The sequence below is a fragment of the Equus przewalskii genome, chromosome 32 (genome assembly GCF_037783145.1).
Source record: "Equus przewalskii isolate Varuska chromosome 32, EquPr2, whole genome shotgun sequence".
Classification (NCBI taxonomy): Eukaryota; Metazoa; Chordata; class Mammalia; order Perissodactyla; family Equidae; genus Equus; species Equus przewalskii.
In genome coordinates, this window is record NC_091862.1 from 25,393,623 (window position 1) to 25,455,362 (window position 61,740).

Consider the following 61,740-nt stretch of genomic DNA (forward strand, 5'->3'; position numbering starts at 1 on the left):
CACTTCAAGCACCATTTTATAAACCATTAAAAACTGTCAGGTCTCCCATGACATATTATATTCTCATAAAAAACTTACAAACACTAAATTAAGTTTGAATTTGCATTAGCAAAGAATAAGAAGACCCATTTAAGTGTTCCAGTGCAATCTCAAGCCCTGCTCTCCTGCTTTGCATCTGTGTGTTTCGTTAGTATATTTTGTTACATGATCATGGAATATTTATGCAGTAACATAATATGCTCTGTACATCTAAGGTTCGAGAAAAAGTGCAGTTCCTTTCCATTATTTTGTGCCCTTTATCTGCTGAACACCCTGTAACATTACCCGGGGTTTGGTGATTGTGTAATGAGGGCTCCTATTGTAATCCATGCTGCACAGTTGGAGGATTGCTGTGGGAACCTTAACTCTGCAAATCCTGAGTTTTGGAACAATTAAAGCCTTGGTTTTAATGTTACATTCACCTCATTTTTTCCCAAAATATTTTGCTTTTTTCCCTTAAAACCCATAAGTACTCCAGTAGAAGAAATGTAACAAGAATTATAGGCAAAAGTTCCCCAGGAGATGAAATAACAGCTGCCATCTGGTGCATAACAGATGTGTGTTCTACAAACTTTTTTTTTCTTTTGAGTTCTCCTATCCACGTCCTGTCCAGACCCAAACACTGCGCCCAGCTTATGAGACCTGACAACCTACAGCCCCAGGCTGAGTGACTGCAGGCTAGTGTTTTTCTTGAATTCACTGAAGCCCCAGGGAATAAACTAACAGGTTCAAGAATGATACTCAAAGGTTATTTTTCCCCAGAAAGCTGTGAAGAACTGCCACTAAGTGCCCTTATAAGAAATAAAGTCCAAAAAGATTCCAATAAAGGATCATTAAAGATTCTGTGCCTTCGAAGAGAGGAAGGAATCACCTAGAGGGCCATATTTTCTCTTCTATCCAAGTAAAATAGGCCAAACTTGCACAATAAACTGCTGATATTTGCACAAATACAACCCTACCGAAACTGATAAGCCACCTGCTTCCTAGCCCCTGGTCAGGGTCCTCCAATTTCTAAGGCTGGTGATTTCTAGTAGAACGCATTGACATGTGGGAAAAGTAATTACAAGTTTATGGTGCCATCACTTCTGTGATTTTTATAAATTGAGACAGAATTGTTTTTAAAAGGTTGAATGACAAAATTTAAATTAAAATTAAAAAGTCATTTTTGTCAAAGAGAATCCATGGAAATGATCTTTTCTCTATAAATGTTTTGTTTGCTTTCAGTGCTCAAGAGCTACTTAGATCAGCTCTCTGATTTTGTCCTAGTCCTTGTTTTATGGGTGAGGTTCGTCCATTCTTAATGCATTGTGATTGCAATGCACTTGACATGCCTGTAGAGTTAGAACAGTTCAATTTTGTTTTTCTGTGAACGCAGCCCTTGTCTCTCTAGCTTCCACCTACCAGGCACTAGAGTGCTCAGTCAAGGAAATATGGAGGTCAAGAGCCATGGTCTCTGGTTCTGAGACAGCACAGGTGTGACTGCTGAACTCGCTGCTTCACTAACATACTCCATGTCTTCTCTTCTCCTGACGTGGCCCCAGGGTGGCTCAGATTTCCATTGGTGGTCATTAATTATTTTTCTCTCCAAAGCCACTGTCATATAGAAGCTTGTTTTATTTCCTTAGGGCTCCAACCATGCTGATGTTCTAGATGCTGCACTGAGGAGCTTCTGGATATTTTCATGCATTGTGAGACGTTTGTCTCTGTTCTTGGTTTATCTTTTTGTCTTCCCATTGCTTCTGATGATGCGGGTTCGTGATGCAGTGTGCGACTTTAATATTTGCACTTTGCCATTGAAGTCACACTTATCACCATCAGCACCATCACTTCAACTCATTTCTCTTCTGACTTAGCCTGCAGCAATGGATCACAGCCTGTGCATTGGAAAGATCCTACAGAGTAAATTCCGGATGATTGCTGGTTGGTTATGGAATTAATGTGTTTATAAAGCACAAACATACATAAAAATCTTTACTGAAATGCAAAATAGCACATCATAAAGTTGTGTGTATGTCAATCAATAAACGTGAAAAGATATGCCTAATTTGATTGGAAATCACTGGGATAAAGTCTATTATTGGTCTCCCAAATAGCGTGGCTTTGAGCTCTGTGTCCTGACAACAGTCGGGTTTTGCAACACTTTTCACTGGACTGATCCAGCTGTTCTACTCTCTGGAAACCTGAAATGAGTTCCCTGGGGTCGAAGGATGAAAACAGAAAGCAGCATAATTTTCTGCCCCTACATGAAACAATATCACAGCAAAGCGAATTCAACTTAGCTACTTGTTCCAGAAAGTACTTGTTTCTTGAGGATATGACTATGAACCAACTAAATAGATAATTTATCAAGACTAAGGGCTTGTTCACCAAGAATAGTTTTCACATCCTGGGTCCTCTGAACCCCTCAAGGCAAAGCTGTTATGTAATAAAGTCTCTCTAATCTCAACTGTACTCTATCTTGAAAGACCCAACTGAAAACTTGCCCAGTCCAGGCCCTAAAATCCCATTTGATGTCCTACCCTGACTTCCCCACTCTGAAACACTACTAAGATTTTCTCAAACTTGTGTTCTTCCTCATCTAATAAACCTAGTCTCCTTGATAAACAGGTATTTCTAGTGGACTTTTAAGGAATCCACAGTTGATAAACCTAGAAGTCCCAATGGGATCCAGTCAATATCATATCCCTTCATTGCTCTGTACAGATGTGGAGAAGTACATCCCAAGAGGATCCTTCATTCTCTAAGATGGATCTTCAAGTTCCATGGTGTGGTGGTCATCACATCTGCCTGACGCACAGAAAATCTGGGTTCTGTTCCCAGTGGAACTAAAAATTTACTTGCTTCCATTCAAAAGAAGTGCAGGGAGCTCTCGATCCTTTGAATTGGAATGGGGGGCCAGGGACAGTCTCTCTGCCCCTAAGAATGAGGTATGACCTAAATTGAGTCTGAGCTCCAATTTCCTTTCATCAACTCATAAAGATTAAGTTTATCTTCTCCGTGAGAAATAAGAATTTTAGGAATTCTTTGATTATCAATTAGAAAACAGCCTTTTTCTAGCACTTTAGTTTCTATCCCTGTCCTTCTGTAGGTCTATAGGGAGATGAGATGCATAGACGCAACAAGTCAACCCCAAGGACCAAAGAGTTCAGAAGGCCACATAAGACTGGCATCCTTTGGACAAAATTTGCAATAGGCTTTGAGTGGATGTAGTTTATGGTCATAAATTATACATTGATAAAGTTGATTTAAAATAAACATTTCAGGACATTCCTGAAACTTGTCTGTGTGCCCCTAGAAATGCTTTATTTAGTTTTGTCTGCCCCAAGCTCCCTGCTGTTGATCATTCATCTTTGGCCAGGTCTAGAGCACACAGTAGAACTACCACCCCTTTCTGACTTTTGTCATTTGTGAGGGTCTCTTTTTATGTGTTAACACATGTGCATATCGCTCCAACATAATTCCCACTCAGGACAATCTGAAATTTCAGTGGCCACTTTGGGAAACTTTTGGCATCAACAAGAATGTTTATTTGAGAGAGGCATTAAAACAAACAGATTATAGAGAATGTCTCTGACTGACTTGTCTGTCTCAAAGAGAGATCTGTTTAACACAGGAAACTCTCTGTTTATGACCATACGTCAGAGTTTGACGTACAATTAAAAAGCACACAGCTTGAGGGAATTACAGAAAGTGTGAATTACTGTTTAAATCAGCTATAATAATTTTCTCTCCCCCTTTCTTTTTCTGCCGTGTGTTGTGTGTTCTGTTGTGCACGTGTGTGTACATATCTGTCTGTGTCACAATGGATTTTCCGAAATCTAAGCCCTCTCCTCTCCTTGCAGAGGACAAGATCATTGGCCTTTTGCAGTGTTAATTTAATATCTTTCTGAAACCTGCTTCCTCTCACTTTTTTCCTTTCCTCTCCTGCTCTTTTTTTCTGTTTCTTGGGTAACTTCAGAGATTAATTGATAAGAAAATAATTGTTTTGTTATTCTATACACATTTTATGAATATCTAGCCCAGTCAAGAATTTCCAAAAACAAAAATGGATTGTTCTAATGTTGTCCTTTTCCTTTGCCAAAAAGGATAAATCAGAAGAAAAAGTTTACCTGTGAGTTTGGATAATGGTCTCTTTAGCTGGAAAGAAAAGATAGGTATTTAGAGCTTTTTACATGAATTCATAATCTTAATAGAATTTTCTGATATATAAATACAGACATTAATTTATATATTTTAAATACATACAATATAAGTAGATGATTACTTAGATAAATTAGAGTGATTAATTTTAGTTTAAAAGCAATTTTAGTCTTCTCCATAATATCACTACCAGAAAAAGTAATGTGAGCACAGTATTTTAATTAATACATGATTTGGGTTTAATTTCTAAAGTTTGAACCTTTTACATTTCCTACATTAGTTCCCTGAGTCCATTAAATTATCATTATTTTTACAAATAGTTTAGATTACAAATATATACTGAAATGTGTTTAACTAAATGAAACTGAATAATAGATATCTTTTTAATATCATATATTCTTATAATGCTATAAATCACAAGGATTTAATGTGTTAACTCAAATTTCCAGATTTCTTGTCAGCTTTATGTCCCTAGCCTAACATTAAATTGTAATAAATTATTTTTTGATAGATAGACAAGTTCTAAATAAGAAGGAAATACTACACAGATTGGTCACTAACTATTGTTTTAAATAAACCCTTTTTTCTTATTTTTATTTATGGAATCAGTATTTATTCAAAAGGATGTACAAATCCCTTTAAATGCTATTACGCATATGTTTATTTTGTCATCTTAAAATATTAAAACTGTATAACATATGGGTTCATGGGTAAGAAAATAGCCAGGTAAGTCTTAATGTACTACCTTCTAGTTTTTTCTAGTGTTCGAAAAAACAAATGCTGGCTTCTTTAGTTGAAGATTGTAATTAATATAAACGATTACAAAGAAACAAAAATATGTATACAAGATAATACATATATTTTGTCTGTTTTTTTAAGGGAATTGTTCCAGTTTATTGAAATGGTAATGTTAAAATAATATATACATGCTGATTATGGATAGGTGATTAAGTTAATTATATTGAAGTGATAAGATTAACAGCTTAAACTTCATCGTATCTTTGCATGACTGTATATATATCCGAACACATACGTAAAAAGATATACATACTAAAATTAATCCAAAGAGTTATATGTAATAACAGAAGATAAATTTGACAGTATGTTATAAATGTAAAGTTTCCATGGCAAGAAAATGGTGTTTGTCTGACAAGGGCCGTGTGGATTGACACGATAGTAAAACTCTTGGGTATTGGTCCTTAGATTCACATTTCTCAATTGAAAACATAAACATCTTCTTTGAGTCATGCTCCAACCAGAAACATTCTTAGGAACCCTCCAAAAGCAGACGACATTCGGGAAGAGGAAGCTTCCACTCAAAACTTTAGTATGAAGATGGCTATAAACAGCTTCTACGCAAGACCCACAAACAAGAGCCGTGGCCGTCACACTGCAGTCCGTAAACTTCGGTTTTTATTCTCTCAGTGATTTTTCTTTCTTCTTAGTAGTTATAAGCTTCTGGATTTTTAACAGACACTTGCTATCTCTAGACTGTGATATTTATACGATTCTGACCCTTAATATTGCCTTTGGCATTCTTAGTCCACTCATTGGTATAAATTCAACGCCTGGCTATAATTTGTTTGTGACTTGGCAAAAAAAAACACAATCAAAATGACTGTATGGTTTGTGCTCATTGTCCTAGATGTCACCCAGTTTCCTTTGATAAGAGTCACTTGTGAATTAATCGGTTGGTTTCCTCAGTAATTGAACTAAACACCTAAGCAACTTTTTAAGTTAAAAACAATATACAGACCAGAAAGATAGAAATCTAAATTCCTCAAACCTAAAAGGAGAAGTTCCATAGAAACAACCTTGTAGGGCTTTTAAAGGAGCTTGACAGTGTAGAGACTTAAGGAGCGGAGACGGCACGTTTAGAAGCTCTCTCACTTTTAAAGACCTTACAGAACAGGCACACCCCTGAACTCTCTGCCTCTAACTCCACCTGATGATCTCTGTACTATAAACGCATCACCTGGAAGAGGACCATGCTTGATGAGTGGCACCGAAATATTATAATGCTATTTGAAAACCACATAGGAATATTTTGACTGAAACCATATCATTGTGTGCTCTTCTGGTATTGAATTTGTAGCACAGAATTTCTTGCCTGTTACCTGCAAATTGGACAAGTATTGGTCACCTTGGTAAACTGACACCTCCCTTCAGTGTAGCCTCTGATATTACCAAGGGTCTGTCTAGTCTGTCAATTTCCCACCTCCAGAAAAAAATGTCTCTACATAATTTAATTCAAAGACAAAAAGTGGACCTTGAATTAAGTTAAAAAAAACTTTTTTATTGAAAGGAGTTTGGACTGCCTTCTTGTGTCTCAAATCCTCTTTATTTCATGTTTTTCAAGAGGCCCAAAAAGTGGGGAAAATTATACACACCATGGTTCAGACAATAGCAGGTGAACTGGACTATGTTACTAAGGCTATATTAGTTTCCTATTGCTTCTGTAACAAATTAGCACAAACTTCATTGCTTAAAACAACACAAATTTATTATCTTACAGCTCTGGAGGTCAGAAGTCCAAGATGCATTTCACTGGGCTAAAGGGCTGAAAGGGTTGTGATCTTTCTGAAGTCTCTAGAGGAAAATTCATCTCCTTGCCTTTTCCAGCTCTAGAGCTGCCTGCATTCATTGGCTCATGGCCCTCTTCGATTTTCAAAGTCAAGAGTTGCATCACTCTGACCTCTGCTCCCATTGTCACAACTCCTCTGACTCTCCTGCTTCCCTCTTTCACTTATAAGGACCGTTGTGATTATATTGAGCCCACATGGATAAGTCAGCTGATTGGCAACCTTAATTCCATCTACAACCTTAGTTCTTCCTTGCCATGTAAGTTTGCATATTCACAGGTTCCAGGAATTAGGAAATGAGCATCCTTGGAGGCCTTCATTCTGTGTACCATAAAGTCCAAGAGAATCATGAAAATTTCAGTGGTAGTTCAAAATAGAGCCACTTTAAACCCTAGGCTCTCCAGATGGAATATGTGCTGTCCTAAGGAAAGAATGCTGCATTTACATCCCTACCTATCTTGCAGGTATATTACTAATAATGTTGGAAACAATGAAATCATGGAATAAGGTTATTTGGCCAATATCTCTTATCTGATTCTACAAGCTTTGGATTAGGAACGTTCTGTTCTTTGGTTTTAATTTGGGAACTCTTGGCTCCTCATTGAGAAACATGCTACAAATGATCACAATCTTTCTCTGTATTCATGTTGCAGTTCTCAGATGTGTGATCACCAAAGCCTAAAATGCTACTATGCAGACACTGTCCTGGCAAACTATCCAATAAATGATATTCCCACAAACAGAGTAAGAAAAGTTGACAAATGCAAAGATTAGAACAAGTACAATCAGAAATTCTGTATATTAAGCAGTGGTACAGATCTGGATTGATCATGTTCCAGATGGTAATCACCTATTTTCCAGCTTACACTGAGGAATGACCAATAGGCAGAAAGAACTGAAACCAACCTCACCCCTAAGTTAAACGCTATTTGGATCATCTGGTATAAATTCCTGTCTGAGTATTGTGTTACACGATACTGAGAACAAGCAAAGATCGCTTAGCTGCTTGCTTCAGAAAACATCTGCTCCCGGAAGATAAATTATAAACCAATAACAATCAATTACTTATTATAGCTAACATGTGTTCATCAAGTTCGTCCACATCCTCACCTCTCTGTGCCCACCAAACCAAAGCCATGACATTAGAAATATTGCCTACTCCCAACCAGTTCTCTACCTTGAAAGACCTTAAAATCATCCAGCCTGCACTCTAAACACTAGAAATATTCTCCCCTGACTTTCCTTTTCTAAGGCATTAGTGCACTAAGATTTTGTCGAGGCGGTATTTTCCCTTTGATTCTCTGTCAGTCGAATAAACGTAGCTTTAATATGCAACAACGGGTTTCTCTAGCGGCCATTTGGGGAGCTGGGAGTCGACAGGGGCCAAGTTAGAAAACTACCAGCCCATGCTAAGTTCCCTGCCCATACTGGGAACTGTTGGGAGGTTGAAGGGGCAGCCGTTATTGTTACTGTATTTTGAGAACCTCCTTTGTCAGGTCAGCCATGAAGTCTGTGTAAGGATCCACTGAATCCTCATGCAAATCAAACCACTGTCAGTCATCCTGGAAGTGCCAGTGTTCCAAAAAGCTCTAAGAATTAGGTTCCCAAGTGTGAAAAAAGAAAATTGAGGGAGAGTTTAAGCTTGAAATAATATTATCATATAATATTATATCATATATATGTTGTACCAGATATACTGTATCAGATAATAATATATTTCATTTATGTATATGTTTATATAATATTTTAAAATTCAATTTCTTAATTTTTTCAGGTGCCAACACTCAGGAAGTGATACTGTGATAAATCTGCTCTAATAAATTTAAAATATATACATACCGATTCATCCGACGCCCCCAAGAAGAGCCTGAGTTTAAACACTTCTTAATATTTTCAGTTTCTATAACAAAGGATATGCTTAGCTCATCTAATCATGATGATAGTAACCATTTTTAGTGTAATGGTAATATCGAAGAGACTCATTATTTTATCAAGTTTTACTGAGAATTTGTGGGTCTGTTATGATAAATAAGCTGAATCGGCGGATGCACACGCTCTCATGCTGTCTATTTTCCCCCACGTATCACGGGTTCGATCATGACTAGTTCTAATTATGATGATTATTACTCAAGTAACCTAAAATTTAATTCCTCTAAAATATAAAATTGACATAGTTCATTCACGTTGAATATGTCCCAAATGAATGTCCTAACCTAGCACATAATTTGCCGGTAAAGAAAATAATACATGGTTCAAGCTCAGAGTGAACTGTTAAATGTCTGGAAGCACTGGAACCAATCCTTTTTATAGAATTCATAACCCAACACAGTAAATTAAGTCAACTTCACCGAAAGCATACAGAGGTAGCTCTAATGATTCATTTTTTTCATATGAAGTTCAAAATTCCAAGGTTTTATTATTTGGGTACAACATAATACAAAAACTTGGTTAGGAAAGCAATATTTATGAGTTATAGCTAAAAGAGCCCTAATCTCAAAAGAATATTGTACCACATAAAATTGAAAATGCTTACCAACTTGATGTTTTCCAGCACGTTGTCCTATTTTTGCCATTTCACCCACTCAGAGACATTCTAATGCAGTATCTTGACTCACATTTCGATTTGAATTTACCCCATTGACTCTTGATACATCCTTTCCTCTGGATATGCCTAAAATAAATCATTTCACTTCACATTCACATGAATTTATTTTTAGCAAAGTCCACATTCATGTTATAAAGGCTCTAAATTGAAAACTAAGGTTCTCTATGAGGTCGGTCTAGGACCCAGAGTTGACTTTGATGTAGAACAAAGCGCGATGATGGAAAAGCAAATGCACGGCGTATTTGAAACACTGGACTAGAGGGAGTGAATAAGGAATCTGAGGGATGGAGTGTTTTCAGTTTGCAACAGCAGGGAGATCTTTCCTAAAACCCTAGTCAAAATTGATCAATTAGCTCTGCCAATGCATGGCCCATCTTGTTATGTAACATGAGTGATGGTGTGTCTCTGATTACTTAGTGCTGGACATTCAAGCTATTTAGGAGCCAGGTATTCTGTATTGCGTCACTGTGTGACTTTGTGCAAATCATTCAGCCTCTCTGGGCCTCAACTCTCTTACATATTAATTAAAAATAATGTAAAACATAAAGTAGTTGTAAAGCTACTTGTTTTAAATTTTAAATTAAGTTACTAATACTCATTGGGGAAGAAGAAGCTGCCGAAAATTTCATTTGATAGCTAAGTTTTCAGCAGGCTAACTGCATGGTAACTTCACCACATGTCTCTTTATCAAATCTGTCAAAGTTTTAAATAAATATGTGATAACATTAATAAATTTAGATACAGAAAATAATAAATACTTTGTATCATAATGAGGATCAAAATAGATGATCAATCTTAGATTCAATCTTGCTTTCTCAAAGAAGCTTTCTCTGACACCCCCATCACCTTCTCTCCACAGTGGGAGAATGCATTGCCCTGAGACTGAGAGAGCTCACAATCACTGTGTGTGCTTAAGCAAAGATGTGCGGTAGAAGGAATTGCATAATCAGCAGAATAGTTCTGAGAGTAAGCAAGAATTGGATTTAAATCTCAAAACTACCTAAATTCAAATTTTAGTTACTACCTCTGTGACCTTGCACTACTAAAAAACTTTTCTTAATCCCTCTTTCCTTAGCCATAAAATGGAGCCGATCTTTGTCTCAGGAATTTTGCGAGAATTAGACATGATAAGGGATTAAATTCGAAACACTAGGCTAGCAAAGCGTAGTCATTTAATACTTGGCAGATACTATGGTTTTTAAAAGTATGTTAGGCATAAAGATTGACTCCCAAATTCTAAAGGTCACTTTTGAGTTTCTATGTTTCTACCATACAATCACATGAATATACTCAAGTTAATGTAAAATGGAATCTTTCTGGACTTGCCTTGGTCTTATCAGAAAGTGTCAAAAAAAAAAGTTTTTCATGCAGCTAGGTAATGGCTGCCACCTGACTTAGAGCAATTGTAAGATGCCAGAGATTGTAAAATATCATAGATTATTAAATGCATTTGAGAAGTACTGCAATTTTTAAAATATCAGTCTTAGAATCAAGGAATTAAGTATCCTTAACCATTCACAACTCTGGGAATTGGGAATCTGGTCCCAATTCACTTTTCCAGGCTTTTTTCCCACTAAACCATTTACTTTCCTGCCTGTACACACACTGCCTCTCTCTTCAAGTGTTCTCCTTTCTAATTATACCCCACCTTCTCCTGGAGGTCTTCTCCCATCTTCTCTCCTTCAAATACTTCAGAAGAGTGTTCTTTTTATCTGTTCCTATCATGTTGGAACTGACACTTGCATAATGTTTATGTTTCTCTCTGTTTCGTTTTAACTCCTTTCCTAGAGTGCCAACTTCTGAAAGCACAGAAAGTACTTATTCATTTTTGTATCCCTCACAGTGCTTTATACAGGATAGAAACTTCATACCTATTGTCTAATCAAATAAATGAAACTGTGGCAATGACATTTACACTTCACTGAATGATAAATTATTTCTAAGAATTTCAAAAATAATCGGTTACATATAGGAGAAAATGAACAGGAATAATTTTCATTTTAGATAACATGAACACAAAGTTGTTCATTCAGTCAAGTAAAGTGAAAACTAGAAATATTCTCCACCCCACTTTTTGACCACTGAACATGTTGGTTAGTTCAAAAGCCCTCCAACAAACACACCCTTTAGCTTCCTGTTATTGGATACATGAACCTTTAAAGTGAAAAAAGACAGTATTTAATGATCGTTATCTTTACAATAAGGTCCTGAACTGTACTGAGCAATAATTCTATGAATCTACCTGTAATAACACAACATCCCACAGAACACTGTCAAGAACTATGAAAAGTCTGAGATTTTTACGGTTTGCAAGATAAACTGTTAATCTGCCACAGTTTCATGGATGCTGACAAGAGACATGAAACTAGTGAGTCAAAAACAGGAAAGTTTATTACTCAAAGCAATAGCAGTAGCCAGAGAATTATCATTTTTGCACTAGTTCTCCAAGCCTCAACACCCACGGGGTGATACAAAGGGAGTCAAGTGACATGTGAACACACAGTTGGGTGCAGGAAAGTCCTGAGTTGAGGGAACCAGATCCCTTATACTGGGCAGTAAGCACACCTGCTCATTGCCCTGGAGGGGAGAATAAGACCTGACCTTGCTCCTGAGGGAGACAATCTCTCTAACAGCCAAGGCTGTTTGCTCTACAAACATCCTTCAAAAGATTCTCTAGAAGAAAGACACCTTGTGTCTTTGCTCAGAAGATGGGCAGAGAAGTGAGACACCTCTGGATAATTGTTTCCACACAAATGCCCTTTGTTGACTCTCATCAAAGCAGAGTACCAGGCTCCAAGGCCTTGGTCTGCCATGTACTGAATACAATTGGTTCCACAGTAATGCGACATACACATTCCTAAAAATTGCCATGCTCTGTGCGATAAAAGTAACAGCTTGTGGGAAAAATGGCACTAGGAACACAGTACTCAAAAACTTTGTCAGGGGCCGGCCCGGTGGCGCAGTGATTAAGTTCCCGCATTCCACTTCTCAGCAGCCCGGGGTTTGCCAGTGAAGATCCTGGGTGCAGACATGGCACTGCTTGGCAAAAAGCCATGCTGCGGTAGGCGTCCCACATATAAAGTAGAGGAAGATGGGCGCGGATGTTAGCTCAGGGTCAGTCTTCCTCAGCAAAAAGAGGAGGATTGTCAGTAGTTAGCTCAGGGCTAATCTTCCTTAAAAAAACCCACAAAACTTTGTCAATGACACATTAAAAATAATATAGGAACTCATAAAAACAGTAGCATAGTGTTACACATATGAAATAATTTAATACATAAATTCTCCAATAAATATGACAGTTTACTATGAAAAAACTTGAAGTTTGCTTGTGGAAGTGAGTGCTGAGAGTTTCAGTTTTGACTTATTGTGAAGTGGTGGAAGGAGGTTTATCTGAAATCAGATGGGAGGTTGTAACAACAGATGTGCATGGGTGTGACTCATAACACACATGGTGAACTGAGATAGATGGTAGACGTTTGAGGTGTGTGTGTGCATATTTTGTATTTTCTTGAAACTCAACTGAGCTGGGTGATGTTCTCTGATTCACTTAGTGTTTCTCATGGATGAAATCACACAAATGAACACGACATTTGTGTTATGCTCAAAATATCCCTAATATATCAGTCTTACTGGAAAAAATTGAATTTTCAGGACAAGTGTTACAGTAGAACTAACTTTGCACGGTGATCTATTCACAAGTGACACATTGTTTGTATCCATTCATTAAAGCATATTTCCTGCAGACTTCTATTAGCTAGCATTCTCATTAGCTTAATTTGAATTAATCTATGAACTTGAAAGTGCATTCTCTTTATTTTGTTTTTGTCTTACCAAAATAAAGCCTACTTGCAAAAGTCTAGAACAATTTAGTAATTTCTTCCTCATCTTTCCTTGCTACAGCCCTATTCCTCTCCCCGGTTAACTGAATAGCAATTTTGTGTTACTCTTCAGGTATTTGTTATGGTTTTATAAACATGGATAAGTGGTTTTCCTTTTCTTTTACAACTATGAGATCATTCTATGCTTATGTTTCTGAGATTCATCTTTTTTATTCTGAGATTCAATACATTGCATAGATATTTCTGTTAGGTAATCATTCTCGTTAACAGCCGTATGGATAGTATTCCATGTTGTGAATATGACATCAGTTGTATCAGTTAACTGTTTCTCTATAAGTATTCTTGAAAGAGGGAAAAATGTATTGGTGCTTACATCTGAGTTTTCTATGGAATGATTTTCTGGAAATGGCATTAATAGATGAAAGAGTATAGACTTTTACATTCTGATAGATTTTGACAAGTTACCTAAAAATAAAGCAGAATCAAAATACACTATTACTCTTTTCTCCATATCGTTACCAACACTGGATATTACTTATCTTTTATAATTTTTGAAAACTTGACGGTAATTTATTTTCAGTTTGTATTTAATACAGTTTATCAGTGAGAGTGAAGGTTTTTTTTGTGTGTGTTTTTTGGCTGTTGCATTTCATCTGTGAATTGTTTATTCATCGCCATTGCTTGCTTTTGTCATTGGATTTTTGGGGTATATTTTTCTAAAATATTTATTTGTGGGCATTTCTTTATTTACTACTGTTGGCAATCTGTTGCCTCTTAAATTTGATGCAAATAATTCCTTCTTATATAGAGAGAAACTTTTTTGTGTTAGGAAGATTGGCCCTGAGCCAACATCTGTGCCCATCTTCCTCTATTTTATATGTGGGATGCCACCCCAGCGTGACTTGATGAGCAGTGTTTAGGTCCACGTCTTGAATGTGAACTCATGAACCCTGGGCCACTGAAGTGGAGCGCATGAACTTAACCACTATGCCGCCGGGTCGGCCCCCCTTCTATGTTTTGTATTTTAAATGTATCATGGTTGACTGCAAAAAAGAAAATTTTATTCTTTTAAAATATTTTGAAATTTTATTCATTGTTTCTCTAATTTAGAGAAGAGTCTCAGAATGACTCAGGTGTTAGCAAGTGAATAAATAAAGTAAGTAAGGGGGTTTGCATTAAAAAATACAAAGAAAGACGAAAAGGAAAGAGAGAACTGCAGACCCAACGAGGTATAAACTTGAGGTTGTGAAAGACATCCACCCTAGAGTGCTCTCTCCTAGGTGGATCCTGTGCAGCCCATCATGATTCAAGCAAAGCTCTTTTATGCAATGAAGAGAAAGTCTTCCAATAAAGAATAACACAAATCTATCACTAGTCTCACATCATTTTTACATATGCAAAGAAAATGTAAAGGGGATGCTATTATTAGGTTTAATTATAATATCAATTACATGGAAAGACTCTGTTTGGTGGGTGCAGTGAAATTGTATAAAGTAAAGAATTTCCTGTGTAAATTTCTAGCATCTTAGAATTAGTGCCAACCCAGGGTCATATTCTATTTCCTAGGTGCTCAAACTGAAGCTCTGAAGGAAGGCAGTGGAATAAAAGGGGACGTAGTCTCTGGACTCGTAATGAGAAAGGAGATCAAGACAAAACAATGTACGGGCTTTGTCTGAAACACAGTCATAGAAACAGGAAAAGGCAAATATTTTCCACTTTATTTCATAACTTTTAAATATTCAAATATATTTATACCTGGTGGTACCAGTACTTCATGTAAGTAAATAACACCTGTTGAGAGCAATTTAAAAATTTTTTCCCAGTATGATCTCCTGCATTTGCAATGTCAGTGTTAAAAAAAAAAAAGAGGCCAAATTGTGACAATTCAATGATATCTGGCTTCTCAGATTAAGTGGCAAGAAATACACAACTCACAAGGGGCTGAAACATGTGGGGGTGTGATTATAAGACTACTGTCCCCGGAGAACCTGGTAGAAATAAGATATGTATCTCCTGAGGCCATTCCAGAGATGAGAGAAATTTAGTGAATACAAACAGTTGGACACATCGCCCACATTTCTCAGCTCCAAACATTATGTTGAGCATAGCTGGGTTCCATTATTGCAGTCAGGCTGCAGGGCGGTGATCTGGACAGGCTTTGTTCTCCCCAGTAAGAGCTGATGCATTTCAAGTTGCTAATCAGCATTGTCTGTGCATTTGCTCAGCTAATCTTCTGGCAATGTGTGATGAACAATCTGCCTATTGACTGTCTCAGCAGTTGTAGCCCCTCCACCCTCACCCCATGTTGATCCTCATCTACTTTCTGCTGGCTGCTCTTTTTTCCTATATAAGAAGAGGGTATAAAAAGCTGGCCATTCTCTTCCCCTCCCCCAAGACACAATCCTTACTCTCCTTGCGATTCTCTACTCCCCTCCTCTCTGTGATTGCTTCTGGAATTTGAAAAATGCTGCCTAATTCTTAGCTTGTACTTGGATAATTACTGAATTTCAGCCACCTTGAGCTCCCTCTCAAACAAGAGAAGTGTTTGTGCTGGGTTTCACATCTGTGTGTGTGTATTTGTGTGTAGACAACTACTGTATAACACATAGCGACACTTTGGTGACATCTGTCACCACTGCCTCCAGAAAATACTCGTGATGAACGTTTTGCATTAGGAGGTAGAGCAGGAAGATGTGGACCTCTGTGGTACTGTGATAAATACAGGACTTTGCCAGGACTTTGCCAGGGGTCCCTGTACAACACTCCCCTAAGAAAGGGCTATGGGAAATCTCTGATTTTCCTATTTTAAAACTTTTTTCACTTACTCTCCTGCAGGAATAAAATAAAAGACCAAATTTGCCGAGACTCAGCATGAATTTACTTTTAACAAAAGGTGTAGGGGAACCTGCAATATAAATGTACTTAATTATAATTTTAAAGCTACTAGCACAACACAAAATATTGTTGCCTGAGGCTACAAAATTTGACTTCACCTGTTCATGTAAAGCTGCTCACACTCAACCTCAAGCAAACATATTCTTTGCCAGGGACAAAGGCAGAAAAGAAATTAGATAATTACCTGTTTCTACTTAGCCTCATCTTCTGGTCTCAACCACATGTAACAGTTATATATACATATAACTACTGTATGTAACTACACATGAATCCAAGAAGGAGAGCATAAACTTCTGTCCAGGCGGAAGAACACATACCACAAAGGAGAATTTGTACTCCTTAGACCACAATCCCCTCCCCCTCTTCCTTCTTTTGGTTTGGGTCTAGTAAATGTGTCAGGACTCCTGGACTAGGCAGGTTATGTATCCAGTATTGTGCAATAGTTACTCTAAATTTTCTGCTTAGTCCAGGAGCCTAGGACTCTCCTGGGGCATGTAGTAGAGTCATATAAATTTTAAGGACTCCGTGAAAGAAGCAGCTGAAAATCAACAGATTGTTGATAGAGTTGCTATACTCACCAGGCTCCCACGGCATTTTGCCTATCTCTCTGTAACAGGACATACTCATACAGTATTGTAATTTCTCTATAGCTGAATCTGACATATCCTCTGGTACACTTTGATCCCTTGAAGGGTAGCTTAAAGGTAGTTTTTATTTCTCTTACCTCAAATCATTTGTGCAACGAGGCAAATTATAAATATATATATGAAAATAAATATATAAGAGTTGTCTTTACATCCCAAGAGACTGCCAAGAGCTGCCATATATGTGGTAGACAATCAACTCATTTAATTACAAGAACTACCTTGTGAATAACTATAGAGGAAGGAAGGAGGCGTAAATCTTCTGATTGAAGCCTCATTTGAATTCAAGCCTCACCTTGACCATAGTTCTCTTTCAAGCCACTACCTCTTTTCCTTCTTTTTCTGCCAAACATCTTTCAAAAAGTGTCTACATTTACTGTCTCCAAGCAGAAGTGTCTGAGACAACCAAAAGCTTTAACAATTCATATAGTTCGAAAGTGGAAACCAAGGGATTGAAAGCTAGTCACTAAAAAAAGTTTTTAAGTAATTTAATCATGAATTGTTGATATTTTACTTAAAGAAATAAGAAAAGTTAGAGAGTCTAAAAGCTATCTACAGAACAGTCAAGTTCCCAGAAATCCTCGTTAAGATATTTATTATACTTTCTTATTTTATTCTGGCTTTCTAGCAAATTCCAGTAACAGTATCTCTTCCTAATGATGATTTTTAAGATGTTCTGCAATCTCTGGAGAAAATGCTTTTGAGGATTCACTGTCCAGTCACCTTGGTCCATGTTATGATTCATTTTAAAAAGTTTTCATCAGAGCTTCAAAAATAAATTCAACCCTTTTGTACCACTTGCTCTAAAAGACTTTGCTCCAGAAAAGTGGAGTAATCTAGAGCGTGGTTACTGAAGATGCACAGACTCACTCCCCAGCACTCTGGGAAAGTTCTCTACCTGGTGGGTGAGTTTCAAATGAGGGGTCCCTGGACAACTCAATCTTATTTTCTCAATTATTGGTTTTCTCATTGTCCTTGTTTCATGGGCCTTTACTATGAAAGTATTGACGCCACCAAAGTCACTACCATCTTGCAAGGGTAGATCAAGTTCTTGACTCAGAATGATAGACAAAATTTAAGGAAAGTTTCCTGTTCAACAGCATGGCTCCAGGAAAGGTGGTAGGTGAGGTAATAGAAAAAGTGTTTCAATGACATAAAAGCTTCACATTTACTATTCTGCAGTTCTTGCTACCTATGTGTCACAAGGTCATAATGTGCTAGTCTTTGGGGATGTTTTTAGCATTGGATTAGAAATCTTTGAAAGTAGAGTAAAGCCAAATTCCCTAATTTGTTCTGTGTGAGAACAGATCAGGAGCCCATTCATCCGCATACAAAATCCTGTCAAGACCCAGAGGAAGGGTTCCCAGAAACCTAATCTCCTAACACAAGCTCTTTTAAATATCAGTGTTTCATAATGATTAGGATGCTTTTAAGTGACATCCTTTTATTATCACAGACAATTCTGGTAACATGTGAATGGAGAAGTGAAAAAAATAAACATAATCCTCCCAGATCAAGGGGGCAGGGTAAGACTGTGCACCCATGTTGAAAAGACACAGCAATAACTGTGTCCTCCCCAAATCTTCAGAAATGCTGCATCTGAGAGGGAAGTACAGATGTGATTCTAAGCAGAAACAATTATACTTTGAAACCAGCATTTAAGACATATACTTTTATTCATGGTAAAAAATCATTAAAACTAAATGAAAAAGATATTTATCCCTGCTTGAAGTAATTTTATAGATTTCTACAGCAACTGAAAAGAACGTGCTTATGAACCAAGTTAAATTGTGTCACCTATGAGTTCAAAAATATTACACTAAAATAAAAGAACTCATTGGAGAAAGAGAAAGCAGTAAAAACTGTAAGAATGCCCAAGAAAGTGGAGAATGAAAATATGGAAACAACGTGACAATTCAGAAATTATCTTTGTTCTAAGTTTTCTATATATTAAGGGTTTATTTATTATTATTGTTGCTGTTATTATTTTAATAAATAAAGAGAGTCAATATAGGTCTAACAGTTAAGAGATGAACTCTGGAATCAGACTGTCTAGGTACAAATCCCAGCTCTACTCTTCCTTAGCTGTGTGGTTTTTGGCAAGTGACTTAACCACTCTGTACCATCTCCTCATCTGTATAATAAAGACTATTGTAAGGCCAAACCAAGGATAAATTGAGTTAATACATGTAACGCACTGTGCCTGGCCCACTGAATGTTTCATAAGTCTTAGGATGCCTAGACTTATACTCCCATCTCAGTGCACCTCACTGGTTTGTAGTTCTCGGCTCATGCCAGTGCTAGGCTTGTACGATCCCATAGGAAACAGAGAAGCCTACTCCCACTGGTGTTCGCAAACAGAACGCCACCCGGTGCCTGTGACCTGGCGTCCTCTGAATCAGATTGATGTCATAGGAATGAGACCAAGGGACAACCCCATTTTCTTTGTTTTTCAAAGAATGAACTCACACAATTATGTTTCACCAGCTTCAAATGCAATTCCTTGAATTTTGAGGTTTCTTTTCTCTTTTAAAAGGTATTTTATTGAAAAAAAACCTGACGCATTCGTTTCCTGATTGCCATTTCTGAAGCTGCCCTGCCAAGACTACATCATTCATCAAGGGGAGAATGTGCCAGCAAGGGGCTTCTCCTCTTTTTCTGAGGATCTATGATGTTTGTTTTTCCACAGAAACTGAGCTCTAAGTAAACACAAATTTCTATTTCAGAGTAAATGTTTTCAAGTCCCACAGCACCTTTGTTTTCTGAGAATGTCAATTTTATTTTTGTTCCCAAGTTGATAAAAAAAAGAAATAAATCGTTTAAAGAACACGTTTATTTCTTGCAACAAAATGGTCCAAGGAAATAGTCAAATGTTCAGTAAAGCAAGGCATTTGCTAAATAAATGAAAACTCCAGAAGCTAACTAGTAAATATGTGTTTGTGTGCATGCCCAAGGAAGAAAAGGGGAAAGAAAGAATAAATAAGTTATGCCAGCCTTAAGTACAAAGTTCTGCGTCGTTACACATCTCTGGAAAGATTGTAAAGTAAAATCAGAAACGAACTCAGTCTCTGTTTCCCCAAAACCTTGGTTCAGGTTTGTCTTCCGTCTTCTGAAAAAAAGGAACTTGAAATTCAACATGAAACAGGATTGTGCTCAAATTCTGCAAAATACACTTAACAATGAAGTTTCAAAATGTTGACATCAGTAGGAGATCCACAAACATGGGAAACGATGAAAGCCCTTGCAATTACTGAGAGAGTGACCCTGTGTGTCTCTTTACACGTTAATTTAACAATTTCTCGTAAGAAGCAGAGACATGAGACCCTCACGTCTCATACGGGCCGGATCTGTTGCATGACAAACTGTCCTTCAGGCATCCCTCCACGTCTCCCGAAGCTGTCTGCAAGTGGAAGTTCTAAGGAATACAGTTTAAAGAGCCGCAAAATCAAGTGGAAGGTTGGCAACCATCTGTTGATTTGTGCTCCGTAGATAGACAATCCCCACCATTTAGAAACTGGAGTGGATTGTTTTGCCCTGAATGGTGTGAATTTCCTCTCCAGGCAGTCCCAAAGCACAGATAATGACCACGTTGTGCTGGAGAAGCCTGGCCTAGAAGCTTTGAGACCAGAAGTAAAATCATACATTGTGTTCCTTCTTCAGGAGGTCAACTTGCTTTATGCACACTATCTAATCAATTCTCAAAGCGTTCCATTGAAAGGAGGGAGAGGCAGCTACAATATTCGCTTTGCAGATGGATAACCTGAGGCTCAAAAAGGTTCAGCAGTTTTCCGAGGTCACAGTAGGCTATTGCCACACAGCAGCAATTACCTGGGCGATGTAGGCAAAAAGCAACAGACACAGACCACAGGCTGCTTTCACTTATGTGGAGGCACAGACCGAATGACTACAGAAAAACAAGGCCCAGCCAGAGGGATCCAAGTAAGCTGGACTATACGCCCAGATTCACCAGATGATTGACAGTTTTCTATTCCACTTGAAACTGGCAACAGCTCAGCAAGGGAAAAGAACAGGAATGAGGTCACAGATCTGCTATTTATAGGATATCAGCCACCACACTCAGCTGCTTTTCAGTTAAGGTGAATATTGAATGTAATTTTCTTTCTCCAACTCCATACAGAGAAACTACTTTCAGAAAAGGAAATTATAGAATTTAATAATATTTCTTGTGACATGGTGATTTGCTTTGTGACAATCTCAGCAACGTTTACCACATATTCATCTGGGCTTATTGACCATAAATAAAAATGCAGTCACATTCTTTCTTGCTCTGCAGATTTTTTTTTTAATAAAGCAATAAAGGTTCCATGGGCTTTTTTTTTTTTCTCACCTGCAAAACATTCATTGAATTGCAAAGTTATAACAAAGCAGAGCACCAGTGTGGACGAGGAAAGCACAATATGACCATTATGAGGTAAGGGATCTAAAGCAACTGATGTGCCTGTTTGGCTGCAAGAGTTAATTCCTGTGAAAAATACACTTCCGCACATCTCCTTTGGCTGAGCTTGGTCTGAGGCTTGTGAAGGCTCCAGAGAGCAGGGGGCGGGCCGGAAGCCACGGGTTCTTTTGATGTAGATTGATGCATGACAGTAGCTCCTGTGCTAAATATCAAGTCTTCTTTCTCTTCTGCATTTCTCCCAAATCGTGAAAAGATGTTCCTTTAGCCCAAATACACAAATAATAGTCCTAGAGCACATCAAACGTTGCAGATAAAAAACGCCTCTTGTTTTTTATGACTCATCAACTGTAACCAAAACTAAACCAGCAGGCTGAAATGGAGACATTTGAGCAAGATTCAATATTAAAAATGAAAGGGAATGAAACCAAGAGAAAACTGCCCATGGGGCTGCTGTGAACTTCTAATTTGAAAGAGACTGATAGAGGATGAGAGATTGAGAACCCATTACCTACCCTTCAGGGAAAAGGCTCTGAGCCAACTGCCCGGGATCCTGGGGGTCCCAGTCAGCCTGGAGCTGCTGCCCCTGAGGCTGACCTGCTCTCAGCCCTGCAGCAGTGCCCACATTGACTGGATCATGGGGTCTCATCCTGGTGTGTGGGCAGCAATCGCCTAAAAAAAAATCTTGTTCAGCATGCAGATTCCCAAGCTCTACCCAAACTGACATTGATGTGGTCAGTTTGAAGCTCCCGGGAATCTGCCTTATAATGAGAACCTCAAAAAATCTTAGGAGCACACCTGGAGGCTATGAAATTTATTGGTAATGCCATCTGGGGGGGTATTTCCAGAACTGCTTACACACCCAGGAATCTAGAGCATCACCTTACACCCTGCATCTGATGGACATGAGGACCAGCCTGTTTAATGGCTACTTACACACAAAGACTTAAGAACAAATCTGGAGGATATCATTCAAAGGTCTCTTTACACCTACAAAATGAGACAGAGATTAAATTTGTTTAAAATTTGTTTAAATAGTCATGACTGTAGCTGCCAATTTGGAATTGACAATTGGATACACAAGGCAAGATTTGGCAAAAAAGGTCATTCAGAGACATTTCAACCCTACTATCCACCTTTTACATGTAAGAGCTACTTCTATGGCTGCATGGTTGATGCGTGTGCGTGTGTGTTTCTTCTCTGACCAGTATCTTCTGTGCCTTGCCCCTCCCCCACCTCACCATATGCCGGTCTTTCTTCCTGTGTCCTCACTGTTCTCTTTGTGTCATTTGACAGCCTCCTTTGTCCTCCTTTTCCCATCATCCAGCTATTGTGGATGCAATAAAGCTTACAAAGAGAGTTGCTCGTTGGGGAGACTGTTGACCAATTTATGGAGAAGAGAACAAGAATCGTCAAAATCATCACTGAGGTTGTTAATATTTTAGAATTTACAAAGCACGTTCACACTGTGTCATTTGACTTTCACAAAACGGACAAGCAAACTGAGGTAGTATAATTATGCCCAGTGAAGGTACTGATATTGAGAGTAGAAGTGACTTGTTCAAGGCCACATTGTGGGTAAAAGGCAGAGCCTGAATTTGGGCCAAAACTTACAGTTTTAGTGACCCCACTCTTTACTTAACCCGTTTGGGAAGAGGAGGACCCCTGGAACTACACGGAGTTTTGATCTTATTGAAGTGTTGCAGTTTGAAACTCAGGTTTAAAAAAATTGATTACATAAAACCACTGGAGTGTAAACAAGATTCAATTTATCCTGAGGTAATTTCTCCAGTGGTGTGAAGAAAAGTACTTTTTGCATTTTCCTAGAAAGGGGACAGAAAAAAATAACAGAGAGCAGTCATCCTGTAAACTGGTGTAAGGAGTGAATTCTCCACGTCCCCGGCACTTACGTTGCCTCTTCAAGGGTTCCTGGTGTTCCTGCAGTTCAGCCCAGTGGACCTCTGAACATTTTAAAGTTGACTATTCCCATCAACAAAAGGACAATATTCAATTACTCACCCTGTTTTAGCTTGAAAAATGGAGAATTAGCTGAAATAGACCACAGAACAATGTGCTGTTGAAACTCTTCTGTTAGGTTAGTTGATGCAGTTAAGTACCAGACAAGTCACGTAAAGAATCATCTGAGAAGGCCAATTTTCTAGGTTAGCTGCTAAGCTTGATCAAATAGATTAGACAGCAATTAACTCCACTGTACTTTGTAACTGGTAGATACAATATTTGAGGCCCAGAAGGATTCCCAAATTGCACTGTTACTCTTACAGCAGGAGACAACAAGTGCAAAATGAAAAAAGATAATCAACTTTCAAGTGCTGTGTGGTCCTCTAGTGTTGTAAAGCATCCTTAGCATTATTTTAAGTGAATATCATAGGGTTATTTTTAAAACACCTCCTCCAAACCAATTACAAGCTATTGTGAAGCGGCTTTAGAGAAGACGAAAAGAACTTAGTGCAATTTTAATTTGCATCCTTTATTGCCAGACTGTGAAACTCAGAATTTGCTAGGGATGTGACTCCAAGTAGTTCAAGGAACAGAGTCTTTAAAGCACAGGTCAGAAACCTTCATCAGAAGATTGTGCTTTAAGTCAGAATTCTACCTTACTTCTCTCTGTAGAGAAATTGACATCTCACATGGCTGGGTTTTCCTGGTTCAGAACGTGTCTGAGACCGGTGCTTAAGGCTGAGGCAGTCATCGCATTTGGCAGCTGTAGGTGGCAAGGATTCTGAAAACTCAGCAGTACGTGGATATTTCCTGCTTATGGAGGTCAAGAGAAGCAGTGGCAGTGAATCTGAGAGAGATTTCACCCAAAGGAGAGACTTAATGACAGAGTGGTAATGTAGATACTACAAGGACTTTACTTGGACTTTATATGGAGAAGATGTTAAATAAGTACTCATGTAGACTTAGAAAGAAATGAGGCTGTGTGACTAAGCCTACCCTAGAATTCTCCTCTCAACCCCACCTGCGTGTTCTGGAAAGTGTTAATACTCAAAGATATGCAATCTAGATTTTTTTCTAAAATAAAGTTAAAATATGTCCAGATTTATCTAAGCTTCTCTCATTTCACTTACGTTTCTTATAAAAATGCCCATTCTACTGTGCTCTGGGGCCACACCTTAACATGCTTCCCTCATGGATTCCTCCTCCTTTGAAGACTCAGTCATATGGATTTACAGGAATTGGGTAAGAGGTTATCAGATAGTTGAAATCATTATATAGCCCCAAATTGTCTCTGTTCTTCATCCCTGCTCTTTCTTCACTAGTCACTTTCCTAGTGTTCCTTCACCTCCCAAGTGCCCAAGATCTGATTTCTGACCCAACATCCCTGCTTCAGAGAAAGAAAATCTGATTTAATAAAATGAATTCCCATTAGGTAATTTATATCTTAATGTATTCCTTCACGCAAGAATTTGAAGAAGGATTACAAAAACTAATGGTGGAATTAAGGCATTTGCCACAGGCTGTTGATGATTTGGTAGACTTTTCTTGGAGCCTCTCAAATACTGCTATGAAGGTGACCAATATCATCGTCTAATAAGCCTTGACCGTGATTGTACATAGAAAAATGCTTAAGATTCCGTAAGTAGATCTACAATGTAAACTTATGCCAGTAAAGAAGGCAGAAGATCATCCCCTGCTCTTTTGGCTACTGCAGCAAATACCTTACTAGGGAAACATTTTACAGAAAAATGAAAATAATATCCTAGAAGCTAATTAAATGTTCAAATAAATATAGAAGGTAAATACATCATGATTCAGGTACTTTAACTCTTATACCTAAAATGATTCCCATATTTTGAACAAAAGATGACGAAATACATGAAAGTTGAAATCAAGTATCTTCTGATTGATCCAATAAATGTTTAATGCTTCACTTCACTTCATCTCGTGGACACAACAAGGGAGCACTTAGCAGACTGTGATTTGAGAAAGTTGTTGAAAATTCCCTCCAGGGTGGTCATGCCATATAAACACTGCTAGTACTTGTAGAGAACATTTAATGTACTATATCTAGGTTTTAATTGTTCTCTCTGGCAATTCCATGGGAACCACGCATAACAAAAGGGAGCAAGAAGACAGATAAAGACAAAGAGAAACGTTGGCTGTTTTCCCGGGGCGCAGGGGGTGGGGGAGGACCCAATGTGTTTATGTGGATTTGTATAAATGTTTGCATACAACACGCACACACATATGTGAAAGAGACCTGGTTATGACATCTGAAATCACATGGCTCACTGAGAAACCCAGAGTTGATCAGGTTGAGCTCCCCACATTGGTGAACATTCTCTATCATATGGAGTTCTTTCAGAAACTCTGCATTTGGTCAAAAAAGGGTTCTTAGGTCATGGAATATACCAAATTGCACACATTGGAAGTGAAAGGATAGGAAGGCATGGGGACAGACAAAAGAATTGCTTTGCTTTATGTATTTATGAACTGCAATGTTTTATTTTTAACTTCAAAGCTATCTAAAGTGCCGAAAATGAGCAAAAACATATCCTAAATGGAAATGGCAAGAATATCCACTTTTTAAAATTAGCTTTGCAAATATATTTTATCTTCTTACAATCATGTGATTGGGCTACTTTTGATGCTGAATAAGAGAGGGAGAGAAAGGAATGAATTTAATATTATTTGATCAAATTTACAAATATTTTCACACTGCAGTTTGAGAGATTTCACAAGGGTATTTCTATATTCAGCGAATCAACTTTTATATATTCAGAATAAATCAATGGGAAGAGTAAATAATACCAAGAAAACTCTAAGGGAGCATATTGCAATATCAAAAATTCTTGCAAAGTGTAGAAAGAGGAGTAAAAACAAAGAGGAAATTAACAATTTTGTTCCTTTTCTAAATATTTGTCCTAAATCTACATGTGTTTCTCATTCATAAATTAATTTTTTCCATTAATAATCAGCAAATTTATATATAATGCAAATTTGATCATTTTTTTTCATGATATTATTTAACAACTATATGCTGTCTTTGTTAGGAAAGGTTTAGCACACTAAATACATTATTAAACAAATTTTAAATAATAAAGTTAATAGAAAACTAATGAAAAAATAGCTATACTATGTTATATAGTAGATTATGTTATACAGGAAACTATGAAATCAGCTCATATATAACATGAATGTATACCAAAGATAGAAGATGAATGAAATACAACCAGGAAAGCTTAGTTTCATAGTTTCCTATATAACATAGTCTACTATATAACATAGTATAGTTACGCTTTAATGTTAACAGGTGACTATCAAAAACAACTCAAACCCAGTTCTTCAAGCTGGGAAGAATGGAGAGAAAGATGAAAACTCATCAGCACAAAATTCATCCTTATAAGAGGATTGGTTCCCCCAAGATGAACCAGCTGTTAAAATGTCAAGTCCAAAGAAGTCAGTGCTTCTATGGAAGGCAAGATGTGAGCCCTTTGACTTCAAGGGACACATCTTACTTAGCTGTATAACTCCAGGAGCTGACACGATTTCACACTGAATAAATGCAGAAGAAACAAAGAAAGGAAAGAAGGAAGGGAGGAAGAGAGGCAGGAGCAGAGGGAGGGAGAAAAAAAGAGAGAGAGAATAGGAGGGAGGAAGGAAGGAAGTAAGGAAGGAAGGTGGAAGGAAGGAAGGAAGGAAAGGAGGAAGGAAAAAAGGAAGAAAGCAAGGAAGGGAAGGAAAGAAGAGGGAGAGACTGAGGGAGGAGGGAGGAAGGAAGCAGAGGGGCTAGATTAGGAGACAGTAAGCACATTTTGTTGTTGTAAATGAGTTAAAATACTTAGAATTAAGCTAATTATATTCAACTTAAAGTTGCCCTAATTCTCCCAAAAGAGAATGAGATGCATTTCAGAACTTACACAGTAGTAAGCTTGAAATTGATCCCCAGCCATTTTCTAAAATGATTTGCTAAACGGACAGTAAATAGGTAGGCTCTCAGAAAACAGCATAGTGAACACTAAGAGCTGGCATGATTCACTAAGAAAGTTACATAAATTAGCCTTCATTTTATTTTTTTATTAGGTGACTGGATTGTACGTTTATAGGGGGGACCATATTGGAAGCTCAATGTACTGCATCTTAATTGCAAAAGATATTGGATACGGCCTCATGACATCCTTGACTGTACAGTTACGTGGACTCACAGCCGCTTGACACTTATATCGGAAAAGTGTTTATTAATAGGATTTTATTAACCAAAAAGATAGTTTCTAATATCTTGTTCAAGTCCTTAGTCCACAGCTCAGTCTTATTGTGTTTTAAAAGGATAACTTGGCTAAAGATAGAAGGGATATCTTAAAGCTTAGGAGAAGTAGCAACAAACAAGAGTCGAAATTATCTTAATAGATTAAAATGCCAATCTTAATAATAAATCAAAATTTAAAAAGATAAAGATTAAATCTTGCTTGTCAGTTTAATAATCAATTGCACAGGTGTATTGCTTGTATAAAAAGCTCTGGTAATTTTAGTTAACTGGAGATGAAGGATGAGCTAACCGATTCACAGGGGTCCAAGTTGTCCATGGATAGAATTCAAGGGTCCACGGATTTGAAGGGGGAAAAAAATACATTGTTATTTTCACTAATCTCTGGCTGAAATTTAGCATTTCCATCCTTATGAATGAAGGCAAAATATCACAGTAGTATTAGCAGTACCTGTACCTTTGTCAACAATTTAATCACAGATATTTTCCTATTACATTACCATTTTTGCACATATCTCAGATGGTGTTTATGCTTTACTACTTGAAAAGTAAGACATTTAATGGAGCCACCACTAGATCCTGTTAATAATACGTTAATAAAGGGACGTATACATACACGTGTATAATACTAAACCACAAATTCCTTTCCAATACTTTGATAACTCCATTTTAATATAATTTGTTGATCTGTAATTCCATGCATTTTATTTTATACACTTAAAAACATTATTCTGAGAAGTTGACATTTTTAAATACTGTAGTACAAAAATAGGAATTCCTTCAATAAAATTTAGACATATTGCTTTAAAAAGTAGGCTGCATTTATAGAAATACATGGCACGGTACTGTTTCATGGGAAGTCTGCTGGTCAGCTCACATGTGCACAGATCAAAGTTGGATCTGCATTTCAATACTGGAGTATGTTCACGGGGTGGAGAGAAGCCATGACCAGGGAGATGAAAGTCTAGAAATTATATACTGAGGAACATAATTCCTCTGGAAGCAAATGCTAATAAGTGTAAGACACTAAGAGGAACTGTGATGCGGGCAAAAAGACATGTGTTTTGATTTAGACAGAGCTGCAAGTACCTCCCACCTTCACCACTTACCGCCATGTTATCTTAGGTGGTTATTCAACATTCTGATTCTCAATTTTGCTGTTTGTATCTTAAAGATAATACATACAGTACAGAGTTGTGATGAGGATTAGGAAACAAATGCATCAAAGACTCTGACAATGTTTGACACATAACAGATGCCCAAAAGTTGCATCATGGTTCGCATGGCCTTGGAAGGGATTGAAAATGCTCAATTTCATATGTCCAGGTGTCTTCTACTCCAGCAGCGGTTGGGGGTAGTTTGGATGGGCCCTCCTACCCTCAGGACTATTACATAGAAGCTGAACTGCTGTGTTTTATCTTGCTGCAGGGGACAGGGAAGGACAAATGACGTAAGTCAGATTTTAGTTCACTATCTTGAAGAACTGCCTAGCAATCAAAGCTGTCCAGTAACGGCCTTCGCTGCTTCATAAACTATTTGGAATCTTTCTTCTCCATGTGCTCATGCGGAGACTAGATCCCATGCACTCTACATGTGGTCAGAGAAGAGCTGGCTGTGATGGGGCGGCTGCCCACCAGGCCTCACAGATTACCCCTAACTGTGCAGCTCAGAGTTTCTGTAGCTTCATGAACAAGGGCTAAACACAAATCATGCATCAGCCTGTCAGATTCCACAAATGTTTTCCCTCCCCTTCTGAGGACCATAGTCATCATTTAAATAAACAGATGATTAACTTGAGACTAGAACTCTCCACCTCTGGTAAAAGGGACACAATATTGGTCAGGGAATATTTATATTTCAAAGAAATACAGTGACAGTAATAGCTTCAGGATTCCAAAATGAAGTAAAGTTCAATTTTGTAGTAATTAATGACCATGTAAAATGGCTGAAATGATAATAAAAATGCACATGAATATGCTATAATCGAGGGAATGCTTACACAGGCTCCTGTTTTCTCAGGAGAATTCTGGTCCTAAAGTCATTTCCAAACAACACCAAAAAGGCCCGTCAATGGACAAGCCCATCTCTATATGCGGCTGGGCAGCAGGTCAGGAAATTCTACTCTGAATACCAGCAAAAGAATCATAAACGTTTTCTTGCCAGACGTACTTCCCAGATGTAAGGACACAATGATTTAGCAAGTAAGGATAAATAGAGAGAAACAAGAAAGTTGGACAGAAATAAATGAGTTATTCCGTTGTTTTAATAAATTCTCAAACACCCAAGAGATATTTATCATGTGTTGTACAGCTAACGTTTCGAACATTCTTTTTCTCATTTTTCCTTAGCATATTCTCTCTCTCTTTTTTCTCTGGCCATTTCCTCTCCCAAAAGGGGCCCCTTGAATTGCTTACAAACTCGGTTTTCTCATGTTTCTACATTTAAAATGTCCTCCCCTCCTGCCACTCCATCTCTGTTCTGCAAAATCTATCCAAAAATAGAAATAACCTTTTCCAAAGAAAAGTACATCCTGATAAGGTAACAGTTGACGAGTCACTCACATTTCCAAATAAGCTAACCCTAATAAAAAGAAGCCTGAGCAAAAGGTCACACCATTTAAAACTATTAGATGCACATAAACGATTACCATTATTCGGTATTTATCCAAATATAGGAAAAAAACTATAGAAAAGAGGTTTCGGCATACATGTCAGTATCTAAAGATTTTCCACATAAATTGTTTGCACATTAAATTCTGGCCTAATTCACAGTCATGTAACATTTTACTTCCGTCCTCTTTACACAGACAATAGTTATTTAAATCCTTCCTGTAAAGGTGGCACAATATATAGTATGTTGTAACTTAAAAATCTGAATACACAACATGATTAAGTGTTGTGATATCACTGCAAAGGTTCTAAGATGAAAAGTCATTCTCAACACAACACTCCCTTGGGATTTCCCATTCGTGGCTGAAAGTCCCCTAAGGGGGGACGCCCCTGCTCGGAAGTGCCCATCCAGGAACTCGGCCTTTCCACACCCCAACAGTGAGCCTCTGCTGAAGAGCGAACTCATAGCAGCCACGTTCCCAGAGAATGTACAAAGTCGATCCCAACTTATTAAGATCCAGTGAGAAGTGTAACTGCTGAAGCGATCAGCTCATTCTCTGTAGTTTTATGGGGATTCAAACTAAGATGCCTTGGTGAGCAGTGAATCAGAAAGAGAGAAAAAGAGGGCTTTAAAGATGAAGAGGACGTCTGATTGTTGAGCCTGAGGCGTCTGGACCACTGAGTCTGGACAGTCTAATTTCTCAGACCAGGTAACTTCCCCCCGAGAGTGCTAGAGTGGTTACTGCCAGTGATGGACTTATTCTACTTCCTTATAGCTGAACAATATTGCAATTATACACTTTTCCTTAGATACATAAATACTTTCAAAATATATAGTCAAATACTGATGATCTGTGTACAATTTTTACTTTTTAAGTGATTTTGTATTTCTTTGCTCTGATCCACTAATTTGCTGATATTAGCGTTTTGCTCTAAGGGGTGAAGGTGGTGGACATTTCTCTTTAAAACACAAAAGTAAAAAATGTACACTTGTTGGTAACATGAAATGTGGCCAAGAAGATCATTATATAATCACATCAAAGGCGATGCGTTTAGAAGCTACAACCTACGTAGAGTGAGACTGACTCCTGGACCCACCATATGCCACTTGTGCGCGCATTGGTCAAATTATTTAATCTCTCAGATCCTCAGTTTGATTATCTACAAAGTGAGAATAACATGAATATTTGTGAAGATCAAATTGATGAGTGATGTGTAGGGAGTCTGATGCACTAAGGGCCATGGTACATTCCTCACTTGATTTCTTTTCCTCATTACCCACTCTCCTCCAAAAACAATGAAACTTGTATCATTTCCCATTGTATTTCCAACAAGTTAAGTGAATTTATGTGGGACTCATGTATGTTCCCCTGATTTGCACGTCCAGTCCTTCCTTTCCAGTCACCCGTGGGGATGAGTGAGTGTCTTGATAAGCAACAGCAAAGTCACCTTCAGGATTGGCATCTCCTCCCACACGCATTCTCCCTTCACAGTGTTGCTTTCTCAATCTGTCCTATGTCCGTTTACACTAGTGACACATTGCTTAGAGTCATTGCTTCCCATGTGTCTGCTGCCCTAATATTTCACCTTCTTGAGAGTAAAGGTTTTGCTTCCTAGTTTTTTTAAACTGGCCCCCTCAGTCACCTAAACCCCCACCCTTCCCTCTAGCTAATGCTTCAGTGGCATTAATTTTGTGTTGACTGCCTGGCTAATGAGAAATTATTTTAGCTCTACAGAAGGAGGAAGTCTATGAAGGAGCTGTTAGATATATCAAAGCAGCAGGAAAAAAGAGGAGAATCAATGAAGGTGAGGAAATTGCTTGTTCTTCCCCTCCTCAAACAGGCAAATGATTTATTTGCTTCAATTTCACAAGGATTACAGGTCCCTTCCCTATGGCTACTTTCTACAAATAGTGGTAGCAAAGAAAAGCCAGAAATGCAAATATTGAAGCAGACATAACAGAAACATTTGGGAAAAAAGGCTACAATGAATCAATAGGTAATTAGAGTTACAAAGAAATTAAAGAATATAAATGCAAACATTTTTCTCGAGAGTATCTTATGTCATCACATCTTAGAATATTTGCCATAAAAAGCTATATTTTCAAAAGATGAGTGTCTATCATGGCACATATAATTGAGTACATGTAGATTAGAAATACTGATAATTAAACCCATACACAATTTCTGAGTAAATTCTCTGTGAACAGAAATAAAAATGAATAACTTCATAATGGATAAAAGACAAAGTTCTGCATTGATTAAAATGGGATTCAAGGAGAAAAAAACAAGGAATTCAATAGGCAGTTATTGTCTCTCTTTTTCTGTCCCATAAAGATCCTTGAAGAACTTTTCCCTCCTTTCAATTCCCAAGGGAGAGACATTAATTCCAGGAATGTGCTTCTACTGGGATGGGAAACTGCACATTAGTTACAAGAGAATTACACCTAGAAACAAGTGTTCGAATTATGGACAAATTTGGAGGGAAATTAGTAAAGAGGATTCAAATTAGTGCAAAATCAAATCACAACAGACAAATGGGAAAACAAATCTCATCTGGATGTATGACAGTCAGATTTTTACCAAATAATAAAAGTGGGAAAATACCTTCAAGATTTAAATTTCCTCATTTAAATGCAGCCCTATTAAAACTTGGTAATTCTAAGTGAATATCATACCTTTCACATTGTACAACCAATATAAGATGTTGATTAACGTGACCTGATGGATGAGAAAAAATTTTTCCTTTAAAAATATTTCAGAATGATCACAAAAGCAGCTTCTTCCAAGTTACACATTGAAATTATTTGAAAATGTTCTATTCTGATAAGAAAAAAACATTTTTTTTTTTACAATACTTTCCAAAAAGCATCTTGGCAAACATTTCTTATTAACATCAAAGTGGGTTTATGTTGATGTTTTGAAACTTTTAAAGGATTTCATGACACTCGGAGATAATTCTTGACACTTGAGAGTCACAAAGCACAGGCAGTAAATCGCTTATCTGACAGAAGACGATAACACTCTTCAGCCGAGGGAACTCTAAAGTGGAAGGACTAAAGGAAATGCTTCTGCAGGAGAAACTCTAACACATGTAACATATGCAAGAAGTGATGCAGAGGAAGTCCTTGAACTTGGAAAAATGCGTCTCGTTAAATTTTCAGAGCTCTTAGAAAAATGGGTTAGTTTTACTCAAAACTTAAAGAAAGAAGGACAGGTGGATAGGAAAGAATGGCAGCAAGCTATGAGAGCTTGCAAATAAGGTTTATGAGGATAAGGCAGCTTAGAGTGATCTGTGACTTGAGGTAACTCCAGGATTAAGGTACATGTACGTTTGCCATAAGTGAGGAAAATGTAGTCAGAAGTTCTGGAAAAAATAATCAATGCCAAAGTAAGTGTGTCTTTGTGCACGCATGTGGGTGTTTCGTATGTTTGAATGACTGGAGTCATCTATCTTGATGAATCCAGTTGAATTATTATCCTTTTCTCCATGAACTAGATACAAGACTTAAAATATGAATGAGACTGGTTGAGACCAGTCACGGGGATAAAAGACAACAGACTCATGCTCCTATTTAGGATAAGAATAGGAAAGAAAGTTAACAGAAACTAAAGAACTAAGGAAGCAAATTATATACATATATATATAAAAATATAAAAAGCACTTTGTAGTCTCCAGGACTATTATGGCTATTAAATAATTTCCAGAATTCTTAATTCTGAATAAGGGGTTTGGTAGAGGAGGAAGGGGAGGAAAGGAGTGGGAAGAGACAGATGGAGATGGAAACAAGAAGAGAAAGCTAATGGAGAAAGATTGTTCACTATTGCATATCTATTTGTTCTTTTAATCTCTCATTTTACACCTGGTCTATGACAGTTCCATTGATTTGTCACAGGTTAAATTTATCGAAAACTTCTAAAGAGACTTTGTAGTTGGAAACAACTAGCATCTATTGCGATCCTTTTTAGTACCAAATTCTCTGCCAAAGACTTTACATAAATTATCACATTAAAACTCACAATCGCCTAGAACGTAGGTATTACTATTATCAACTTTTTAAAAGATAAGGGCACTGTTGTATTGTCATGTGCCCCAAGTTGCACATGGAGGGGCTGGGATTCGAACTGGTGTCCTCTAGACCTTCAAGTCCAGACTATTGAGGACAATGTTGGCGTGCTGTCATTGCATCATTACACCAGCAATTACAGTAACTCTTTGCATTAAACAAATATTTCTCATGAAAGTTACTTACTTCTCACCATTCTCCCAATTTCCTCAAGGACTTTTCTTCTTGAATGTTCCCCATCACTTCAAATTAACTTATCCAGGACTAAATATGCATCTTGTTCCAAACTCAGCTCACCTGAGTTGAGGGTAGTTGCTGGAAACATTTTTCCATATTCCTCGTATAGTATTTCTCACCAAATCTGTCCCCATATCAGGTCAACCTTTAACACAGATGTTTCCATCCGGCATGCACTGGCCTACGCTCCAGGAAGATTTCAGATGTGTTCAAAATATTGATCTTTCCAGGCTTTTGGGCTGGCACACCACGGCTCAAGCAAGAGCAGCCCCCTCACCTGTACACACAATGGGCTATAATATTTTTTTTTCTGAGTGAACTGTGATCTTAAGTTTGGGAAGCACTGTTCTAACCAAGACTATGCATCAGACTGGCTTACTTAAAATATCACTTTCACAATTTCTTTTTCTTGAACCTGAACCCCACACATCTCCGTTAAAAAACCTATTTGTATAGTAGGGATTTTCAAACTTTTTAGGTGGTAGAAGCTGTTTTTTAATGTACTCAGAATAGCTAGCTTCATCAATGTGACATGGAAATATGATCACTTTTCAAAAACATTTTCAAGTACTTTCTCAAACTACCACATTCTTACTAGTAGAAAGTCCAGCATCTCTTTCCAACTACACCTTTTCTCTGAATGCCAGATCTTACTCAGTCCAAATTGGCTTCACTTTTTTCCCCAGATCTTCAATGCAGGGAGAAATGAATCAGAAAGCAGACTGATTTTGCTAGTGCTTTCTGCTACTATATATACTATACTGTATACTATATACTATATATATATACACTATACTGTATACTATATACTATATATATATACTATACTGTATACTATATACTATATATATATACTATACTGTATACTATATACTATATATATACTATACTGTATACTATATACTATATATATATACTATACTGTATACTATATACTATATATATATACTATACTGTATACTATATACTATATATATATACTATACTGTATACTATATACTATATATATACTATACTGTATACTATATACTATATATATATATACTATACTCTATACTATATACTATATATATATACTATACTGTATACTATATACTATATATATATACTATACTGTATACTATATACTATATATATATACCATACTGTATACTATATACTATATATATATATACTATACTGTATACTATATACTATATATATATACTATACTGTATACTATATACTATATATATATACTATACTGTATACTATAGTGTGTTGATGGCAGAGACTAGCTCCAATGCTCTCATAAGCCTGGGGTTGCCACAGTGGTTACAGGCCCTACATGGGCCACAGTAGTGAGTTCTACCAGGACATCAAACATGTCAGGCATCTAGGTTCACACTCCCTTGTTCAGCCGTTGGTACCCAAATTGCAATACCACGCCAATGTGGCTGGCTACTAAGGACACTCTAGCCTTGCTTGTTTTTATGTAGCTCCCAAAACTGCTGTTCAATCCCTCCTTTCCTTCGGAGAACCCTGGTATTCTCTTCTGCCTCAGGACCTTGGTAGTTGTCACTGTGGCCCACTCACAAAAGTTTCTGACTTCGTATGTGTATGGTCAGTTCCATGTTGGAGTAACTATAGGTCAAGATCATATCCAGACGTGGTTTTTAATCTGCAGATTCTTATCCTTAATTTACCAGCATCTGCACTGATATTGACATGTACTCTGAGATCCTCTGAAACAAAGGTAAAATCCAACATCCTGAGTAGGAATTTTGCTGGTGGGCTGCATCTTCTGGTAGAGAAATCTTAAAGGAAAGTAATTCAATTTGGTGTATGAGTGTGGTTTTGTTTTGTCAGCCCTACTAGTTTCCAAATTAGGACTTTAAATCAAACTTAGATTACAGGCTGAAGGCAAAAAGTGCTTCCCTTCGTCTCGTGCATCTTTGCTTTCTGACGGATTGGTTCTGGCCCGAGTTTACCTTTCTTGATGAAAACATTGAGAAACAATCAAAACAAGCTAACATTTTGAATTTTCTCCACCATTCCTCCAATGACTATACCTTGTGTGAGCATGTGGTCTCCAAGATGTAGCAGGCAAAAACTTGACCAAATGTTTGCAACCACATATCATGGTCACCAGTTTTCCAACCCTCAAAATCTGAGTACTTAATATCTATGTAACACATCCCACAAATAATAATGGCTTAACAAGATAGTTTATTTCTCTTGCATGTTAAAGACATTCAAAAGGAGAGTATCCAAGGCAGGTATGGTAGCGTTATGGTTCAGTGAAGTACCCAGCCACGTTTAGCTATCACTTTGCCGTCTTCAGCATATGACTTATGTTCTCAAGACCGTCATCTGGAAATTAAACTGAATTTGTAAATTAAACTGAATTTATCTATCTATCTATATACGTCTCCACATGTAAATATATATCCTCACAGATACATACGTATAATTGACATGGAGCCCCTATCTATGATGAAATAAGCCCCTACTAGGATGAAAAATCAATCACAGGGAATGTTTGCCATAATTTGTTATACAGAATAATAGTTTCTTATTTAGACAATATTTAACACTCTTAAAACTAATGGCAAAAAAAATTATATCACTGAAATGAATCTTTGGCCAAAATCTAAACTGAATCAAATTTGTAAGTTTGCAAAAAAAATTGAGTTACTTTCCCCATACCTATAAACTTCTTGAATTCAGTTAGCACTAGACATAACATATTACAAGAAAGACAGTTTGTTTTGCTGTTTATAGCCTGAAAAGTACTGGATATCTCCCAGGAAATTCCAGTCTTAGGAGGATTCCAACAAACTGCAGAGCCGAGCGGTTCAGATTGAAGCACAGATTGGAATCAGAATGTGGACAGTATTCCAAGTCCAACGTGTCTGATTTTTGAGATTCAGCCTTATTCCTGCAGGCGCCTACAGTGAGATATTTATGAAGAAAATCTGGAGAAAAAATAGAGTCAATATGTCAATATATAACCTTCATTACTGGCCTAATGAAAATTGAAATTTATCGCTTTCATATAATTCATTATTTATTCTGAGATAGATGGTAGCTGCACATAGTTTTTTAAATTTCATTTTATGCTGACCTATAATATACAAAGCTGTGAAAAAGCTTAAAATCTTGAATGACAAATGTCATGAGATCACGTTTGTGTGATCTTCCATAAAATAAGTTGTTCTCATATATGTTTAAAATATGCTTTTGGTATCTATTCATGTGTTATTTAGCAAAATTTTCACTACAATGTATATTAAATGCATTTACTTCATAAAGGTACTTATGACTTTAAAAAGCAGGTAGTATACATTGAGCCATAAATTAGTGGGTTATTTCTGTAATAAGAAGTTGAATGTTCATATAAAGTAGCCTTCTTCCTTTTTACTCTAATTTCCTTATCTATTAAAATATGCTGCACATGGAAGGTATTCAATAAATGAGGTTAAGTAATAGGTAGGTCAGTGGTAATATTACAATTACCTTTGTCCAAGGAGATGCATTAAAAAGCAATGTAGGTCAGTCCTGCAGAGCCTGAGGAACCGGTTCTAAGCCCGGAAACGGGTCCTTTAGATTCTCCTGAAGATCACTTATTCCCCACATGACATTTTAACTCACTGGAGTCACTAACAGACATAAAGATGACAAATGATTCAATCAGCATTGTTGCACTTCAATCACTGAGTAGAGCCAAGTTCCTTTAAGATTTCCAGACGTCACAAAGCTCCAAGTACTCTGTAATTAGAAAAGCCTGTTAACAAGAAAGAGTTACCGACAACCCCGTTTCACTTTTTGATATCCATTGATTTTTTGTTTTCAGAGGAGGGGTTTATTAGATTTATTGATTTCATTTGACAATTTATATACACAATCCTATGGAATCTGTGCCAGCATGAGAAAAGTGGACTTAGGACCATTGATAACTATTTCATTAATTCTCCGGTACATAATATTTGTACTCTCTTTAATAGTCTTTTTTAACCCAGAAAGACATATTTTCCCTGTTTTCAGTATCTGACAGATATGTTTCCAATTTCACTATTCCACTAACAGAGAGAAAATGGACAGAGAAAAAAGTGGACAGAAAGAAAAAAAATCATATATGATTACCTGGTAATCATATATATATATGTATTAATTTTTTCTTATTTAACATACAAATTTAAACAATTATCCTGCATGTAGAGATTAGGAGAGCTGGATTTTCATCCTAGCTCTGTCCTTACTTTCTGGGTGACCTTGAATAAGGCAGTTACTTTCCTGAGCAATAACTTTCTTGTTCTTAAAAGGGAATGGTGGTGCTCACATTTCCTTTTCCACAGCATTGTCATAAGAATCACATAAAACAATTTACATCAAATGCTTTTAAAGTATAAATAATTTGATAGTAAAATGTTAGCTTTCTTAAAAACCAGCCCAAAATATATGTAATGCGCATCAAAGAGAAACTAGACTTCATTATTGGTATTTCAAAATGATTATTTGCTTTATAAACAAATTTGCCACAGGATTACTATTTTCATTTAAGGGAAGTATGAAAGAGGAGAAAGAGAAAGAGAAAATGTTGGATATATTTGGGGATAAATTGTTACTCAACTTCTTGGTTCCTGGCATAAAGTGCTTAGAAGTCTTTTTTTTCAATTATTCAGATTATATTAGGAAGTAGATCTCAATTTACTACTAGCGTGAATTTTACACCACTGTATTCCACCAAGAAGGAATCTGAGTGCCTTCTCAGTGTGATTATCACATCCTAAGCATTGGTCTATTCTAGAGGTCAACATTTGCACAGTGGTCCGTGTGAATGGTGACTCACGGAGTTGTGCCCCCTCCAGCCTGCACAGCCATACAAGACAGCGCTGCTCAAGAAACAATGAGCCTGTTTCCAGTCCATTGGGACCGAGGAAATGATTTGGGGACAAACTATCAAGGCTCTCAGAATACATGTGAAAGTACAAATTCTGAATCTAAGAGGGCAGAATGTTTCCTTACTTAAAACTTCCTAACACACCTCTAAATAGAAGACCACTAATTTCATTTTTGTAGAACTTATCAGGAGCACAGTTATGACATAAAGCAAAGGTTACAATTGTTTCTATCACCTCTCTACTTCAGAGATCTAATAACTGGTATTTTCTAAATCAGAATCTCAATTTTTGGATGCATTTCACATTCCCATCATTCTAAACTCTCTGTAAAATTAAGAATGTGCGTGCATCAGCCATCTACTTTGAATATTTAAGAAGCTGGTAGCTCTGGGGCAGATGGGAATATGAATGAGTTCTGCGTTTTCAATGTGGCTTGTGTATATGTTTTAGGATCACAGACCCCCTCAGAGGGGCCTCATGCAGATTTTTCTTTCTTTGAGGTATTTGTCTCCTTTGGTATAATTTGTTGCTGACCAGAATGAAAAGACAAGAAAACAGTCCCTTCCGATGGTATGGTTTCATTGGCTAATTATTTTGCAAACTAAAATGAAATCCATACTAAATTCAGAATTTAGAGTTTTCTAATAGCTTATAAATGATTTAATTTTTTGTGTGTGATTCCACTGGATTTCACCTTTCATTCCCCTTCAGCAAATCGCTGAGAAGGAAAGTCTTCTCTGCGGCCCCGAGCTGGGGCTCTGGGCTGGTGCCACACGCTGCTGCCTGGGAGCAAGTGAAGAGAGCAAGCCGGTGGGACATGTTGACGTTGCTTACACAGGATGCTCATGTGTGCAGTGCTGCTTTCTACCCCAGCCTGCACGCACACATTCACACATACACACTCCTAAGCAGGTCACTGAAGATTGCACTTGTTCTTTTGGAAATAATTCTTAGGAATAAATGAGCAAAAGACATGGCTTGTCAACCCTATTCTCTCCCGTTTTCCTCTTCCTTCCCTCCTTCCTTCCTTTCTTCCTTCTCTCCCTCCTTCCTTCCATTCTTTTTTTCTTTTTTAAAGATTGGCATCTGAACTAACATCTGTTTTTCAATCTTTTTTTTTTTCTTTTTTTCCTTCTCCTCCCGTAAGCTCCCCAGTACATAGTTGTATATGAGATGCCCCCTCAGCATGGCCTAATGAGCAGTGCCATGTCCATGCCCAGGATCTGAACCAGTGAAACCCTGGGCCACCGAAGCAGACCACGTGAACTTAACCACTCAGCCACGGGGCCGGCCCCTCATTCTTTCTTTCTTCCTTTTTTCTTTCTTTCTAATTTCTTTTTTTGCTGGAGAGGTTTCTGAAGTTCAACAGCGATTTCTTTAATTAAGAGGAAATAAAAAACATGAGAGAACAAGAAGGAATAGTAAACAGTTCCCTCCACTGCCTCAGGGGTTGGTTACAAAATAAACATTTCCTAGACTGGCCCACATCTCCTATAATGAGAAACTCTGGCTGGTGAGACTGTGACTGCAGCCCCCCTTTAAAGGCATTCACTTGGAAAAATTAAGTGACCCACTTGTGTTGACTAAAGAGCATCGCAGAGGTTTTTCACAACCACCTACAGAATTTCTTGACAGGCTGCCTTGTGCCTATGCTGCCTTTCCTGAAGATCTCTCTGCTGCGTTTTGTTTTAATGTTTCCGCCTTCTCACTGGTGATTCAAAGTTTAAGGTGTTCCTGTTAAGCCTCCAAATAAAATAAAAACCCTTAACCCAAGAGAAAGAGAGAGGAGAAGGGTGTTCAGTTTGAGTTTTGGTGGGCCATACAGAGGCGGGAAAGTAGTGCTACATTTTTTCCTTCTCCAAACCAGAACATTCTGATAAAAGGAGATTGCTCACATTTGTAAAATTTGCCTTGAGCTTCTTGGAGGAAAGATATTACATAAAATATAAAAGTAAGTAATGATCTAAATGCATAAGAATAAAAGAAGCACATTCTAGTAACAACCAAAGATGTTAACATCGGTCAAGAAATGCAGGGAGAAGTCGCACTAGGATACTTTGTGCAATCCAGAGGTATGTCGTGTATCACAAAGTACCATGGCCTGTCAAAATTGGGTCACTACCTCTCACATAATAAACACACACGAACTGTTAACGAACAGGAAACGCTATTTCTAATAAATCATGTGCAGATAGAAATAAGAGACTGACCCAGCCAAAGTCACTGGAAACACAACTGAATTCTAGCTCAGTGTTTCCAAGCAAGAAAAACTCAAAAGGTTTATCTTTCATAACAGTAAAGATGAAAAGAGACAAATATCTAAACCATCCGTTTACTTGCCTTTCGAGCTACAATTAGGGGCTATTAATTTACGAAGGTGTTTCTTCCCTTGTCAGCAAGCACAGCAGTAAATACCGAAACACGTAATTCACTTCCAGTTCTCGTCGTTCTCTACATCTATTTTTTTTGACCCTAACACAAAAGGCATGTTTCTTTCTACTACATTAAATCATTGATTTCTGCTCTCTGTTTTGACCACTCTATTCAGAACCCAAAAAAATACACTCAAATAAATTTGCTTCTCCAAAATGTGAAATCGTGTGCACTTTCAAATGTCACTTTAAAAAAGAAATTATTAGCTAAACATCTCGGGAGTGAACTGGGAACGAGGAAACACAGAGCGTCTTAGTTTACTCCAGGCCTGGATGGGTCTCACTGGTACCCACTGACATCTGCTTGCTATTGCTTCCTGTTTTCTTCAGCTTTAATATTTCCCATTTCTGTTCCAACAATCCAAATCCAATACAGATTTCACAACTCTGCATTTGTGCCACCCTTTTTACTCTTTAGAAATTTCCTTGAAAATAACAGCTTTAAATTCTGTCCCTTCTCTGAATCCTTTCTGCAGCTAGATTTCGGACTGCCCTACTTACGACTCGATTATTTTGTATTATGTATGTTAGGCTTGTCATTCATCCATTCATTTTGCAAGCATTTATTGAGTGCCTACTATGGGCCAGGTATAGTTCTAGCCTCTGGCATACAGAAGTCAATGTAACAGACAAAAAGCCCTGCTCTAATTGGAGTTTATGTTTTTCTTTTTAATTTCATTGAGGTCACATTGATTTATAACATTATATAAATTTCAAGTGTACATCATTGTATTTTGACTTGTGTATAGACTGCATCATGTTCACCACCAAAAGTCTGGTTGCCATCCATCACCATACATATGTGCCCTTTTACCCCTTTTGTCCTACCCCCATCCTCTTCCCCTCTGGTGGGGAACCACCAATCTATTCTCTGCATCTATGTGGTGTTTATCTTCCACGTATGAGTGAGGTCATATGATAATTGTCTTTCTCTGTCTGACTTATTTTGCTTAGCATGATACCCTAGAGATTCATACACGTTGTCACAAATGGCCAGATTTCATCTTTTTTATGGCTGAGAAGTATTCCATTGTGTGCATATATATATATATACCACATCTTCTTTATCCATTCATCCGTTGATGGGCACTTAGGTTGCTATCAAGTCTTAGCTATTGTGAATAATGCTTTGATGAACATAGGGAATGTAAGTTGGTACAGCCACTATAAAACAGTATGGCAATTTCTCAAAAAGTTAAAAATAGAGCTACCATATGATCCAACTATCCCACTTCTGGGTATTTATCCAAAAGAACATGCAGCTTACATTTTATTGGGAGTTGTATATAATAAAAAAATATAAACAAGTTAAATATAAAGTGTCAGGTAGTGATAGTGCTAAAAAAGAAAAGCTAAAGCAGAGCAAAGAGATTAGAAATCTCATAATAATGATATATGTGGGGGTAAGTGGTATACAGAGAGTTCTTATTTACCTCGTTTTGCTGAAGACAGCTGAAAACTTCCTTACAAAGCGGCATAAGAAAAGGCTCTTGCAAATCACTATGCATAGTTCCTAACACACTGATGGACATAACACAGGTAACAATAAATCCTCAGTAATTAATTCTTTTAGTTCTTCGCCATTGTTTTGCTTTATAATTATAAATAAGGAATCTTCCTCTCTGATTGTGATTCTCTAATGAATAAGAAACTAAAAGATCTTAACACTATGCCAAAACAAAAAAAAACAAAAAAAAACAGTGATACTGTTTTGGAGTCTAAAGTCTGGAATTTTGAATTCACCTCTAATACCCATTTACTTTGAGAACTTGGCCAAATCAGCTTTTCTCAGTATCTCTTTTATCATTCGTGAAACAGTAATAATTATTCCTGCTTCACAGAATAAGGAGCAATGAGGTCATATACTTGACAATATTTGTAAGCTGTTCTACAACTGGAGGTTATTACTACTATCTAATGAGAAGTGTGAAGGAAAAGAGAATTCCAAGATGCCCAGTCATGAGAGAGGTGCAGGTAAAAGGAATCTAGGCTGCAAAGAGCTGAGTTCAGAACTAGAGCATTGAGACCATGCTCACCACATTTTGCAAGGCTGTATTTTGAAACTTGCCCAAAGGCTTCAATCAATAAAAGCCAAAGTGGCCACTGGCTATAAGGAATTAATCTCCAGAAGCTGTACAGGATGTGCCCTTGCAGTTTATCCTTAAATGGGGAAAAGCAATCACACACAGAGAGTGTCACACAAAAAACACCAAGTCAATCAGCCCTGAAATCGTTACCAGGAACTTGAGGCAAGCAGCATACTGTTGTTTCAATAACCAACTGAACACAAGCTTCACTCAGCCCTCCTCCTAGAGATTTTATGGCTTATAGTTAACTCTGCTGGGTAAAGGTCCTGATACTCCCCTGCTCATGGTCCCTGACGCCATTATGAAATTGCTCCACACCGCCATTCTCAAGACTGCAGTAACCACACTTTATATTCTACTTCAACGTTTGAGAAACAATATGTCTCCAAAACTGTGGAAAAAGATCCAAGCATCCCTTGCCATTCATGAGCTGTCTGTACATTCTAGTGGCTTTTTGTTTTATGTCTAACAAAAGCATATAACAATGTAAAGATGGGGTATGGGACATCAAAAGTATACTTGAGTCACTCAACCATTTGTGAAAAGAACCAAAGTTGAATTATTTGGATTCTATTCAGAGACATAGAGAGAGATAAATATTTGAAGCTAAGTATATGGATCAAAGAGTCTTTAAAGGGAACAGGAAAAGTCTTGTGTTTGCAATGAGGTCCAAAGGAAGACTCTGTCTGCATCTTTCCTCACGGCATCAGGACAGCACACGAGAGCACCGTCCAGGTAGCCCAGCTGTGGAGTTAGTGGTGGCACTGTCATCATAAATCCTTTGACATGCTCAGCGATAACTATTCTGAACTGGATATTTTTCCAAGGCAATCTCTTTCCAAGCCCAAACTGTGCTTCAGTGGACCATTGGAATACTGAGTGTTCAATTAACCTCACAGTTGCCACAGGGATACGTATTCCAGATGTTGAGATGCAGAGGCTAAACTAAGTTTTATTTGCATTACAAACAGACACCTTTCTCCTTAAATCAGAAAGACTCCTGGGCCTGCAGGAAGTGACACACAACCTCGGAGGTGTTTACTATCCACAGTCTGTAACAGCATCTCACTCCAGGCACAGTTGTAATGGCAGAGACCTTCTTGGACATGTGTTCCCAACCGTAAGTAATCTCCATAAACTCAGCCATAAATCTAGCTACAGCTAAACGTGAGAGTTTCTGTTTTGTTATTATATATCTTAATCCTCCGTGTGGAACATCATTCATCCCACAAGAAAAAGGAGAAGAAAGGTGCTGGACAATAAAATCAGCAATGTTGTCTCCCCTAATCATGAAATCATCAAGAATGAGTTCCCCTGAAAGTAAGTACAACCAGAATGTGAAGCAGAGTCTCTCAAAGCCGTTCGTAAAGCTGGAATCTGTTCAGGCTGCCTCTGTTTACAAGTCAGGTCTTCGCTGGAGAAAAGGTTGTGAATGCAGAGAAATGTGTATCCTTGAGTGTGACTGTTAGTGGCCTGCAGGCAAGGAACGTGAAGAGATGATAAAAGTTCATATGAACATTTTTAATACCACTATCTGAAAGTGGTTTTTCTTTTTCCCCTCTGTAAAACTGTGTAGATAGATGCCAGGCTCATAACCTATTTTTCTTACCCAGTGATAGGCTACAAAGTCATTATAATAACAACAAATTATAATCCTCAGAGACCTTGACTTTTACGATGGCTGCTTAAGTCAAGAAACCATAGAAACAAAATGTTGAGCTGACAGGAGTAGTTGATTTCATCTTTGGGCCTAGCCTCAGTACAAGTTAATACAGGCTGAATCAAAATAAGACGTACAGGGAGCTCCAGATAGACGTGAAGGATGGAACATGTATTGTTTACCATGTTTTCCACCCAACATCACAACATAAGAAGAAAAATAGCACATACTCAAGAAGCAAACAAAAAAGAGAGAGGAGACAACAGCAGAAAATTTTTTTAAAAAAGAAGGAAACCAGAAAGGAAGAATAAATAATAACTGACATAGCAGGAAACCCAACCCATTTTAAAGGAATCCTGGAAGTGAACCAAACCACAGTGGGGGTCTGGAGAGCCTGAGAACATGGACCACCAAGTGCCCATGAAAGTGAAGTCCACAGCTGAAAGTCTGTAGGGACTAGCTAAAAGTTTGTTTAAGAGACCCATAGAAACCTGAAACCTAGCACCTGAGAGATAGCTTTTCCCCACTCTGAGAAGACTAAAATTTTACTTTGCAGGGATGTTAATTAACAGAAGCCCTGCATGCAAGAAAACTAAGCTCAGATGAGGGCTGAGATTCAATTCTTAAAAGAGGAGGATTGAGTGAAAGTCTATATTCTGAACACTACCCCAGCCCCCTTGCAGGACAGAGTTCTAAAAATAACGGCACTCAGGCTTATATCTGCCAAGTAAAAGATGGGAGAACTACTCGGGAGGAAAAACGCTGCCATTTGGTGACCGCCAATGAAGAATTTCAACCCGGACACCCTGTTAGGAAACCTAGCATTTAACAAGTGCTACCCATGAATAAAGAGCCTCCAGTCAGCTTGTTAGTGCTTCATTTATAAATATAAACAGTCCACTATATAGTCAAAGACATTTAATTAAAGACGTAGACAAAAATAAATAAATAGAATAAAGAAACTTGGAAGACATGAAAGCAAGGAAGAAGGAAACAAACCTGTAAAACCTATCATCAGTATCTTTATAATAAGAAAACATTACATTAGTGCAATAAGAAGGTAATGCTTTTAGAAAATCAAAACAAAAAGAGCCATTTAAAATAAAAAATAGGATACAAGAAATAAAAATTGATTAGAAGTTCTAGAAGATAAATTTAAGAATGCTCCATAAGGTAGAACAAAAAGAAAAGAAGGAAGGGAAGGAGGGAGTGAGGAAAGTAGGAAGGGAGGAAGGAAGGAGGGAAGAAGAAAGGAGATAGATAACAGTGGACAAAAGAAAAATAGAAGAACAGGCAAAGAGATTCAACACCTGAGTAATAGGAGTTCTTGAAAGAGAAAATGGAGAGGAAAAATTACCCAATAAATTATTCAGTAGATTTTTCAGAATTAAAGGACATGGGTTTTCTGATTAAAAGGTCCCACAAAGGGCCTAGCACAATGAATGAAATGACCTACATCAAGGCATACTGTTGAGAAATTTTGCATCATCAGAAATATATTGAAAATTCTAAGAATGTCCATATTTTTAAAAATTTTTAAATTTTAAATTTTTAAATTTTAAACAAACAAAAGCAGATTATAGATGGCAGGCAATGCATCAGAAAATAGAGTGTCATCAGTTTTCTAATTGCACCATTGGAAGATAAAATACCCTCAAAATTCTGAATGAAAGTTATTTCCAATCTATAATTCTATACCCAGCAAACTATCAAATAAGTGAGGGTAGAATGAAGGAATTTTAAAATATAGAAAAATCTCAAAAAATTTAATTCCCATGTGTTCTTTCTCAGTGACCCACTGGAAAAGGTACTGCAACAAATGCATATGTGAGCCAAGCTACAGGAGCATTTGGGATTCAGCAAGCAGGGGACCAACCCAAACAAGATAGCAGGGGCAGTCCCTTCATGAGGATGAATGGGCATCCCAGGACAGCAGGTGAGGCCTAGGGAAAAACTGGTCCCAACGGAGGCAGCCGGATGGAGGAGTCCAGAAAGGATGTCTCCCAGAGACAAGGGAAATTGAGAGCTCACTTGATGGTTTTCAATGACACTTCTAACAAAGTATTGTGGAAGAAATTAGTGGTAGGTACACAGAAATTTTCACTGATTAATTTCTAGGTAAAGAAAAAACTGTATAAAAAAGAACTATAGTGATAGTATACTGCATAGCTCACCTGTAAATCATAGTTAACGCAGGCATGGTGATGGAAGTACTGAATATTGGTTTAACCTAAATATTGATTTTATTGACAGGATGAGAAGAACATTGGAGGTAGAATGGTACTGAGGGGAGGGAGTTGTAGGAGAAATCCAGAATAAGAAGTTGAGATCTAAAACTGAAAAATCAAGAAATAACCACAATAAGCATATCATTTAGAAAAATGGAGGTAACTGGGTGAAACTACTAAAAAAGTTGAAAGTGGCTGAGAAGTGGAAATGAAGGTATGCAAGAGTGAGGCAAGGAACTCGTTTTTGATTTAGCCTTAGAGGATCAGTCAACTTTGAAAACGTTGAGTGTGTTTAATTGATAAAAATAACTTTTTATTTTAACTGAAAAGAAGGAAGAGCTGAAGAACGAAGTGCTATAACACAGCTTGATTTGGCACATCCAGCCAGTAACTCACTGGGTAGATTTGTACAGGAGACTATTGTTAAATCGAATTTTTATGGAGGCATAATTTACCAAGAAGAAATCCTTAAGATAGGCATTCCCGGCAGAGTACACAGCCTGTACAACGACAGAGAGGCAGGAAAGGGCAAGCCACACGCAGCGACCTACAGACAATGTGAAATGGTCATAAGGTAGAGGCACCAATGGCAATGGCCTAAAGGGAAGCAGGTGGGGGATTACACCCAAATGGATGTTGGAATCTTGCAATCCACGTTAAGGAGTTGGGACGTTAAGGAGCTGTCAGCAGATTTAATGCAGAGAAATAACATAACAGATTTCCATCTTGGAAAAATATCTCTGATAGTTTCATGAAGAGTGAATACAGGGGCCTGACACAGAAGGCAAGGAGACCACCTAAGGGACTATCGTAAAAGTCCAAGCAGAAACGAACAAGTGACAGAACAAAGGTAATGGCAGTGTGCACATAGAGCATGAGGACGTTGGGAGCTACCAAGGGGAAGCCGATGTAAGAGAGAAGGTGGACATCTTCCCAATTACCCTCTGAGACACACATCATCATCCCCACGTCAGAGGAGACCACTGCCACTTGTGATAAGAGAACACAACTAACAAATGGTAAAAGCAGGATTAAGCCTATGTCCCTCTAAACAGAATCTCAGGCTCTTTAGATCACGTTGAGACAAAGACATACTTCATATATAAAATGGGAATGATAATAGGACCTAACTCATACGACTGTTGGGAGGAGAAAATGAGAATGCACACAAGTTTGTTTTTTCATCTGAAAAAGAGTCACGTAATGTTGGTAGTTAAAATAACTTTGCCTTGGGCCCAGCCATTCCCAAACCTCTTTCTTCCTCACATCACCTCACTTCAGAGCTCTCATACTAAAGCTTGACAAATTTTATTTATTTCATTTTTACATAGCTATAATTTTATGCAGTTGTACATCTGTGATGTACACCTGTCTGTCTGAAAAATGGACATTTGCTCCAACCTAATCTATTCAGTTCACCCAAAGTCGGAAGGGGCTTTTAGACTCTTCACATGAAGTCTACACAATCCTTTTTGTCTCCTCAAATATATACTGACCCTTGGAACTCAAGATCCTTTTCCAGTCTCTGAATTACTATGCAAGATTAAAACATACCTTTCTTCCCCTACCAATAAGGACAGATTGAAACACAAAGATAGAGGTTATTTTTTAGTGATTGTGTGCTTGTGGGTTGGGTTAATAATAGTCAAGTGCACAAAATCTGTTGGAAACAAAAACACAAAGTCTTGTCTTTGCTATGCTCAGAGGTCTCAGAGTTTTTCATTATTTCTGTTTCAGTGTGACACACATTGTCTGCAGGGAGGAGCGAGAGAGGCTCTGCTGGCATCTCCAACACCCATGCCTCATTGTTAGCCTCAGGAAAAGACACCATTTACTCTGCCCCCTTGTAGCACTTCGAAAATCAGATAACCTACTTATGCTTCTAGCCAGTTGAGCAATCTGGACCCTCCAAAGCTGCTGTAACTTCTTGGCACTGATTTCTCAGGCTCAACTGTTCGGTGCCTGAGACTGTATATAAACCAAGGACTTTGTAAAAATGCTAAAGACAACAGCCAGGTGAAATAAGCTTAGCTGCTATGTACGGGGGTGGTGTTTCTATTACTTCGTCAGTCTCTTTCTATTCAAGATCATCTGACTGAATTTTCCTCCATGATTGCACTAGAGTTATTGCTCCAGTGAATTTCTGCAGGGGCTGGGGGCGGGGAAACCCAAGGGATTGCCAGCCAGCATGAAATCACCTGACTGCTTGGACCTTCTCTCACAGCAAGAACATTCCTGAGGGTTCAGTTGCATTGTTGGTGCTAATTCCAGGCTAGAAGCATCAGAGGAAAGGAAAGTGAGTGTGCATTTTACATAATTGGAAAGGAAAGGAGTGTAGACAGAATTCTCAGGAAGCGGGAAGAGAGCAGAGCCACAGCTCTCTCAGACAAATTCTTATAGGAACTAAATGAAAGGCCACGCTGTACTTACATGTCTGATGGAAACAGTCAAAATGGGGACACTGCATCAAGATGAACAGTCATATGATTACAAACAAAATTGCATTATTCCCTGGTTTTTATTGTTATCATGACTGTATTATTATGCTTAATTATTCATTACCATTTTTCTCCATTTTGCTATTATTGATGATATTTTTTTTTACCCTGTAATAAAGCCACTTGCCTTAATCAGTCACTGTTTATTTTCTGTTCTTCTGTCTCCATGGTGCAAGAGACATAATCGTTGTTCATTTTTCATCAGGCAGCAAGGATGGAACAGAGGGAAGGGACTGGAAAAGGAAGGTCTCCACAGGGCCTCGTACATCATACGTGACAAGCTCTTGCACAGGCGCTGCATTTTCATCCGACCTCCTCAGCACACTCAGGTGAGGCATGCGTTTCAGGGAAGAGGAATCTCCCTGCAGGAGTTAACCCAGCAGCACCGTTAAGCTGTTACAAGTCATAAAACGCCTGAGCCCAAGAGTGAGCCATAAAAACTCAAAGATAAAGTTGTTAAGTATATGCCATTGCCTTCAAAATTGTCTTCTCCTCTATTCCTATCTAAACTTAGTCGGCTTGTTTTCACATGAAAAGTTTACCTTAAAATAACAACTTGTGAAATCTATTTAAAATCTAAAAATAAGAGCAATGATGTGCTTCAAAGTACTCATTTTACAGATGGAAACATTGAGGCTTAGGGAAGTTGAATGACCCGCTCAAGGTCACACAGAAAGTCAGGGGCAAGCCCAGGAAGAGAAACCAAGCTCTTGTACTATATTCCAGGTGCTCACTCTGCCCCAAACCGCAGTCCCCTCAATAGCATTTTCCAAAACTGACAATGATGAAAATAGCTTATAAAATGATTTATAAACTATCAGTAAAGCCCATGCTGGCCAATAGCAAAAGAAGTTTTACCTGAATTAGCATTTCTCCCCAAAAATCTGCTCACCAAATAGAATTTATATATAGTAGACCCTTCATTGTTATAATTTACTTTCAGTAAATTGCGTTAATCTTTATATTAACTGTCACAAATCAGAGATCTATAATCTAATTCATGTTCCACCAGATACTGAAAGTGAACAATGTGTGAAATACTGTGTCAGATGCTATGGGGGACAAGAGAAGCCTTCCCTTGAAGCTCATAATTGATGAGGGTGGCCTTAGTCTCCTCCAAGCACCTCTTCATAACTTTTAGGCAAACTCCACCTGCTTCTCAGGAAGCCTCATGCCCGGCCTAACCCACTGCAGGAATCCAACGTCCTTTCTCAATTCATTTTTATCCCCGTCTGAGTCCTTCATTGCATCTGAAATCCTATCCCAGGTCTTCAGCAGGATAACTGATGTTGAGTGTCTGGGACGACACTATTGCCTCTTCAGGACCCATCGTCGTGCTTTGCATTGAGTTGTATTTCTAGGGATGTCTGCTGAAGGCAAGCCTGTCTGTTTTTTGTTTATCTTTGATACACGAAAATCATCTCTGAAGGATAAACGTGGAGAGAGAGGAGAGAAGGGAGAAATGGAGCATCACAGTGAAGCCACCACTGAAGATGAGCACACTTCCATCCAGTTGGCAGTGAATTCCGTGTCCCGCTATTGTAGACCAAGGATGGTGGATTGAATTTGCAACTCCAATTTTTCACCTTTATTGGTGTCCCTGCCTTTTGCCATGTAAGTTGGCATTTCCTCCTACAAATGGGGTAAGCACTTGCCTGCTCTTTGACTGTGGGCTCCTCTGTGTCACTTGCTTTGGCTCACAGAATATGGGCACAAGCAACAGTGAACTAGTTTCAAACTTCGATGGCAAGAGACCTCTTGCGTTTCGGCTAGCTTCCATGCTAATGCCAACGCTGTAAGGAGAGCATTCCCTGAGTAGCTATGCCCCATTCAGCCTGGGCCCCAGGATGAGCACATGTAAAGCCAACCAGAGGCACGCCCACGGCACTGAGCCAAGCCCAGCTTGATACAGAGCCCGCCTGCAGAGCTCAGCCGACCCCCAACTAAACTACTTGAGGGAGAAACAAGTGCTATATTGCCACTGGCACTTGGTGGTTGCTTGTTAGTACAGCAGTAGCTAAACAATAGAGAGGAGCTCTTTGGTTTTCGTTTTTTAATCTTTTTTCATTTTTGCTTCTTGGAGGAAACCAGATAAGAATGGGACCACTTTATCACTTAATGGATGTTTTCTCATTGACATAAAAGTCTGTCAAATGCCCACTCTAGTAATGGCTCTTTGAAGTTCTCACCAAGAATTCATTCAAGTCTTCATTAAAGGAAGAAGAGGATGCTCTATTCTCATAGTTAGAGGCTTTTCTGACAACGAGTAGAACAACATCTTTGGAATATAGCATTCCTGGGAGGAGAAAAGTTGGTAGAAACTAAATTATACAGATTTTGTAAATGTGCAATTACATCTGTTTGTGAGAAGTTAGATCATTTATCCATTCCACAAATATATAATAAAGGCACATTGGCAAAGAACTAGAACGAGGGGAAAGCAGGAGACAGATTGGGCTGAATCTTTTAGCTTGGATTACTGGGAGGACGTGGAAAATGATAACAGAAATATTAAAATTGAAAAAAGTAAAGCAAATTACCTGCAGAAAGAACTTCGATAAGAAAAGGAGAAGACTTAGGGAGGAATTGTGAGGTAACAAGATATTGAATGGTTGGATAGAAAAGGAGGAGCCTGCGAGAGAAACACAGACAGAAGAGCCTGAGAGGTTGGATGAAAGCAGAAGTGGTGTGGAAGGCAAGGAGAAAAGAACATTTCCAGAAGTGAGCAGATGTCAACAGCGTCCAATGCTGCTGAGAATTTCAGTGAGATGAGAGGCAGAGAAATAGACATTGGGTTTATAGATATCAGAGTGGGTGTGAGGCAGTAAGTAATTAATCATCAAATATGCAATCTTTAACACAGACACTACTAAAAGCAGGAGTATAAAGAAAAAAGAAAAGGTTATTTGGAGGAGAGAAAATCATTTATTAATTTTATAAAGAGTAGATATGAACTGGGTGATTTCTGCACTGCACAGCCCTTAGTGACAACATGAGAAAAGGAGGTAAAGAAACTCAACACAGAACAACTGGAGTGACCAGGACCGTGCTACGCTGATAGATTTTCTGTGTTGGGGAGAGAAAGTGCAACCTTTTGAACTGGATAAACAAGTGGACCTGGAGAATCCACCCAGAGAGGATCTTTCTCTGTTGTTTAGGGATTGTCTCCTATGTACCAAGTGCTTCTCTGGATGTTTTTGTGTGATTCTCATGCAGCGCTTGCAATCTAATACAGATTACAATGCACCAGGCACGTTTCTACAGGCTTTATATGCATTAAGTCATTGGTAACATTTCTACAATGTTGGCAATATTACTCTCCTTTTAAAATGGGAACGATGAAACTTCAGTAGGGTTAAGTAATTTGCCGAGAGTCACAAACGAACAGCACATCTGGGATTCAACTCCCTGAGTGCAAAGTCCATGGTTTTTCCCTCATATCAGATTACTCAGCTTAGATGAGGCAGAGAAGCAAAACAGGACTAGGAAGTGAAATCAGAGATAACTGGCAAAATGTTTAAATTTAATTAACGAACCAGCTCCATTTTGGCTTAGATCTGCACATACAGGTCCTGACAATAGCTTTAACTAAAGTTAGCTGAGTACTAGCGAGTTCTGCTGATGTCGGTATTACCAGGAAAAAGAAAGAGAAAGGCTGTGACCTGATAATCACGATCTGGAGGGAGAAAACTCTCCCTCCTTCGATTTGCTTAGCGGGTGGAGATTATTCAAAGCGCCAGGAGGCTGGGTCTTACTTCTTTTTCTCATCTCTTTTTTCCAGTGCATTGATATATGTCTGCTCAGCTTTCACCCTCAGAAAGACTCCTTGAATATGAGCTTTTTGCGTGAAGAAGAATTGCATGGTCAGGGGCCAGCTCCGTGGCCCAGTGGTTATGTTCACGCACTCTGCTGCCGCGGCCCAGGGTTCGGATCCTGGGCGCGGACATGGCACTGCTCATCAGGCCATGCTGAGGTGGCGTCCCACATCCCACAACTAGAAGGATCTGCAACTAAGATATACAACTGTGTACAAGGGGGATTTGGGAAGATAAAGCAGAAAAAAAAAAAAAAGATTGGCAACACTTTTTAGCCCAGGTGCCAATCTTTAAAAAAAAAAAAAGAATTGAATGGTCAAAAGACACGGTCGGGGTCTACTTCCATGTAACTCTAATTCACTTAAATATATGTTTTTCTGATCTGCAGCTAATTTCTACCATGGCTATCTCGTAGAATCATGGAGAATATTCAGTAAAACAATATATGTACAGATACTTTCTAGACTTAAAGTGATATACAACTGGCATGTATTATTATCCCCCTGAACATTCAGATTCCAAGAGGCCACTCCCTGCTCCTTGACTTGCTAACTTCCTTCTCAACCTTCCCCATTTCACATCCAGCTCTTCTATTTCCCAGAAGGGACAGACTCTAGCTCACCAGCGATCAGTGTTGATTGCCAACGGCTCAATGGCAAAGCATTACAGAGATATATTACTGATGTTAAAACTCAGGGAAATCCAAAAGACCTAGTACTCTATAATATTGAGCTTTTCACTCATATTTGAAGTCACATTTCAACCTAAGATGCATATATTTCTGCATTCTAACATCTCTGAAATCTAGATGCATCCTGTATTAATGCGATAAGAAAATATAATGTCCTGCAGATCAAATCCAGCCCACCACCTGCTTTGATACAGCTCTAGAAATAAAAGTTTTCAATGGTTAAAACGTTTCAAAAGGAAAATAATTGATCGTGACATACGAAAGTTTTGTGAAATTCAAGTTTCAGCATTCATAAAGTTTTATTGGAACACAGCCATGCCCATTTGTTTATGCATTGTTTATGGCTGCTTTCTTGCTACCATGGCAGGATTCAGTCACTGAAGAGCACCTGTGTATCCTACAGAGTATGTAGTCAGACTAAAAACTAGACTCCTGGAGGGTGAAGGTAGGCAACAACTTGTCATCCCTCGCAGCTCTTGAAAAGACTGCTTCTCCAGGGGGCTGGAGAGTAGTCTTTATAAACTGGGACCAGATCCGCAAGTTACCAACTGCAGTTCAAACATACATAGACAAATCTCTCAGGTTTTCTAGCGCCTAAATGGTGATAACAGGGCTCCGATAAAAAGTATTTCTTATGAAACAAATCTGGTATAAGAAACTCATTTCTGCAATGGGTCCTGGAGTTTGGGGAGGAATGAAAATTACAAGATCAGAATGTCAACTTAATCCATACCAACCGAGACTAGTTTACCCTGGTTCCCCAAGATGATAAAAAGTAAACTAAAAGGATATTCTCACTAAATGAAGGCACAAGCCACTCTCCCATTGGACACTATTTCTGGGCAAAACAGCAGGGAAAGAGGCATCCGCCCTTATTGGCTGCAGAAGACAGCAGAGCAGTCCCAGCCTCAGGACGCAGAGTGCAGAGGCTGGGCCATTGGTAAGAATCTGTACATTGCAGCAAAAATACCAAAGGCAAAAAAAGCAAAGTCTGTGAAAACAGACAAGTGAAGGACAAAGGATTTTCACATGTAAGATAAGTCTATTATTTAGGACTCTTCTGACTCTGTGTGAGAGAAACCTCTTAAATTAAAAGGTGAATTTGTCAGCTCCCATGACCAAACTCTAATAAGAACAGAGAGAGCCGTGTGGAAGGGGCTCACTGACCTTCAGGGCTCCCCGGGGTGTGACTCTTTATTTTTGGTTTCAATTTTCCAACTTTCTCTTCTCAAGGTTTGAAGTCCCTTCTAGGCTTTAGGTACTTCTCCCCTCTGGCTCAGATTAGGAAAGTCTCAGGGAAAGCCTCTGACTGGCTGGTTTAGTCACATTCTCACCACCTAGAACATCTGCAGGTTAGGAGATGAGGCTCTCAGACTGACCCTGCAGAGGTCACGTGTTCTTAAACCAACAACGTTGCTAGGCAGGCAAGGTGGTGGAACTTCCATCGGGATCTCATGCATGGCAAAGTGGGGAGCAGCTGAGGAAGAAAGGATGATTTTCCCCAAAAGGGAAGAAGACAGACATCTTCTGATATAAAGGAAGACCACTGTTCGTGTGCATAATAGTAAGATATTTACAAAATTTACCATGATGGGAAACAACTTCATAGATGATATCATGGTAAAAATGGCAAGTGTAGAATATCTACCATGTATGGTAGTCATCCATATTACCCTAATCTTGCTTGAGGTGGAGAGAAAATCTAATCATATAACCTTTAAAAACACATTTTTCCTAAATTTACAAATTTATAGGAAGGAAATTTAATAGAAACACTATGTGTTGTTGTGGTTGCTGCCCGTGATTCAGATTTCCTGGTGTTCATCCATGGATACTCTGGCAGTCTGTGAGCTCTGTGCATGAGAATTAAGGGTTATCCTGCCGCAGATAAGGAGCAGAGCATGTCAACGGGCGACAAAAACCAAAATGAAGTGTCTTAGAATCAGGCAAGGGAAGCTCTCTATTTGTTCAGGAAACTTGCTTTTTGGCGTTTTATCAGACACAGTTTAGAAGGATCTCTGAGGGGTTTGAGCTTCTGACCAAGGCACAACTCACCCCTCACACTGTCTTCCTCCCTCGGCTTTAACTCACAAAGGATGTTGTCCTTTTGTCAGCACAAGAAGGATGCATTATATGAACATTTTAAACAAAACATTTCTTAACTGTTCAGCAAACATTTTTTTTTTCTTATTTTCCTCCACAGCTCTCTAATTTCTTAACATATTTTCCTCTAATCCTCTTTAGTTTTAGTTTCAATGCCTTCATTTTTCCCTACTTAGTGATTAATTCTTACTAATCCTTAGTTTTACCTATTTTTACATTTAAACTTTTTATCTTATGAGTTTGTCTTTTATCTTATTCTTTAATCATCTATAGTGTTATAATTTTAATGATCCACCCTTTTATCTTTTGAATATCATTTGTTTAATCTTATTGTTATTATTATTTTTTTTTGCTGAGGAAGATTTTCCCTGAGCTAACATCTGTGCCAATGTTCCTCTATTGTGTGTGTGGGTCACCACCACAGCATGGCTGCAAACAAGTGGTGTAGGTCTGCACCCAGGAACTGAACCCAGGCCACCAAAGCAGAGTGTGCCAAACTTAACCACTAGGCCATGGGGCCAGCCCTGTTTTATCTTATTTTTAAACTCAACATTTTATTCTACTGGATTTTTAATTTTCTTAAACCCACTTTTACTTCATTCTCGTTTCTCTTATTTTCAATTTTTATGTTTAATTTTCTTCTGCAAACCTCTACTGCCTTAACTTTTTTTTTAACCTTTTCATCTTCTACCTTCCTTCTTTATTTCTTTTTAAAAATGTATTTTTATAATGCCTGACAAGATGAGTGTCAAATTGGTGATAATGATTATGATGACAAAATTGAGAAAGATTGAACCCCTTCTTTCTTTACATGGCTCTTTGGGCCTCTATCTTTTCACCCAAGTGAATCTCTAAATCCCTTTCAAGGTTACCTCTCCCCCCTCAAAAAAAGAAACCCCTCTCTTTAGGAGACTGGAGAAATCCTTAATCAATACCCTCAAGATTATCTCAGGCAACAAATAATTCTTCCTGGGCTGATTCACCAATAAACTCCAACTCAGCATGGATGAACTCAACACAGATGACCTGCTCTTAAAAACTTGCAAAGGGCTCATTGTTACCTGTGTCATTGCACCATCCTCTCACCTTCTGGCTCTATATCAGACAACACTCCACTGCTATTCACAGAGTTTTCATGTCCAACTTTTTTGGAAGTGGCTGGCCAAGTCCTTTTTCCTGGTCTGTCTTAGACTGGAAGCTCTGCTGAAATCTGTTCACCATGGGGTTCTATGGGTGACCCTGCTGGTATTTGAAATACCCATGGCATTGCTTTCAGCATCACAACAACATACAGCTGCCACAGTATGACAACTGACAGATGGGTAGTGTGCTTCCTAACTGGTGGTGTGGTTCTCTGAAAAGGAAATGAACCTTGGCTGTGGTTCTCTGGTGGTGAGAATGCCCAATCTTAACCACTAGACCACCAGTGCTAGTTTTCTAGCAGGTAGTATATTATATATATGGATTTTCAGATCTAGGTGATCCTTGTCTTCTTAGGACAATATTTTTAAATGGTGATAATCTACCTAGGAATATTGACAATTACATTTTTTAGATTTAGTAAATTTCCCTTGAATTTTTCTCTCAAAAGCAAAGCAGTTTTTGTTTTTGTTTTTTCTCACCTGGGACTCGATGCCTGGGATTTTATGGACTTCTGTATTGTGGTAAAACTATTTCTTTAAAAGAGGACTAAATTTTAAAAATCCATCAACCCATATCCACTGTTTCTGGATCATCTATTTTTCTAGTAGATTTGTTTTAATATTTATGTTTATTTTCATACATACATTCCTAGTCGAGGCTCACTCTGAATGGACATAGGATTGTTGTTTAACATTCATTTATCCTACATATCTTTAGCAGAGTTGGTCATTCTTAGATGTCAGCATCAAGATTGCTGGTGGCTCATATGATGAACTGCCCGTGTCACTTGGAAAGCATATGGATTGCTTCTGCATGGACAACATTTTAAAGATCAATACATTCATGAAAATATTTCTTAAATCACTAAAATTATTTATGATCAGAGTTCTAGTGTTGCTGAGTGGTAACACATGGAATAAAACCAAAGTGTTTGTATTCCCCATATTTTAACACCTACAGTGGCTCTTAGGCAGTATTTCTGCCATCCTGATTGGACCACAGGAAGTAAGGAGACTGAAGAGTGAGAACTTTACAGATGAGCAGTTGCTCTCTAAGCAATGTTTAAAACTATGCATTGGCGAGCCAGAACTGATAGCCTAGTGGTTAAAGTTTGGCACACTCTGCTTCAGCAGCCAGGGTTCAGTTCCAGGCATCTAACTACAGCACTCGTCTGTCAGTAACCATGCTGTGCCAATGACTCACATAGAAAAGCCAGAAAGAATTACAACTAGAATACACAACTATGTACTGGGGCTTCAGGGAGAAAAGAAAATAGAAAGGAAGATTGGCAACAGATGATAGCTCTGACAGAATCTTTCCCAGCAAAAAACAAACCTATGCATTGGCACCATAAGGAAGAGATTTCTTCTCCTATTAATGAATATCTGATAACTTAATCTGTTTATATCCAAATGATAGAGGTGAAAAATCATCTTTTTCCCACTCCAGCAAAATTATTCTTAAGGTAGTGACTATCTTTGATTAAAATAATATTTTATTACATCATTTACAGTATCACTTAGGGCACCTGACAAGCTGGGTTCAAAGAGTCAAGGTGCTACATTAATAGTTAACTACTCTGCCTGAGACAATTAGAGGACTTTATTCTTACTCCAGAGAGGTGTGGGAGAGAAGCCAGAAAAATTAGGGGAGATTGGAGCCTATCACAGAGGGAGCAGCCAGGAAAGACCCTTTGGGAATAAACAATGGCTTGGTTCAAATGTCTGCTCTAATTTAGTCTCCACGAGGACAGAGATCTCGTCATTTTGTTCACTAATAAACTCCCAAGCACCTTGAACTTTGCCTGGCACAATGTAGGCACTTAATAAATGGTTGTTACAGAAATGGATGAATGATTGAATGATAAGTAGGAATTTTCAGCGTCCAACTTGAAATAATTTGTGTTGTTGGAACGTAAGCTCCTCCCCAATCAAAAAAAGTGGTCATATTTACTATACTTCAAATTTCTTCATGAGTTAGAGAATTTTCTGAGGAGATTGTGACTAAATTTCGCATCTGGGGAAATGGTGCGGAATAGAGACACCATAAGTGGGAAAACAGGAGGATCTCTTAACCAAACTAATTCAGCGAAGGCAGAAGCCCTGAATGTGAGGTAACTGTGAGCAATGAAACCCTAATGCAAGTACAGAAAGAAGGAGGACAGGTTTGGGCCTCCATAGGGCATGGGATAGGGCTTCAAGCTCATCTTCTCTGGAAACTGAGGGACCTGATATCCAAGTTTCATCCATGCATATCCAACCAGAAGGAAAACTTTTCCTCCCTGTACTGGATCAGGACTTCAAGGAGCACAACCACATACATACACCGCTCAACAGTTAGTGTACTGACTAAAGGAAAGGTTTAGAAGTTGATCATCCAAAGAAAGCATTATATTTAAGCTATGCTAGTCCAATGAAAATATATTTTGTCTTTTTAAAGGCTGAGAAAAAGTTTTCTTTCTATTTGGATGTTCCAGTGTATTCAGATAAGTCAAGTCAATTCCATTTGTTCCCACCAGAAGAATAGTAAGGTTAACACCAAAACCCTCATCAGTCCTTGCCTTTCTACTGGCTCTTTGGGATTCTCCAGGTGGAGCCAAGGGTGGAGTTGATGGATGGGGTGGAGGGAGCCATCTCACATATGATTGTAGCCCTGCTCTCCTCACTCAGGTGGACGCTTTGCTCACCTGTGATGATGCTGCCCACACACATAGGCAGCGTTATGCTGCTGGCACTATGCTTGTCCATGGGCTACTGCCCATGCTTTTGTAAAGTACCTCTGCACCTGCAGACTCTGCCCAGACCATGAGTCACTGCCCCATTTGTGGCACTAAGTCACCCATGACCTCCAACCTCTCCATGGGGAACAGAGCATGAAGTCTCTGCTGCCACTGCCCAATGTTTCTCTCAGTTACCTCCTTGTCTCTGATGTTCTCCTCTCCAGATGGTGGGGAAATGTCATCCTCTTCTTATTTTTGCCCTGTATATGAGGTACCATAAGATTTAAGACTCTATCAGGCCCTAATAATAGTTTTCTGATTTACCACTCAGCAATCTTGCTTGAAGTCTAATTTTACAAATCTTTAATGTTTTCTATAGCCCTTTCTTTACAGGCACAACACCTTTTCTTCCCCAGGCATATGCATAAGGGAAACTGAGGCTTGCATTCCATTTGTACACAATTTATTTGTAGCAAGAGCACTGGTCAAACATTGTTCACATCAAACACAAACCATACATCATCCCAGCTTCATCTCATTTTTATCCTTTTATTTTTCTTGGGTCTTTTCCTCCAACCACTTATTTTCAATTTATGTTATGTAGCTGTATTCGATGTTCTCTAGTTATTTCTAGAAAAAGATGGTGTAAAATTAAATAAACATATACATACAGGCATATGCTCATGCCAAATGAGACCAGACTTTTCACTGAATCATCAGGGAGCAGGACACCATCTTCACTCCAGCTTTCCCACAGGTTCATCAGATGGTCTTCACTAACTTGCTTCCCCCTCTTTGTTTTCATTTAGTTTGGCATACAGGGGTATCATAGCAATTAACCTATCTCCAGGGTGTGTTCAGGTTTAATGAATAAATGTGAATAAAGCCTTCGGAGTGCCTCACATGAGATGTGCTATAACTGCGCATTATTAGTGCTGCTATTACAGCACCACCTCGGGACCCTCAGCCTTTAAGCTGGCTGAGACAGGAGGTCTCGGAAATAATAACTCTTCTCCCAGTGTGCCTTTCTCCCTGAAACCTCAGAGAACTTAAAGGCATTACCTTATTAATGTAAAACTCAGCAAGAGATGGTTGGGAATGACGACTATTTCCTGTTTCCAGGTGGGAGATATTAAGGCAACACTTTAGTATTTACGCAAGGCTCACCTTTAATGTAAGCACTTA

The 61,740-nt window shown here is 38.2% G+C and overlaps 1 long non-coding RNA gene across 1 annotated transcript; it reads left to right on the plus strand.

Moving 5' to 3' along the window:
* The first annotated feature begins 49,778 nt into the window (after window positions 1-49,778).
* On the plus strand, window positions 49,779-54,904 carry LOC139080809 (uncharacterized). Its single transcript, XR_011535608.1, has 3 exons — window positions 49,779-49,882; window positions 50,290-50,413; window positions 53,866-54,904. It is a non-coding gene; the product is annotated as an uncharacterized lncRNA (long non-coding RNA).
* The last annotated feature ends 6,836 nt before the right edge of the window (window positions 54,905-61,740 follow it).